The following is a 72089-nucleotide window of genomic DNA, read 5'->3' as shown; positions in this document are numbered from 1 at the left end:
TGGGGTATTCATTGTGTGTGTGTGTGTGTGTGTGTGCTTTGCTGTGTATGGTGTGTGTATTGGTTCTGTGTTTGTGCATGTATGTACTTGCACGTGTATGTGGTTCAGTGTGCACATATGTGTTTGTGTGTGTGTGTGTGTGTGTGTGTGTCAGTGTGTGTGTGTCTGTGCGCACACATGCATTTGTGTGTTTGTGCGTGTGTGTTTTTATCACTTGTGATTCATTTTGCAGTTTTCCTGCTTTGTGAGAAATGGAGGCGTCTTCTTGGTTTCCAGTCGGGGCGACCCATGTTGCCACAACATATCCTAACCACTTCCCACTGCCAATCGTTACTAACTCACCACCAGGAAACACACGGCTCTTTGTCTTCCATGGGAGGCTGAGTGGTGCTTGTGAGGCGGTCGGTCGTCCACTGGGGAGGACACGATACACTGAAGACTCTCTTAAAATTCCACTGGAGACTTCTATGGCACATTTTTAGCGTCTGTTTGTGCGTGTGTATTTGTGTTGGGGTGCATACGTGCGTGTGTTTGTATGTGTGTGTTTTTGTGTGTGTGTTTGTGTCGGGGTGCGTGTGTGGGTTTTGTGTGTGTGTGTGTGTGTGTGTGTGTGTGTGTGTGTGTTTCCTGCGGTGTGTGTATATGAACAGGTGTGTGTGTGCCAATAGTAATGTGGCAGAGATGGCCCCTCTACCACAGAAATGATGGTATTGTTAAAATGGTTCTGGCTGTACTGGAGAAATGACACACACAGTCCCCACGTACAGACCAAACGGGTTGACAGTGTGGAAGTTTGACTTGAAGCCTACGATGACACTCTTAGTTTAATGACAGTAAATTACTCAATTGTTTAACAAACTGTTCCATTAATTTTGTGCCAGTGTCTTGGCAAAGCCCACGACAGACTGTGTGTGTGTGTGTGTGTGTGTGTGTGTGTGTGTGTGTGTGTGTGTGTGTGTGTGTGTGTGTGTGTGTGTGTGTGTGTGTGTGTGTGTGTGTGTGTGTGTGTGTGTGCGCGCCTTTGCTGTTAATTTATACAGGGTGCTACAACATTCCTTCTGTTAAGCTTCTTCACTCCATAATAACTCTCCCCCTCTCTCTGTCCCTCTCTCTCTCTCTCTGTCCCCCTCTCTCTCTCTCTCTCTCTCTCTCCCCCTCTCCGTCTTCTCTCTCTCTGTCTCACCCTCCCTCTGTCCCTCTCTTCCTCTATGTCCCCCTCTCTAACTTCTCTCTCTCTCTGTCTCCGCCTCTTCCTCTTTCACACTCCCCCTCTCCCTCTTTCATTGTCTCTCTTTCTTTCCACCCTCTTTCTCTTTCTTTTTCTATTGCTCCCTCTCTGTCTCCCTCTCCCCCTCCCTCCCTCTCTCACTCTCTAACTCGTTTCTCTGTCTCTCGCCCTAACAACTGTGACTGTTTTAATTCTGAATGCTGATTAGCTTGATTCAGCCCAGGACTCCTCGCTGGGCTCCCCAGCAGAGCAGCATGGGGCCCTTAGTCCCTCATTCATCACATCCAGTCTTTTAATCACCCTGTAATTACACACCCCGACTATGGGCGCCCGCTCTGGACATTAGGCATGGTCCCCTTCTCTGGAATACAGCAGGGAGGGGAGAGTGGAGTGTTGTGGACCACGGGAAATAATCAATAGATTAGGTTTGGAGTGTGTTCTAATGTCGTCGAGTGCGCCGGCCCTAATGACCTCCCGGTGGTGGCTAGGAAAAATGGAAATGGAAATAGCGGGGTTATGTTAATGCGTCCTTATTGTTATTCCCGTGCCGGTTTGTAATCAGAATGAGGCAGCGCTGATATTGCCAAAACACATGATATCAGAATATTCGACCAAAACTTTGCCAGAATCCGTTTAAAACGTTTGAGACTTCAACAGAATGTTGGGGGATCAAACGGATCACACACAAATAAAGGGAAAACCCCTCACTTGTGAAGGCAAAGCTTAACTCTTATCTTTCTGTCGTACTATCGGCATCTAATCCCGCCTCCCCCCCCCCCCCCCCCCCCACCTCCCCAAACCACTCCATCTCTTGCTATGACGTTCAAAGCGGCGTGGCGGGGATAACATCATCTTGGGACCACAATCGCTCTCGAGTCCTGGTTTGTCAATTAGAGCGGCTAGTCGACTAATCTCCCTCGGATTCGGAGGGGTTCTGAGGGGCCACAATGGAGGAACAAGTGAAACGCTTTAATGCCGTCTAATGACGTTACGGTGGGTGCAGCCCCATGCGGCTGGGAACCTGGTAATCCTCCTCGGGGTCCTTTTTGGAGTTGGCCACGTTTAAACCCGGTGCCTCCCCTCCCGCTTGGAGAGCCGCCGGTAAGGCCCCCCCCCCCCAACAATAGGGCCCCTGCTGCCGCGGCCCGTCCACCCCTCGCTGCGTAAACACCTCTGAGTCGCGGCCGGGGGGGGCCAGCACCGTGTCATTATTATTTTAAGAGGAATTCAATTAGCGGCCGGCGGCCCGGGTGTTGGTCACTTCCTCTGGGCATTGTTTGGCTGCGGAGCCCCACTGCAGGAAAACCTGGAAAACTGGACTTTACAAGAGGGGGTTGACGGCCATCCTTCGGTTGGGGACTGACGCCAGGCATTCCAACGCGATGGCAATAATGCCCTCCACTCTTACCAACAGGATCATGGTTAAAGAGTGGGCTCTTCACGGGAGCTCCACAAACTGCTATTCCCTTTTCTGCTTGTTCCTTTTTTGCTCTGAATGAGGCAGAACTGTGCCAGTAAACCCAGATGAGGGGTTCATGTCACGTGCGGGGATTTGTCCCGGATTCCAGGCGGAACAGTTTGAGTCCCGCGCCCAACCGGTTCTCGAGAACACCTCCCCGCTCATTCAGATCAGAGCAGGACTCTGCTCCTTCAGCTCATTACGGCCTCCTCCATTCAGCTCCTGGAAGAGGAGGAGGTGCCAGCGAGCTTTGATGAACCTGTCCTCCCATTTCCGGGGACTAAACTCCTGCCAAATCCCGACGAATGCCTCCAGAAGTTCCTTTGTGGGATTAGAGGAGGGAGGACAATGCTGGGAGGGACTCTGAGTAAGGTAGGGGGGGGGGGGGGGGGGGGCTGCATTACTACAGATGTCAAACTCTTAATTTGGTGACAAATCCTCATAATGCGGACGTCTCTCGCTGAGCCTGCAGAAGAGAGAAGAGGGAATAATATGTGGAGGGATCGAACGGTTACTCCAACCAATCTGCTGCTGAATGAGGAATGAACAGTCGATAAGCCCCCATCTGACTTCCTATCCGAAAAGATTTAGAAACAATTTTGGGGTAATTATATTAATTTCTTGACGTCAAACCTCGAAGCAGGAGAGGACTTATCTTTTGAGCTTTTTTTTTTTTTTTCAAGTGGATTATTGACCTTTGTGATTTTCAAACATCAAGTGATTAAGTTGTCTCAAGCAATTTATTTAAATCAATTAATTGGAATAATTACTGTGCACAATCAACGGCTGTTGATTGATTTCATTGGGTTCACACTGGAGGAGATTTAGAAGTGGACTGTTCCTGTTAGCTTAAAATACTGTTTTCATCAACCAAACCTATTGATGTAATGTACAGAGCCACTGCAGCTTGTGTTTCTAGATCCAATTAACTAATTAGAATATATTGCATAACTAGATTGTACGAATATGATGAAATTAAAAGATAATTGTAGGGTACTTCACGATAAAATCAAGGAGAATTCAATTATACCACTTTGATCAACAGGTAATAGACCAGCTTTAGGTTTCTCAAATCATCTATAATTTCACATTTAACACCCAAAACAATCGTAAAAAATGCAAACATGTGTTGATGAAATCGACAACCATGCCTCAGAAAACACAGAGGCTTAAATAAACGATGTATACAGAAAATGAAATCATCTGGTTTAATGGTCATAAACTCGTTAATATGTAAAAAAAGAAATATCATATACACTTGATATTGGCTGCTATATCATTCTCTCTGCTGGAGGCTCCAAGCTTAAGCTTTTCAGTCCACTTCAGTCCACTTTCTAGTTGCTTTGGTGTTCAGTGTGTCCTCCCCCCTTCCTCCTCCCCTCCCCCCAACACCAACACTCCGCAGCATCCACTCTACTCACATCCAAAACATCACATCCACCCTGACCCCACGGACCCACATCCACCTCCCAACACAACCGCTTCCTTCACCACTGAGGACCCCATAGCCCCCACATCCACTCCCGTCACCTCCCACATCCACTCCCCTCACCTCCCACATCCACTCCCCTCACCACCCACATCCACTCCCCTCACCGCCCACACCCACTCCCCTCACCTCCCACATCCACTCCCCTCACCTCCCACATCCACTCCCCTCACCTCCCACATCCACTCCCCTCACCGCCCACACCCACTCCCCTCACCGCCCACACCCACTCCCCTCACCGCCCACATCCACTCCCCTCACCGCCCACACCCACTCCCCTCACCTCCCACATCCACTCCCCTCACCTCCCACATCCACTCCCCTCACCTCCCACATCCACTCCCCTCACCAACCACACCCACATCCACTCCCCTCACCACCCACACCCACATCCACTCCCCTCCCACACCCACATTCACTCCCCTCACCACCCACATCCACTCCCCTCACCACCAACATCCACTCCCCTCACCACCCACACCCACATCCACTCCCCTCACCACCCACACCCACATCCACTCCCCTCACCACACACATCCACTCCCCTCACCACCCACACCCACATCCACTCCCCTCACCACCCACACCCACATCCACTCCCCTCACCACCCACATCCACTCCCCTCACCACCCACATCCACTCCCCTCACCACCCACATCCACTCCCCTCACCACCCACATCCACTCCCCTCACCACCCACATCCACCCACATACCCAACCCCCCACCACTAGTGATGGCTCGTTCGTGACCTAATCAGTTCGAATGAACAAATCTTTAAAAAAAAAAAACAGAACTGATTCTTCTCTCTCGTTCATTCTCAGACTTGACTCCTCCCAGACCCACTAGTCGCTGACTCGCTGTTTGTTCACTTACTGTGAGTGGTGAAGAGGGAATAGGCTTAGTGAGCGAGCGTATGATAATGCGATTCAATATAAGTGAAATGGTTAATGCACGCCGTCTTTGCACTTTCTGTGTCATGCCAGATTTATCAAATATTTGAATGTCTCGTCAAGCTGTCTCGTCAATCTGTCTCGTTCTTTCGTGGTTCGTTGTCGACCTCTCCTACTACACCCCCATCCCGCTGCTTTTTATTGAAGTTGTGAGGTTGTGTTTCGTTTGAGAGTGAGAACGAGGGAGGGGAGCTGAGAACCGTGCATTCCATGATTCGATTCACCGCTACCGGAAACTCGACTCAACGAACGAACAAACGATTCTGAACGACACTTCTTGGCGAACTGACCGACGCGAACCGAATCAAGGAAAAGAATCATTGAATCCATCACTACCCACCACCCACACCTCCACCCCCCCTCACCACCCACACCCAACACATCCACTCCCCTCACCACCCACACACCCACTCTCCTCGCCACCACCCGGTCCCTTCCCCACGCCGTCCACCAAGCGCCAAGCAGTAGTGTGAGCGATGGGGACAGATGTTGGCAGAGTTTAAGAGCAAGGGGGGCTTCACCGTGGATGGGGTCGGCAGGTGGAGGCCGTAGGTCCACCCAGACACGGCTCTAGCAGATGCCCCTGCGTATGGTTCTCCGTCACCCCCTACCCTACCACCACCCGTTGATGTGAGGACGGCGGCTCAAGACCGAGGACTGGAACCTAATAGGATGTAGCTGCGCGTCTAACCTCCCCCATCTTCCTCCCCCTCGCCCTCGTGATGGCGTGTCATTGCTGGACATCCTGAGCATGTTTATGGTGTGTGTAGGTGGGTGTTTATGTATGTGATTGTGTGTGTGTGTTTGTGCGGTGGTCTGAAATTATCTAAAAATGGTAATCTGACTGATGCCGGGCAGACCTCAGAAAACCTGTTGTTTACTCTGTTGGCCTATCAGAGATGGGGTGAATCATAATATATTCTCTGTTAGCCTATTAGAGAGAGAATGAGTGTAATCACCAGCCTATATTACCTGACTTTCTTGCGAATTCCACAAATTTGATGTTAATTAAATCGATCACGACTGATATTAACATATTTTTCATTTGAACAATTTCGAAAGGGTTGTTCCAAAGGGTTGGAGTGGCCAATCATATATATCATGGGGCTATGAAGTAAATTGGATCTTTAGCCAATCAACCAATTAAGACATTAGCTGAGTGCCATGATTATCACAAGCAACAGAGGGTAGGTGTTATGCAGTGTGTGGGGAATGGTAGGCATAAAAACCTGCCTGCTCCCTCCCACGTCTCCCCATTGCATGTGATCGACCACCTCTGCCATGCAAGACTGTGATTTGTGTGAGGAGGACTGTTCTTATGAATAGAAATGAGCTGATGGTCTGTTATTTGTTAAGCTGTACATCAATCAAAGTTACAGGGCAAGTAGATCTGCTCAAACAAGGCATGGATACGCAAGAAGCTAGTTTGAAAACATCTTGGATGGGCAGGTACATCAAAGTGTTACGATATAAAATGTTCATTTCTGTAATGCAGCAAGTTCCATGTTAATGACATCACACTTCGTAAACAAACTGCCATCGTTCATAATCTAATGGAGGTTCATGATATGAAAACATTTGTAACGGGAGTGTATTTTTAACATACCGTCACAAGACTTCTGTTGTACATAATCAGTTGCTGTTATTATGCAGTTATATGCAGAGTACATCTATCCATTATCATTGTATTAAGCATCACTATTAGTCGTGCTAAATGACAAATACAACCTATTTTATGTCATTGGGAAATTCGAGTGGGGGGAGTGTGGACAACAAACTTGCCTAGCTAAGACGAGGGGAGGGGGAAGGGAAGGGGGACACGGAGGGGGGAGAATAGGAGAAGGGTAGAGAGGAGAAAGTGGGAAGTTGGGTGGAGTTCACACATACATTTACACACATGATCACACAAGCTCTTGCACTCATATACACTGGCACACAAACACATCCGCACACATGCATACACCCAAACAAACACACACATACACACACACACACACACGCATACAATTAATAGCCGCATAGACAGTTACACACACGCAAACATGCACGGCCACACGCAGAGATATTAACACACACACACACACACACACACACACCAGCAGCATGGCAGCACGGAAGGCCCTGAGCAACAATCTGTGGTGACAAAGCCATGTTACCTTCATTATCAACTCTCTCTCTCTCTCTCTCTCTCTCCTTCTCGCCCCTCCCCCCTAGCCAGCCTGGTGAACAGCTGAGGTGCCAAAGCTAAACAAGGCGAGGAAGAGGATGGTGTGGCATGCGTGTATGTTTGTTTGTGCATGTACTTGTGCGTGTGTGTGTGTGCTTCCATTTGCATGTGCTTGTGCGCATGAGTGTGTGTGCGACTGTGCGACTGTGCGTACTGCGATGGTTTGAACTGGACACTGACAAAATTGACTTACTAAGTTGGAACAACCAGAATGCACATAAATGATGCTCCTTATTTGACTAGAAACCGTTGTTTTGTTTTAAATTGTGAACCACACAGCTACTCTGTAGTATTTACAACGGAATAAACCTTATACTGTGTATATGTTGTATATGTTGTGTTCCATTTTATACTTTAGGTACTTCAGATGTGGAAACCGTCACTTCCTTCGTTCAAGAGTCGTGTGTGTGTGTGTGTGTGGGAGGGTGTGTGTGTGTGTGTGTGTGTGCGTGTGTGTGTGTGCGTGTGTGTGTGTGTGTGGGGGGGGGGGGGTGCGTGTGTGTGTGTGTGCGTGTGGGGGGGGGGGTGTGTGTGTGTGTGTGCGCGCGTGCGTGCGTGTGTTTTCAGTCAATGGCCGGCAACAGATAGGCCCCGAGGCTCTTCAGGTGCTGCAGGTAAGACACGGTGAGACAGACCTGCGGACAGATGCTGAGAGAGACCTACAGACAGGCAGAGGAACGCACAGATAGGCAGTGAGACAGATAAACAGATGGTTAGAGAGACAGATAGTGAGAGAAGTCTGCCTTGTAGAAATTCTCTAGTTTTTCCATAATATTGTGATGCACACAAAACAAACTATGCATGCTTGTGTGTGTGTGTGTTTGTATGTGTGACTTTGTGTGCATGTGTGTGCCTGTGTGTATATATGTGTGTGAATGTGTGTTTGTTTCCCTGTGGAGAGTTAACACTACTGGAGTCAGCACCTGAGGTATTAGCTCTACCCCAGATGAGCGAGAGAGAGGAAGTACTAACACTATCACTAGCCTGCTAAAAATACTGCAAATAGCCATCTAATACTAACTTCACCACTAACTAAAACTAGCGTGCTAAACATATAACTAACAACATACCACCGTAACGATTAACTTTTACTATACCAATCGCTGAAAATATGAGTAACTCCTAGCTACAACCTTCATAACAACCCAGCTGAAAATACTTTGTGTGTTTGTGTTTGTGTGTGTGACTGTGTGTGTTCCTCATGTGTGTATATGTTTCCCATTGCGTGCATCCATTCGTATGTGTGTAAGAAAATAATAGTCAAGCAATGCTTTTTGCTGTTTGTTTAAAACCCTTGAGTTTTTAATTCCGATGTATGCCTTCTCCTCCTTCTTCTCCTCCTCTTCCTCTTCACCAAACTGACGGTAGATTGGGCCTCGCTTGGCCTGACTTTATCCTCTGTTAGCCCATCCATTTTTTCAGCAGAGTATTTTGCCCCACATTCTCCCCAAACGTGAGAAGTTGATTGGCTGTCAACAACTTTCAGCACAGATCTCGTACAGTGTAATTAACGCTAAACGAGCGGCCCGGCGAACAAGACAGCAATCTATTTGATTGCATGAACAATAAATGACCATCAACAACAACGTATTTATGAAAAAAAAAATGAAAAAATTATGAAATCCCGCAGTGGAGGGAGAGTGGGACAGCTAATTATGTAGAGTCAAACTGGGGTTTTCACTGGCTTAGCCGCGGGCGTTGCTTTGTGCTCAGTAGAAGCTAAAAGACTCCTTGGCCGCCATCAGCATAATCAGCATAAACAGATGGGTAAACCCTCAGCTCTCTACCAATCACGCCGCACCATACACACCTGCGGAAGCCCCTGCACACCCATGATTCATGAAAGGTGATGATTGGCTTTGTCACTTTAACGTACCTGCTTTTCTCACTCCCAAATCGGTCAAGGATGTAGAAATCTCCTCGTCGATTTTAATTAGGATTCAAGGCCCTTTTGATGGTTTGCAGTGTTTGGTCCAAACCTTTTCTGGGCTCATGTATCCTCACAGCCCACCCAGTACAACTGCAGTAGCACTTCGCCCGCATCAAACCAACCAAGACTAATGTTTGAACTAAATCACATTATCATTTAGTGTCAATATTGATATGGTAGTTGCCTAGGTGTTTCAATTGCTCATTGATCAGCGACAATACATTTTTTATGAATTAATGACAAAATGTCTGTTTTATTTTTATGTTTTGTAGGAATAACGAAGAAAAATCTAATATTTTACAAGTACCCCTTGGAACCTGCTCAACTATCCCCGAGGTTCAATGATGATGGTTTTGGAGAAACTAATGAATATTTGTATATACCACTTATTTATCTATGCTTGTTTATGTCTTATCGATTTCAATCACCAAGTGGCAATATCGGTTTGTTTGGTAGGGTAGCCTTCCGCAATCTTAGGAAAACCCTCACAACTTCATGCATTTGTTTCATTCTTCATTCCATGCCGATGCCCAGGTAGCATTCAGAATGATGTTGACCCCAGTCTACCGAGGGAGTCCAGAAGGTGTGCCCACCCAGCTAACCAATATGGGCGCTGGTTGATGCGGATCGTTGGTCGAGCCCTAATCCACAGTCATAGTTTGAGTCATCTCAGAAGGATCTCTCCTCCCTGAAAACAAAGTTAGCCCAAAGTGGACTTTGTAGGCGACTCAAACAAAAATGTTCCAACCAGCCACAAATATTCATTTTGCCTGGAATGGGCGGGGCTGCGGGGCTGGGGGGTTGGGGGGCTGCGGGAGGGAGAGGATAGGTTCCGGTGTCGGTGTTCTGACTTGCTGTGGATGTCTGGCTTTGGGATGTGTTATAATTACAGAAGACTGACGGGACATCTTGAGGGCATCCTGATGAAAGGCAGCCTGCAACATGACACCCCTATATTAATCCACCGAGCCTTCTGTTATTTATTTATGGAATACTCCTTGTCAGATCTTAGTGCTGTAAGATTATTGGTCGGTCTTTTCCTTTCATCAGAAATGTCTGAATGGAGCGCAACATCATTATTAATGGACCTGAAGAGAAGCCAAGAGAAAGGACGGGAAGGAGAGGAGAAAAAAGAAGTGGAATATATTATTATTATTATATATTATTATATATTACACAGTATACGTAGCAATGTACAGAGGGAAAGAATGTGTGTGTGTGTGTGTGTGTGTGTGTGTGTGTGTGTGTGTGTGTGTGTGTGTGTGTGTGTGTGTGTGTGTGTGTGTGTGTGTGTGTGTGTGTGTGTGTGTGTGTGTGTGCACACGTATATGTGTGTCTGTGTGTATGTGGGGTGTGTGTGTGCATGTATATCAAGTACTGTATGTGGATATATCTCCGTCTCATTATGAAAGTAGTGCAGGCTGACTAACTGCTAACAAGAAATAAATCATCCTTAAAACTCCCTCATTTCCAGCATCCCTATCAAAAGATTATGACATATTGGAGACAATAGAAATGATGGTTGATATTCTGACAACCTAACTCTTGTTTCCCTCCCTCTCTCTCTCTTTTTTTTTTTTTTTTACCAACAATCTGTTTCTATTTTTTATCCCCCCTGCCTCGATTCGCCTTTTTTTCTCCACATCACACTTTCACTAACTCATCCTTCTCTCTCTCTCTCCCTCTCTCACATCCTACCATCTCTCCTTCAACACTCCTTCTCGCTCATCCCTCTCTCTCTTGCAGCCGCTCCTCCCTCTCTTTCCCCTCTCCCCCCTCTCTCCCCCATCTAGTCTTACCCTCCCTCCTTCTCTCCTTCCTCTCCTCCACATCTCTCGCACCCCTCTCTCCCCGGGTGTCCCTCCCTCAACCTCATCCCTCTCTCTTTCGCTCCCTCTCTCTTTCTCTCCCTCTCTCTTTCTCTCGCCTTCTTTCACTACTTCCCACCACTCTCCCTCTCTCTCCTCCACCCCCATTTGTCCCCCATCGCCCCCGACCCCCTCTCACCCACCTCCCTCCCCCGTCTCTCTCCCTCCCCCCAGCCCTCACTCTGAGTGTGTGTGTGTGTGTGTGTGTGTGAGGAGAATGATGAGCGCGGGACACAATCAAGTGGAAGGCGTGTGAGGGGAGCGGAGGCTTGTCTTAGCGTGCCATCTGTCCTCGGAGCTGACGTTGGCTCTAATTACCGCGGCTCCCCTGGCTAATGCTCCCTCATTAGGCCACGAGAGCATGTGCAACCGACACAAGCACCGGAGAGAATTTGCGCTAAGAATGCTAGCTAGAGCCATTATGGGATCAGGAAATCTGTCTGGTGCGAAAGGCAATTCACACTAGCGGCTAAACGCTCATTTTGCTTTCTCTCTCTCTCTCTCTCTCTCTCTCTCTCTCTCTCTCTCTCTCTCTCTCTCTCTCTCTCTCTCTCTCTCTCTCTCTCTTGCTCTCTCTCTCTCCCCCCCTCTTGCTCTCTCCCTCTCCCTCACTCACTCTCTCTCTCACTATCTCTTTAGCTTTCTCTCTCCTCTCTCTGTCTCTCACACTCTATCCCTCTCTGGCTCCTCACTCTATCTTTCTGGCTCTCTCCCTCCCTCTCTCCTTTTCACTCTTGGGTGTTCATCTGTGGCGGAGATGTTTTTAGTTAATCTGGTCCAACCGTCACCTCCACCCCAAACAAAACAGTTCTTGAGTCAGGAGCCCCGATCCAAGCCTGACACAGAGACACACACGCACGCACACACACACACACACACACACACACACACACACATGCAAACGCACACATGCACACACACGCAAACACACACATGCACGCAAATACACATGCACGCACACACAATCTCAAACACAAACCCAGACCCTCACACACATGCACACAAACACACTGGCACATACATACAGCCACTGCACAAATTTGCACACAACTACGAGTGCAACAGCTATTCGAATGCACAGATATATGGGCACACAACCAGATCCATACACCAATGCAAGCACACACACACACACACACACACGTCTACTACCCATGTTAACCAGATCAGTATTATATAGTCTCCTGTTGTACCTTAGTACGCACACAGACAAATACCAACACACACACACACACACACACACACACACACACACACACACACACACACACACACACACACACACACACACACACACACACACACACACACACACACACACATTCCAGCAGTATTAAGTTAATTGCTGCAGGAATCAGCAATAGTTAACCAGCATGTGGTTAGGTTTCCCATAATCTGTCTGAAGTCATTGTTTCCCCAGCATGTTCCCAACAAGTGCTGAGGCAAGTGGTTAACCGAGACACGGAGAGAGATCCTTATCTTTGCCCTTTGGTACGACATGTCAAGGGCTTGTGATTTAAAGCAGATATCATAAAAAACAAGATTTATCGTAATGGGATAGAGTAGTAGAACTGAAATCCAAACTACCTGAGGTTTAGTTACTACAAGGGTAATTGGATTGTGGTTAAATTGTGAACGATTTGATTTATAGATGCATAAAACACATTTATTAAAAACTCCACATGATAAGCTCTGATTCCACACTGAGTCAAAGTTATCTATTTGTTACAACAAGCAAATGTTGTCATTCTGAAAGCTTTGTGCGCTATGTGGGTGGGGGGGGGGGTGGGGGAAGGATAGTGCGATAGTGTAGTGATTAGCGTGTTCGACTTCAACCCGGAAAAAGGTTAGTGTAGAAACTAAAACTCAATAATAAAATGGGAAATGATGTCGAGGAACTCCTGTTGTTGGCGTCCTCTTCCCTGTCGATCCTTACCATGGACCCGACAGGATGTCAGACCCAGACTGTCACGACTTGACTCAGGGGCAGGGACTCAAAATGGTCTGAGAACAAAAACTCAAAAGACGGCAGTATGATGAAACCAAAAACACTTTACGAGAAAATGGTAACAAAAAACGCTCTCATGGAGGATACAAAACTATAACAAAAGATGTTCGCTTAGGAGGATACAAAACACAATTAAATGCAGTAGTATCTGCAAGTGTCTGGGCACAAAGAACTGACAAATACTGAGGCTTGACTGGGGACGCAAGACAAACTGACATTAGACAAAGGAAAACAAGGGCTATTTATACATGAGGGAGGGGAACACAGGTGAGACGAATCAGGGACCGGGGAGGCAATCGCAGTTGAGGAAGTCAAGGGCCTGAAACGAGAGGGAAAAGGGAACTACAAAGTAAAACAGGAAGTGGACGACAAGACATGAGTGATTTGAACTTGGCTCAACAGAATTAACAAACTTTGCGTGACATGACACAGACCCTACTTGGGCACCAAGTAGAGTGGTGCCCAAGGGGGGCATGATTCCCCCCCACAGGACCCTGGGAGTCTCTGTACTCGGGGGGCCCACACTGGCACCCAGGTCTATGCAGTAGTAGTCCAGCTGGGAGGGGCTGGCCTGACCACAGCTGTTCCGCCTGACACCTCAAGGGGCCCCGCTTGAAGACTACTGCCAACTAGAGCACAGTAGCTTGTACTTTCTAGGCTTGCTCGAGATGCAGTATGTCTCCTTACCATCGGGTGGCACTAGTCTGCCCCTCCCACGCAACGCGCTGATTCGCTGGTTGTGTACGGGCGGTACTACACATCCAGCGAATCTGCGTAATCTGCGTCAGCGTCAGTGTGCTAGCGAATCCGCGTCAGTGGGCTAGCAGCACACATCCAATCAAGGGTATCCGATGGCTCGAATCCGCACCCGCCAACGCTCTCAGACTTTACATGTTGAATCGGACCCGACACCGTCCGCGCGGTTACAAAAGCTTCCAACACAGCTAAACACACCGTACAGATTTCTTTCCCGAACTCGTCCGAGTCTCCCCAAACGTTTCAGATGGCCCCAGGGTTGGTCAGGTGTGTTCCACGCCTTAGCCTCCCCCGGTGGAACACTGTCCTTGAGCTGGCCTTGCCATCCCAGCCCCAGCCGGGCCTAACTGCTGGTTGAATCCAGCTAGATGGGCTAACAGGGAGGCTAGCACGAGGGGCTATCAGGGGAGCTAGAAGAGAGGTCGGCATGAACTCTACCTGGGGATGGAATTGGAGACGTTGACAGGAGAGCAAAGCATGGATGCTGGTTGGAATGGTTGTAGTGATGCTAGGTCGGATGCAAGAGGAACTAACTGGAACCCTTGTAACGAAGCAAAGTGTGGTATTAGCATAGAGGTTAGCAGAGGACTAGAGCTTTGTGTCACGGTGGCGCCCGGCAACGACAACTTTACCGGGTGTGGTCCGCCTCCTGCTCGATGACATCACCAGGAACTACTTGTGGAAGGAAACGTGGGCGGCTGAAGGCACGACAACAACCCACCTACACGTAACAAACCTCACGTCCCTGTTACTAACACTTTACACTGTTATTCTGCTCAAGGTGTTTCAAACACCGATCTAAACAGGAAGTCAACCGACCGACCAATCTCTACCGCTCCCTACGGACCCCCGGGCAGAAGCGTGGTTCGGAGCTGAGGAACCGGCCTGCCACAACACTCCCACGTCAGTCCCCTTCACATCGCCACCCTCTCCCGGTTGTCCCGGTAACCAGGCCCGGTCCCAGGCCCAGCACCAGCCAACCGCATCATCTGGGAGGGCTCGGGGCCCCGCCCACCCGCGTCTGCTCAGGTCAGTCATTGGCCGCCCAGGACGCCAGCCAGAGAGGATACGGCCCCCCTTGCTTCCCTGTCTGTCACATGTATCTAACAGCATGCGTTACATAACAGCACCTATCTGTTCCGTAGGTTCTCAGGAAGTAAAACAACTAATAAACGATTTTGAGGAGATTTTGAGAGATAATCTACGGGAGCTGTGTGTGTGTGTGTGTGTGTGTGTGTGTGTGTGTGTGTGTGTGTGTGTGTGTGTGTGTGTGTGTGTGTGTGTGTGTGTGTGTGTGTGTGTGTGTGTGTGTGTGTGTGTGTGTGTGTGTGTGTGTTTTTGTGCATGTGTGTGTGTTAATGAGGGTGTTTTATTGCATTGTATTTATTTTTCTACGTTGATTTCCAAATGATTTTGGATCGATACGGATTGAAAGTAATAATAACAATCCATTTTTTGGGTCCACATTCTGTGTATGCTATGAGCAGCAAGACCACCGATCAACAAGATGTGAAGCTGAAACCCAAATGCCACTTCTGGGACTAGTGACGGGTCAGAGTGTGTTCTGTGTTGGACTTTGAGGCTTCGCTCAGAGAGAGAGTGCCACGTTCTCCATAGAGATCCTTCCTCCTATGTGTGTTTGTGTGTGTGTGTGTGTGTGTGTGTTTGCTTGTGTGTGTGTGAGTGTATTGCTGTCTGCTTGTGTGTGGGTGTGTGTGTTCGTGTGCGTGTGTGTGTGTGTGTGTGTGTGTGTGTGTGCGTGTGCGGACGAGTGTGGGGGAACTTCAGCCAACCCAGACATCTTGTGTGGTAGATTGTGAAGCAGGCACCCGGGAGCCATCTGCAGCTCGGAGACACCAGCCCCCAGCCGCCAGGCTGGACCACGCGTGCCCCGCTTCTGGTGTCTTTTTCGTTGTTGTTCATCTTCACAAAAGACAAACGAAAAAAAAAAAAAAAAGAGATGAAGAAAATCAATTCTTTTTTTTCTCTCCAAGAATAAGGTTTGGCAGTTGATCGGTGAATTGTATTTTGGGTTAGTCTTTCCAATATGCAATTTTTTTTTTTTTTATCAACTCATTTTTGAATGCTCTTTTTGCCATTTTTTTTTTATTCCTAAATTCTCCTCCAGGCTCTTTCTCTTCCTCTTTTTCCTCTTCTCTCTTCCTCCCCAACGTCTCCTTCCACTCCAACCAGCCGTGTGAAGACCACCGCTCACCTCACTTCTCCGCCGCCCATCTTGGCTGAGGAGGGCCGTAGGGGCCCCGCTAGTATGGACGCGGCTTCAGGAGCAACCACGTCTCAGACCTCGTCCCCTTTGAAGCCCCTTCGGAATCCAGAGCTCGCTGTCGTTTCCAGCGTTCCATATCTGGTGTTTCCGGTTCCGTTGGATCCGTGCCGACGATGTTCCGGTACGCTTTAAACGTCATACTGGAGTGGAGGAGGTAAATCAGATGTGCGTTCAGAATCGGCGAACATAGGCAAACGTTCGCAGCGAGCGCGTTGACTTTAACCAATACAATTTGAAAGATTTTTAGAGAACGTTCTAAACGTTTGTTTTAAACTGTAAACAAACAAATGGCGACAAGAAAGGCCATTGTATTGGCTGCAGCCTCCATGACAATTGACAAGTTTACAGAAGAAGGTTTAGAAGTTGTCGATCTCGTATAAAGTATACTGCGGACAAGGAATTCGGACGATTCAAGAATAGAGGGCTACGTCAACGAAGTTGTGCCCACTTACTGCGATGTCACGTTCAGATCGCATTTTAGGATGCACAACATCAGTTGAAGTAAGGGTGTAGATAGGCTATATGATATGATTAATCTATTGCTTTATGTGTAGGAAAGGAATTAATATTAATCTCCATCTGGGAGCACATCTCTTGCAGTCTGTGATCCAGGTCTGCTTGCAGAGAACTACCTCTTCAGACAGTTTGCCTATGTTCGCGAACGTTTGAAGACATCGGCACGCTTAACAGAACATGTTTCAAATCGTTGGCGAGCGTTCGAGGTGCAAGTCTTCTGGTCCAATGATGATCTGTCTGGTCTGAATCTCTCCTCCTGTTACCAATGCTTATGCAAGAACTCTGACAGTCGAGGGTAAGAGGGGACTCTCGCAGTCTTGATGGGAATTGAGTAGCTCTCAGGGGCTGCTGGCGACAGGAACTACGGTTCAGATAAACGCCCTGAATCGTCTTAGCACGTCTCTTTCCCCTGCACTAGCCTAGTGAAGGGGAAAAAGACGAGCTAAGACTATTCTTGTGCAGTGGAAACCTAGGACGTTGCATGACCTAGTGCCACTAGGTCATGCACTGATGTTACAACATCACAGTAGCAGAATGCATGCATATGTTTTTACTCCCTAGTTTATCGAGAGGTGTTCCCAGACCATTTCGTGAGACTGCACTTTAAATAATAAATTAATTGATTGATTGACAGTTAACTGTGTTTTTGTATAGGTATGTTATGTTACAGCTTGTTTGTGGGTGTGTTTATGTGGGCGAGGTTGTGGTATACATGTGAGTGTGTGTGTGTTGCAGCGTATGCACATGTTTCTCAGTTTTAAAGCCTCTATGTGTGTGTGTGTGTGTGTTTTTCTCAGCATGCCTGTGTGTGTGTGTGTGCGCATGCTTGGTGTGTGCTTGCGTGTGTGTGGATGCGGCGCTGCCTGCTTCCTGGTGTTGTTTAGGAAGCGTCTGGCCAGGTGATGGTGACGCCTCACTTGCGGTGGCGGAGCTAACAGTCACACCTCCAGGAGGCAGGTGGGAAGCCACTAACAACAACCTGCACACAACCTCCTACTGAAACACACCTGCGCAACATTGTGCTCCTGTTTGGGAGTAAGACATCACTACCTGTCTGAAACTCTGTGTGTGTGTATGTGATTGTTTGTTTGTGTGTATAAACGCGAGTCTATATGTGTGTGTGTGTGTGTGTGTGTGTGTTTGTTTGTATATGTGTATATGTGTGTGTGTGAGTTTGTGTGTGTTTGTGCAAATGTGTGTGTGTGTGTGTGTGTGATTGTTTCTGTGTGTATGTGTAAATGTGTGTGTGTGTGATTGTGTGTGTGTGTGTGGGGGGGGGGGGGGGGCGGGGAACGGGATCGAAGGTGGCAAACGGATGTGTGTCATCTCACATTTACTGTATATCACCTCTCATACCATCATCACGTGTGTTTGTGTGTGATTGTATGTGTTTTCTTGTTTTTTTGTGTGTTTGTGTGTGTGTGTTTTGATTATGCTCGAGCCTCACAAATGCATTTTTGTGTGCGTGTGTTTTATTTTATGTCTGTGTGTGTGTGAGACCCACCAGGAACTCCATATTATTACTGCAGCATTATGAGGCAGTACAACGACTGGTTCCTTTAATTAAATATGAGAGGCGATATGCTGTGCACCTCTTAGTCCTGATACCCATAATCCTTTACTGCTGTTGATTGATATTCTACAAGACAGGTCTTTTGGGGGTGGAGAGATGGGGGAATGAAGAGAGAGAGAGAGAGAGGGGTGCGATGGAGAGAAGGTGTGACATGCTTACCTTGTTGACACCTCTGATAAGATAGCTGAGGTGTGTGTGTGTGTGTGTGTGTGTGTGTGTGTGTGTGTGTGTGTGTGTGTGTGTGTGTGTGTGTGTGTGTGTGTGTGTGTGTGTGTGTGTGTGTGTGTGTGTGTGTGCGTGTATGTGTATGTACCACACTGCCTTTGTATGTGTGTGTGTGTGTGTGTATGTGTGCATGTGCCGAAAGTATGTGTGTTTGAGTGTGTGTGTGTGTGTGTGTGTGTGCATGTATGTGTGTGTGTGTGTGTGTGGGGGTATGAGTGTGTGCTGATGAATAATTGATTGGACCATCGCCAGGAGATATGAATGTCTGTTGGTCTGACTGAACGCATAGCCTTTTGATGACATCACAAAATAATATGGGCGAATAATATGTGTACAAACCTGAAATCAAAAAATAATATCTGTTTATAGATGCAAGCTGCAGATCGACTGAGGAGCAAAACAATCCTTTATTAAAACAAGCCATAAACTATTAAATCAGAGTACATGGGTATTGGCTTAATGAGGCTAGTGCTTATTATATCGCCGGTCAAAAGTTCCATAACTACAGCATGATTCTGATTTTCAATTGTTACAAAAGTTCACAATAGCCTAGATTAAAAGGTCTATGCCAAATGTTATTCAAGAACTACCTTAAACGCTGTCAGACTACTCCTTCAATGAGGATAGTTGGCACCGAATCGCCATTGGCATGTTTTAAGGTTGAAAATGCGTAAGTGTTTACTAAGAAGTTAAGTATGTGCAGACATAAGACATAAATGTGTGCAGTCTCAAAAGGTCATGTATATTGTGATGTCAAATCACAAATTCTTCCATTTTGGAAGCAGAGGGTTGGTAATAAGGTTGTCTCTGTTTTTTTGTAATTAAAAATATTTCTCATTATTGGAAGGTATTGTTGTGCTTGGATCTATCATCACGTTCCTCAAGTGAGACACAGGTGTCATTCTCTAGGTTAAGGTATGTTTACACTTATTGAGGAACTCCCCCCAAATGGCGGAATATCTGCAACAAAGAATCCCATGGTGCAATCTGAGGTACAAGCCCTATAATTGCCAGACCTAAGAAAAGAGATTCACAAACCACCTAAAGGTTGGGAGAAAAACGGTCTTAAGTAAGCTAACAATTGTCATAATATTACCGCCTGCTAACAACATGTTCTACCCTCCCACCCTTTGCTCTATCCGAGGTTTCAGCTGTGATGGGGCCCAACCTGTGAACGTTGTCTGGGGTCTGGTGGTTCTAAACACTGCTGTGAACACATTATGATGGCAGCCATTAAATATATATTTCTTAGGAGCTGAGCGGCAGCAGCAGAGCCGTGCGTGTGCGCCGCCCACCCTCTCTTCTATCTGGGCTTCTTCAGAATCTGTTTTCCTTCGCTAAATTGGCTCGTCAGACACCCTTCCTCCTCGCTTCTCGTCTCTCATTTAAAAAGTGAGAAATTATAATTATCTGAATTATGCCTTTAATGATGCGTTAATTAGAGTCATGGAGTGAGATTATCCTATGAATTTTTACTTGTGAAATCCTTTCAGAGTCACGAGAGAGAGAGAGAGAGAGAGAGAGAGAGAGAGAGAGAGAGAGAGAGAGAGGGAGAGAGAGAGAGAGAGAGAGAGAGAGAGAGAGAGAGAGAGAGAGAGAGAGAGAGATAAAAGGAGGGATTTGGTAGAGAGAGATGGAGAGACCAAGAAAGAGGGGGCAGAGAGAGGAGAAAAAAAGAGTGGGAGAAACAGTGTGAGAGGAAGAGAACAGAAAGAGAGGCAGAGAGAGAGGGAGAGAGGAGAGATGGAGAGAATGTTGCTGTGCGCGCTGATTAGCACACCAGTAAATAACAGAACAGATTGTGGTGCATATGCTTACGATTACAACTTTTTGATGCAGCACTTTAAACTCACACCCACCGTCTTGTATTGGCACTTCCCAACGTGGGTTTTTTATAGCAGTCCAGTCATTTAGTTACATATTTCCCTTCTCAACTCCCATTTGTCACATGTAAGCAATTATATGCTCTCTTCTTGTTTGTTGACTGGCGTTGGTTAAGCTGCTAAGTAATGTAAAGACACTTGAGGGAAGGGCCTTGACAGCCCAGGGAACATACACTTTGTCTCCTAGATTGGTTGATGCTTCGTGATTTATGACAGGATACAAGAACATCACACCTACAACTGGTACATGACGGACATGGCTTTCTCCACGGCCGTTCATTGGGTCATGTAACACCATCCGAAGCATGTTAGTGTAGAGACAGTTTTTAATTCAAGTACTTCCACTGGGTGTTTTGGATCGTGTACAAGAGTGTTCGACATCCAAGCGGAAAGGTACCGGGGTTCCAACTGTAACGTCTGCAAACAACCAAGACATCCTGGAGCAAAAGGCCCTCTCATCCACCTATTCCTTAATGTCATTTATCTGAATTCACTGTAAGTCACTTTTTGATGAAAGGCAAATATGGGTTCTGGCGGTTGTTTTGACAGAGTTGGTCAACGGACCTTGAGAGGAAATTGTTGAAACATTCAGATGACAACATAAAATAGTTGATCTAAGGCACAAAGCTTATTCTACATCTGCTAGTTTGCTGTCATAGCACATCATGTTATATTATATATTATTATACTTTCCATACCCAACAACATCGAAGAGCATCGTCCATTTTCTGCCCAACTTATTCTGTCTCTCCAGACTAATGAGAAACCCAGAAGGGACGTACAATAATTACCTGAAACCACATCAAAAGCAAACACTGTTTAATTTGCCTAAAGTTTGCCTGTGGAATTTTACTATGGCGTGAACTGTTTGGAAGCTTCAACCAAAAGTTTATGAGAACCACAACATTTCCTCGCTTCGATCGACAATATTACTTTCTGTGCAAGTGCACAGTAAATTCTTTATCCTTTAACAAAGGAATGTTTAATGGAGGTACTATAAAGTAGTATTAGTAATCATATAATTGTGCCACTGTGAAACATTTACATTTCTTTTTCACTAATAGCATTGACATGGTCAAGATACTGATACTGATGATGATGATGATGGTAGCGATAATGATGATGATGATGGTGATGATGCCAACACAGTGGTGTTCTATTAAGTATCCTACATTGCAGTTGACCAAACCCATTCTAAAATATCGGATTCTATTCCGCTATCTTTATTTACCAAGTTGAATGGTTTCAGATTCACTTACAAAGCATTTGAAAGTAAATCATACTTTTCCTCCGTAAAAATCCCTGAACAGGGTGGTTGATTATGATTGGTCAGAACATCACGATGTTTGATATTGAATGACACACATCAGGTAATAGCACCCTACCCTGTGTCGTTCAAGGACAATCTGTCCCTGTGGGATATAAACCCTTATCTAGTTTTAACATGTGATCCTGCTCAATATTAAAGAGATGCCTTGTTGCTAGACCTTCGTTTATTTTCTCACCTCAACTGTTGAAGTCTGGCGAGGAAACAGCACAACTCCATAATTAGTTTGAGCATATCTGCTGAAGTATAATTCCCTGTATAGGGTCCCAGGGGTGCCAGCTGAAAGCAGAGACAGACGAACATTGAAGCAGGCAGAAGGGCATCCAAAGTAGTGTGCTGGCTCATTGCTTTTATGTAAAACACAATATTAGCCTTCTTGGTATAGGGCTGGTTGTTGAGATTTACATGGAAGAGCAGGACGAGAGACACTGCTCTCCTCCTTGACCCCAGGAGACAAGTTCAGGTATCGTTTACAGGCAGAGTCCCATTAAAATACAAGTTTTGCATTATCTTGAGTAACAAGGATTTTGTTTTGGCAGATCCATGGACGTTGGAGGAATTGGGTAAAAGGCCTATTGTTCAGTAGTGTGGTAGACTAATGGCGTAAGCAGTATAACATAGTAGTGTGGGGTGTGCAGGCTCCTAATAACGTACTCCGTGTTGTATTCTGCATAACCATAGGGGAGCTGGAACATTAACCGATTACCATAGGCTGAGGGTTTTGTATATTAGCTGAAGACAGATTTGACTAGCCCCTTCCTTTGCATTGTCGTGAACAAACTTCATTTGTGTTTTCAATTCTATCATTACCTGTAATGTAATCTATTAGAATAAAAAATATGTTCGATAATAATAGTCCCAAAATACCTTATTATATTTCCTATCACAATATATGCCATTGCTCTACGAATCATATCGTACTATCATATATCACATATTCTAACATAAACACATCATCCATCATTCGCACAGCTTGTGTTACCTCGTATCCTATTTTAAGCCGCTCTAGGCTTTAGTGAACTCTTCCTCAAGCTTCTGTAGTGAAGAGTTCTTATTTTGTAGTGACGGGAGCTAAGAGCTCTTATTTTGCATTAATTTCCCCATAAACACCGTCAGGGATTCAAACCGACCAGTTGTTTGCACAGCCTCTCCACCTCTAGGCAAAATGCTAACCCACAATTAGTAACCCCACACTCTCACACACACTGTTTTGACAATGTGTGCGGTGCTCAAGTTATCTGTGCGACCTGTTCTAAATGGTGACTGGGAGGTGGGGGCTATATATTGTGATGTGTTGTTTTGTAAGCGAGCAGCAAGAGACTTGGATGTTTCAAATGAAAAACACCACACAGATCAGTTAAGTTCCTGGACTGAGGTATGACGCTTCCAAGGCAGGAAATAAACACTCGCTTTCTTAGAAGATGGTACCACAGACGGGGAAATATAATTAGCAGTACTGTGTCAGCAGCAAGGTGCTCGTGCAGGGAGGTGATTAAGGATTACTTTATTCGCTCTGGGACTCTCATGTTGATGTGTGTGTTGCTGACACCGTCGAGGCAAATGCCGCTGAGTCTGCTTGTATGACGACACTCCAGTAAAAAACGTACTTCACAAGTGTATTGTATGCTACACGTATACTCCAACGTATTTCATGAGTGTACTGTAAACCACACAACATGGATGACTCAACTCGACTACAAACTTTAGGAGTATACTGCATACTACACAACATATGACGACAACATTACAACATTACAGCATACAACATTCAACTACTGTTATGACTAACCAACTACTACTATTATAATAATACTACACAATATACATTGCCTATGCCTATTCTAAGAAATATATGAAGCCTACTCCTGTTCAAAAAACACAACCAATGCATAAGAAAACAAATGGGAGAGACAATACTAGACAACATGTGGTATAGTCGTGTTTGTGTGTTGGTTTTCACTCTGCTTTGACAATCTTCACAAAAATGCACGCACACCCACAAGCAAGTGTGTGTGTGTGTGTGTGTGTGTGTGATGATGGGCACGGCGCCACTGAAAGACCAACAGTGATGCGGGGATGCGGACAAAGAGAGCACTAGCCACGTAGCGGTGGCGAACGCGCCGCGACAAGAGTTCCACTGTTGCCGAGGCTCCGGGTTGCCGTGGCTGCAGGTTGGCAGAACTAAACGGACCGTGCAGGGAGCATTTGGGTAATCCCTGCTTTTAATAACCCCGGCTGGAGCGCTTTGAATCGGGGGCGGCCATCTTTGGCCAACCACTGTGACCATGGCCCCTTGTATCTGGGCCGGGCCCTCTGCCCCTAAGATCCACTGTTCAAACTCTGCGAGGGAAATGAACCTGCTAATTTGCAGGATGTGGGATACTCCTCCCTTTCTCCCCCCCCCCCCCCCCCCCCCGCATTTTAAACATGCATGGCTGCAGCCAAACAAGCCCAGATGGGGAGGTGGAGGGCAGGACAAAGGGTTCAGTTTCACTGTTTGAAAGGACAGAGCCGGGGGATGAGGCCTTCTCCTAACCTGCTTGTACCTTTTAAACAAATTAGCTCTGCTGGCGTCCTAATTATGGCTGTGGGTTTGCGTCTTCATCCCGGGGTCTGAGGGAGACGCTCTGGCTTGGCGTTGGCCCCACCTTATTAAATACTATCTCTGAAGATAACGAGTGTTGCGTCGATGTTAAGTCACTTTTAATCTATCAATAGAGAATATTTATGTTGCTAATTGTGATTTTGGTGAAGGTAAAACTACATCAAAAAATATATTGGAAAAAAATAAAGTCCGATTTTATCTCTTAGGTTAAAAATCTTACTTTAGATTGGTTAAGTTACATTCAAATGTAAAACATTTGGATATCTTTCATTTCATTAGCTTGTAAAAGGATTTCCCATTGTCCCACCTGGTCAGAGCTACTTTGCATATGGGTGGTGAAGTCGCTGTAGACTTCTGTTACATCACTGGCAGTTCTAACCTCAAATCCTAGACCTCAAATCCTTTATCAGTTAGTCTAGTCTGATTTAGGTTTCTCTATACTATGGTGTTCTCTTTTCTATTTTCCCTAGAGTTTACATCTTGAGGCTTAAAGTGTGATAGTAAGTTATGAAGTGTTTGTGAATATAAAACAGCTCATTCTTGTTGCAGTAGCGGCAACACTTTTATTAATTTTGGATTGTGGCAAACGATTGCCTTTCCTCTGAGTCCCATTGGTTAGCTAATTGCAATTCCTTAGATACCATTTTAGTAATTGGTTACAGGTTGTTATAGGCCTATTATATAAGCACTACAGATAGATTGTGTGACTGCGTTCATCTCAACTTGTTAATTGTTGCAATATTCATTCTCTTTGTATTGAATGTGATTAGCACAAAGCTAGAATTAAAGGAATAAAACAGTATTTACACGTTCATTCCCGGTGTAAAGAAAAAAAGAAGTGCATATCTTTCCATGAAATCTGCAGGTTTTCATTTTTTTTCTAATGTAACACTTTCCTTCCGCGGCGGACTCAGAATAGAAACATACTTATGAAATATAACGAGTTGCACTTTCGCCTCGATTCCCCTCCTGTGGTAGCCTGCTCCCCGCCACGCTGCAGAGACGAGCGCCACAATGTTACATGGCTCCAGGCCACGAGAAACCACGGCAACGCTCGACGACGCTATACGGCAGGAAACGCCCGCCACCGCCCGCCACGTGAGGTCAGACCGTCCCGGTTACAGGTGCGTTTATTGTGCATTCGTTGCCTGCCTTCTACGCCTCCTACTCTGTGTGTTGTTTTCTCCCCCAGACACACGTCGGTTCATGCAAATTAACCTCCATGAGATGTTCCCTCTGCCCCATCCCCCCCCCGCCCTCTCTTCTTTCTAACATTAATTAGCACAGTGCTAGCTTGCTCAATATTTGGTAACAGAAATTTTAGTCTACGGATGTAGAAATTTCGCAGGATGTATCCTTAATTAGGCGCAGGTACATGCTAACGAGGAAGAAGCCGCTTGTTTGAATATAGAAATCTTCCTGTTCAGAGAGATTTAATTAGCGGTGACGAGACGTGGGATCGAAGCCAACGACTTCGGGCCAAGTGTTCATCTGTCTTAAAGTGTCGTGATCAATCCTTGTGTTTTATCGTACTTTTCCCCCTCGACACAAAAGTACTATAAATCCAGTTGGCATGGATTCTGTGGTATTTTACAAAGTAGCAGTGAGTGCATGTCCTTCCATAATTCAAACATACAACTCAGATACGAACAAAAGCAAACGTAAAGATTACTTTATTCTCAATGACCCAAGCAAATATTCTTTTTTTAAAAAGCAAATACTTTTTTTTAAATAAAGTTTTAAAAATCGATTAGCACAGTGCTAAATATAATAGTTTGTATAAATATATTTGGAGATATTGAGCTTCTTGACATTTGCGCTTTTACTTTTATTGCTCCAAATGTTACATTTTAACTCATTAGGTATTTAACTCCAATCAAGCGATGTAAGGTAAAGATCAGGATGAGGATGTTTAGGTTCAGCAGCCACCCAGGTCGACTCCTTCTGAGAGAGAATCAAGACCCAAAGTAAAACCCATAATAAGACTTTTGCGTTAGCTGCAATTAGCACTCACTTTGGAATAAATGCTAAGAAGATGAGTTATTACTTCGGAGTCATTCCGTGTTACCAAAAGAGTTCTCAGATTCCTTCTCTTTTTTTATAATCTTTTCAAATGAGAAATTGAAGTTACTACCAAAAAATGTAATTGCATTTAATAAATATAATAACCTTGTGAACTCACGTACGGCATAATTATACCTCTGCCTTGAATAGCAGCCGTAGGTTAAGTGCAACGCTCCAAAAATGTGAGTAGACCAGGGCAATGGACACCCCACTGCAGCTTTCATGCAATGTTTCCCGGTCCGGTTCAGATTTAGTTCATGTGTGTGGTACAGCCTTTTCACATTATAAACATCACCAGATGTCACTCAATCAGTGATTTTTGAACCGATAATACAAAAATAAAAGTTTGCCCTAGGTGTAATAATAACAGTAATTGTCATTTGTTCCTGCCCTCCCCTCATAGGCATACCTGAGCTTTAACCACATTAATTCATATTCATCAGCCAATAAACTTTACCCTTAACCGCTTTTCAGTTCCAACTTCTGGGAAACTAAGCAGCCATCTTACACACACACACACACACACACACACACAGACACACACACGCACGCACACACACACACACACACACACACACACACACACACACCTGACTCACGTTACAGACGAGATAATAAAACCTGCTTTGCACACACACACACACACACACACACACACACACACACACACACACACACACACACACACACACACACACACACACACACACACACACACACACACACACACACCAAATGTGGATTTCCCGACAATTTACTTAAAAAAATCCATTGAGGCCTCTGGTATCTCTTTTAACTGTACCACCTAAAAGACCAAACGATGAACAGAAGAAGCAGACTTTAGTCAGACAGCCGAAATGCTTGCGGGCGTTTCTGTACCGATAATTAGCCCTGGTGGTAAAGGACATCTGTGCTGACTTGCACCCTGACAGGAAATTAATGACTGAGAAACTTCATATTTGCAACTTTACCAGAACCTGCTCACGTCATCCTCGACTGCCACAGGGCAAACAGAAAGCATCAGCTTCCCTGCCTGTCTCAGTGGTTGGGCGATATGCCAGTTAGGAAGTGGTCCTTTCACGTCGTTCAGCTGTCCACCTGGTTTCCGCCCTCTTGTAGCCAGCGTTGCTTCACTCTGTAAAGCAGTCTTTACTGCTGACTATTTGACTGATGACTGAATCATCTGAACGTTGATGGAATTGGATATCGAAAATAAATGTTTTAATTACATAGCTGTCAAATGGCAAGGTTAGAGGTGTGTTTGAGTCAATTTTTAACACAAAATGAAAGTTTTAGTCAAAATAAAGGATGACGGTTTGTGTCTGTGGTGAGGGTTGAAATAAATACAGGATTTGTTTACAGGCTAAAACAGCCGAGTCTTGTGATTGGCTCGCTCGCTCCACTTGAACACGTCTTAGGTAAGTGAGGCGGATGTAACCCCTTATGCGCCTCCCCCTGCATTGTTACTGCTTTAATTTACAACACAGCTGTACCGTTAATGTAAGTGTCACAAGGACTTTAGGTGGGAAACTTGCGGTACTCCGGGATTTTGCTCCCTGTTCCAATTCACACATACATGCAGGAAATGTTCCGGAGTATTTCTAAGATACATTGCAGGAGTGAAAGGGGTTTAGACCATGAGTTGGAAATTGGTGGTTACAACGTTTACCGGGATTTCCCCCCCCCCCCCCCCCCCCCCCCCCTCCCATTCACATACCAATGCAGGACATTTTCAGAAAACTATGGGATAGGCTGCATGTGTGAAAGGGAATTACCATGCATCGGCCACTTGTGCAAACAATACCACACTATTGACGACAAAAGCATGCACAACCTAGGCCTAGCTGTATATATATTATGTTGTATCTATATTATATATTATGTTGTGAGAACATTTGATTGGGTCGTTATCATGTTAATAACCAATAATAATAATAATAAAAATTGATTTTATATACCGCCTTTCAGGATACTCAAGGTCGCTACACAAGAGTGAGAGGGGAGGGTGTGTGTGTAGGCAAGTGAGTGAGAGTTGGGGTCGTGAGTTAGAGGCCATAGGCCTCAGAGAAAAGGTGTGCTTTCGTGTACTTTTTGAAAGTCTCCACAGAAGGGGCACAGCGGATGTGGGGGGGGGGCTGATTCCACAGAGTGGGGGCCGACACGCAAAAGGCCCTGTCCCCAAAGGTCATAAGTTGGTTATGTCATGATAATGACTAAGCGGGCCCAAAGATATTCTAATTTGATTACTTTCAAAGGATTACCAATGTGTTCAGAAAAGTTACCGATACGAAAGGAGATACCTTCTACAAGATGGTAGCCTTTCGCCGCTGTGATTATTAGGGTTCCTGTGATGCACTGCTGACAGATTAGGCTCCATGCAGACTACCCAGCAAGAAGCAGCTCATATTCTGACAGTGGCACGTCACAAGAGGTAGCCACAGCATTATCATAGTGTTGAAAATAGTTCCAAATATATCTTTGTGTTTGTAGCCAGATTATAAATTTGCCACTTAAGAGACTATTTGGAGCATATAAAAAAATCTTTGGTAAATTATTCAAAGTGTTTTTTTTTGTGTTTTGGTAGTTGTTATGTGTGTGTTTCTATCTCTCCAGATACACAACAGTAGGCTGCCAGCTCAGCTGTTTTAAGAGTTCTTCTAGGGGTCCAGAATCTGATAGTTTCCATTGCTCTGGCAACTGAAACCTGACATGCCAACATGTTTGTGATGAGTGTGAATATCTGTTTGTATTCTAAATATGCCTGTAATTGGTGTTTATATATTTTCATTTGGTCTCGTTCACTGGTGCAGCAAGTCTGACCACATTGCTCTGAGTCGCCTGCACGAGCAAGAGATTTTCTCTGTGTGTGTGTGTGTGTGTGTGTGTGTGTGTGTGTGTGTGTGTGTGTGTGTGTGTGTGTGTGTGTGTGTGTGTGTGTGTGTGTGTGTGTGTGTGTGTGTGTGTGTGTGTGTGTGCGTGCAAGTGTGTGTGCCCCCATGTGAGCAGATCATTTTCAGTTCGTGAACTGAATTAAATTCCAGAGACCAACAATGTTACGTAACTTAAATACTTATTGGAAGTTCACATAGAAGTTGGACTAAATCTCTTATTTTATCCAGTGTAGATGTAGTCAACTAAACGGCTCACTGAGTTAGGAAGATGACATGTGATTACACGTAGTGATTACAGAAGAGCACCAGACAAGGTCGAGTGCTGAGCTTGATGTGTTCTTTATTTTTAATGTTGGCCTGTGGATCACCAAGGGGTAAAGCGTCTGCTATTATGTTCAGTAATTCTGTGTAATCATCGCAATCATTCTTGCTCCCAATTAAAGCATCCCACGTTTTTAATTTCTTAACAGTCATTACACTTAATTAGAGCTCTTTCTGTTGCATAAAAAAATCAACAATCAATTTCCCTTCGAGTCCTCCGGCCTGGCAGCACCCTGTTATCGGGCGCCGACCCCCTCCTCTCCCTCCGTTGACTCCCAGCGAATCAGCGGCGTCCGTGCAGGTGGCGGTCCTACCCGAAGCTCGCGGAGGTAGAACCGGCCTGAGACGCTGACCTGGGATCGGTTCCCAACTCAACCCCAGCCACTCCTTCCGCTCCAACCGGGGAACCCGTGAAACTGACCTCGGAGCGGCATCGAGGGGCCTCCTCCGCCAGCCAGAGAAGAACGAGCTCTTCCAGTCTGTAAAACGTCTTGCCAACTGCTCATTAGGCTGTCATGGAGACCTTAAATCAAACCTCTCGCACGGAGTCTGGGCATGGCAGCACCAAGGGCCTCGGCAATTTCGCCATTTCGGCTACAAATCTTGTCGGGTCGTTATTTTCAAGCCGTCACGCATCACTTGTTGGCGGATGGGGGATGCACGGCTGATCATGATGGATGCTTTTGAGGAAATCAAGGGGTCTAATAAGAGGTGTGCACCCCCCCCCCCCACACACACACACACTAACAGATCAAGAGCAAAGCAGGTTTTATTATCTCGTCCGTGACGTGAGTCAGGTCTTTCAGAAAGCTTTGTTTGCTCTGCGTGATGTCTGCAATGTAGGTTGCTATTAAGTAGTCTGTCACATCAATCACCTTTCTTTTCATAATGCCAGTTATATCAGGGCTTAGATTACCATGTGTCAAATAAAATGTAGGCCTAGTGGATAAGAGCATGAATCCCCATCATCTTATGTCTTCAATTCATCGACCGTTTTATCCCCGCATTGCACCGAGCATGTTTCGGAATGTTCGTTTCTTTATATTTGATTTTCAAACGTAAACTAACTTCACTGAAAATTATTCAACTGGTTAAATGGATATGTAGGGACATTCCCACAATAACAGCATACTTTTCCCGGTATCAAGCCACGTATCTAAGGGAACTGTCCACCCGTAAGGCTGTGTTGTAATTAGGCCTCTGTGTTTGTGTTTGAAGGAGAAAGTCGGAGAGGAGCAGGAATACACTGAAGTGGAGGAAACCCCCTCCACGAGGTATGACACTCACACCCCCGAGACACCCTGTTACCGTACACAGGGGCACAAGCACACGGACACACGCACACGCACGAACACTAGCACGCACGCGAGCACTCTCTCGCCGTCTCTGTTTCACATTCACAAACACGTGTGATAAAGTAATTGTGTATCAAATATAGATAGGCCTATTCAGTGTATGGGATCTGTAGGAGTAGCCTACTTTTATTATTTCGGATCAGTAATGCTTATAACTCCAAACCAATTGTACAAACGTTTTGTGTTTGTCGATGATTGGTTTGCTTAAGCAATTCTTCTGAAAATGCCTGAAACTTGGTGTGCAGGACTTATTTCACATGCTGAACATTTTAACTCTTGGCCCCATGAAGTCTGTCTTGATTTATTTATTCTGTACCGTGATATATATTTTTTAATCAACCACTAGTGCAAATAACCCAAATGTTTGTACACATGCTATTTGGACAGGTCTGATGAAATTATATAGGCCTACAAGGAATTTTGATTAAAACACTGCACAATTATACTGATATCAAAATGTTGCAATTCAAGCAATCACAAGTCCAATTGAGAATAAGCCAGGTTATTCAATTAACGTTATCACATAAAAGCTAAGCTAAACAATCTAATAATGTTAAATATGGTTCAAAGTCCAGTTTTTAAACCGAGAATATTCTGAATATCTAATCCGTAGCCTATATTTCAACGAGTTGTAAAGGGACGATAATGTCGTCCCTTTGGAACAACGACCATAAAGTTGTTGAGAACTTTTGCCATATTCTTTGTGCATGGCGATGCGTCCTATGCACAAGAACGCATTTTATAGAATTATATTTAATTGTATTTTCATTGGTCTATATTCCTACAATCTGCGAGACAATTTATCCCGCCGAAAGCAGTAGGGCTGACGTCATGCAGCTACCTCGGATATCGTCGACCTCAGAGGGCGGTCATTGTTGCATGGCGGTGTATGTGGGTTCTGCAAGAGACTGCTTGCGGTTTTAATATAGGCGAGGCGGCAATTATATTCCTCTCTTCGTTCACTCATTCGTCTTTCCTGATCCTAAATATGTGAATCAATATTATTTTATTGGACGATATAATAGCCTAGTATTACTACCATCAATACTAAGAGATCATAAAAAGTAGCTCTGCCAAAATGCCAATGTGCTGCTATGAAGTGGTAAGAACTATTCGGCCTATAGTCGTAGAATTCTACAACATATAGGCTACATAATAAAAGCTTTCCATATTTGTATTTCATTGTTTTAAATTGGCCAAGAGAAAAATCTATCTAGCAATGTTCATTTTGATGTTTTGTTGTAGTCACTGTTTCCCTGTGTTCGTTACGACACGTTGAGTTAAGACCAATTTTGAAGCAAGACATGATGAGCACCCAAGTGAACACTGAGCAAATATGACTCAATGTAAATCCTTCAGTCTGGTGACATGGGTCGTCAGACCAACAACCCCGCCAGCTACACACATGATTAGCTATGTTCTTGTTCTAATGTGCTACAATGTGTATCTTCTCACTTTAATCAACAAATTAAATCAAATGAGCTCTCGGCTCGCTCACACGAGTCCTTATTCGGCAGAAAACAATATTATTTTTGAACTGTGTGCTTTTAAAACTGCGGCGTTGATGAGTGTGATTGTTTAACGACAGGGTTTGATGTTAATTGCTTTTATTTTCAGCAATTAACTGGATTCGGATGATTAGGGTTGATGGCGAGAGGTCGACGCGGGAAAGGCTGCCTAATTCGCTCCGTTGAATTAACACGACGTTTTATAGCCTGCGACCCGTTTTCCACACAATAATAATATTCGCGTCATTCCACTCGCGCTCGCACCAACACACACACACACACACACACACACACACACACACACACACACACACACACACACACACACACACACACACACACACACACACACACACACACACACACACACACACACACACACATAGATACCCCCCCCCCCCACCCCAGTGATTATCGCCAAGAGGTAGGCTATAATGGAAGATCTAATTGAAGCGCAATTTGGACGAACAGGCCTATTCAATAATTGTAGGTTATGTTTGATTGGATGATTAAAACAATTGGCACCAGGTTTGAGCGTCCTTGTAAGCCATGAAATACAAAAGACGCGAGGGTCTTTGCTTGAGAAACCAACAGAGACAGAAACCACTAAACAGGTCCGAGTGGGACACGAGTCCGATTTGCAATGGGAATTTTTTTCACCTGGCGGCCATCCGGCTCCACCCTGGTCTTAAACGCTGGATCGGGGAACACGCGTTTAGAGCCAAGATGGCCGTTATGTGACTATACGGCCCACACAAAATCCACATCAGTGCATCAAGCCGTCAGTGAAATAAAGTTAATGTCGAGTTAATGAAACACGGACTTGCGTTGATCTGATAAGTGAAATGATCGGTCTTGTCTTGTTTTTAGTGCGTGCATGTTATTCTTTGTGTAGGCCTAGAAGATACGTGCGACCACAGCCTCATCCTTCTCTATCGGTGCGTTATCGTTGCTCGAGTCTCAAACCATGCGCTCGTTTGGAGAGTAACGACTCGAGTAAACGGGTTATTATTCTCTATAATAAACCAAAACACAGACAGCGGCGGCACCTGCGAATCAACAGCTCCCAGGAACCCCGAGAACCCTGAGAACCCAGACTCCGTGCGCCCAATTAGGACGCACCAACACGACTTTGCTCATACATTATTCTTCACAGTTTACGTGCATATCTGCGTATAATGAGACCGTCTATTGTAGAAAGGTGATGGGTTTATTTGGTTTCTCACACCTCTCAATAGCTCGGGGCCCGATGCATCAGCAGGTGTAAATCACGAGCCAGGAAGGTGACTAGAATTCATTTTCCGAGCGAGTGAGGAGCCCGCTGTGTTAAAGTCCCTGCAGACGAACATAGGCTACATCTTATACAGCATCACGATGACGGGAAACTTGTTTGAGAGATTCAAACCGAACCTGTAGTTTGGTGGTCGGTTCTGGAGTGGAACAGTCAGGCCTGTTAAGCCTCATGGATTTGGATCTGCTTCGTGTTGTCCTCATTTATAATTGCGCTGATTAGACTCGAACAAAGATATAGAAAAAGTGTCGATACATTTGGCCCGTAGCCTACTCTTGGCAAGAGCATTGATGTTTGTTTTAAGTGTTAATCGGGATGATCAGGATTGCACGAAACGAGAAGAGGGATGAGACAGACGGACGCTGAGAGCAGTAGTAAACAATAGACTAAACGTATGCTGCATTAAAAAACTATAGCACATTGTGATATTGATATTTGGGGATATTACTAATCCACTAATGTGCGGTTTAAGGGGATGGTTATGACAGGTGCTTTAGGAATAGCAGGTGTTTCGCCTGATGCAGGCCTCTGAGTTAGTGCCCTTCCAGAGCATACTGGCTCCCCGTCGGGTGCTAGAGACAGCTCCCTGAGCACGATGTTCTCTTTGTCTGCTCGAGCGTTGAACGCATCGCTCATCATGCCTCTCCACGTTAAGGGCCCTTTTATGGTCCCACGTTCCCGCAACGCAATGACCACGCAGACGCCTCGAAGCAGTCATGAATGGTTCTGCGTCGGGTTTTAGTAAGCTGTCCAATCACAGCCCTTGCTGCTGCGTCGCCTCGACGGAAGGTTACGATTTTTGGGCATTGCTTAGTAAAAAAAAAGGAAAACTGAATACAGAATATAATACAAACTGATTAACTGTTTGATATAGTCATATTATAAGCTGCAGAAGTATTTTATATGTTTGCCCTTATTAATTAAATATTTGATAAAGAAAAATGCCTGCACATAAGCCGTCTTTGCAAATACCGGCCTACTGGTAGTATAAAGAGATTTCAGTTTAATATTTTTTTCAATAAGTAACACGTGCAATTGTAAGAAAAACTTTCTGAGGAAAACATTTTTTTTATTTTACAAATAAAAACAAAATAATTTGCAAATATGTATCTGCCTTTGAGTTGGACGAGGGGCAATGAATGTAGTGCGTTCCTATTTTTTGCGACCAATGAAAAAATAGATTTGACTAAGAAGTGCTACATAAGGAGATTTATTTTCCAGCTGAAAATTTAAGCTGAAAATAATTTGAATTGAGGTATTTTTTTCTGATTTCATTTCGGACTTAATAGTTAGACAGAGGCACAGGTGTCTCAAATAGTCAGACACAAATATGCTGATTTGAACGAATAAATTGTACAGACAGGGGAGATAACAACACATTATGAATTATGTGATGCATAGAATACTTTTCAATTTAATCAATTTACATAAATACCAACACATGGTAAAGCCACGCCTGGGAGTTCAACACAAACGTCTAAATGAAATAGTGGTCCAAACATACATTTATAAGACGAAAAACAATGCTCAACTATATGCAGGCCTATCAAAACAACACAATAAACAGAGGAGCTGCGTGTGCTCCCAACGTGGCCGCGCATCGTGCACATTTATCCGTGATTCATCACACAACCAATGGAATGCGTTCAAGTCCGAAGTGTTTTCAACACAAGAGTTGCAATGTCTGAAAAGTAGTCTATTACTTCATCAATGTTCCAGTGACATATTTCCTCATATCCAGTGTTTCTTGGAGGGTCCTCGTTGACATATAATCCGAATTCAGCAAAAGTAGAATTGTTCATACGTTAACTGCGAGTGTCTGAGCGAAGCGATTGGAAGTCCCAGAAACTCCATTGAACTCGAATTTGAAAAAGGAATCAAACAATCTCTGTGTTTTTCGACACGATCAAAACAATATTAAAAGTGCGACAGGAGTGGGATGGCGGTGGGGGGGGCGGTATATTTTTTGCCAAACATGTAACCAAATTCTGTCATGTCGTCCTGGTCCTCGCCCGATTCATCGCGAGAGTTTCTTCATTAAGGTGAGGCTGAACATGTTGCACACGTGTGTAGCAACGTCGTTCATTAGACAGGAACTGTCGGTGAGTTATTGATGACGTGTCTTCTTGAATAACTTTGTGTGTGTGCGTGTGCGTGTGTGTATGTATGCGTGTCTTCGTGCTCTCTGATTGACAGCTTCTGTTCTTCCCCCTCTGGAAGGGTCGTTAATGTGTATTTATAATAATCTGTTTCTGTTTCTCTCTCTCTCTGTCTCCTTCTCTTGTTGCGTGCCAGTCTCTCTCTCGCTCTCCCTCTCTTTCCCCTCCCCCACTCTCGTGCCGTGTGCGGGTGTAGTCCTCGGCCCTAGTCGTCGGAGATGACGTCGATGTGGTCCGGGCTGCCCCCCTGCTGGGTGGCCACCCTCCAGCGGCTGACGTGCTGGCTGCCCTTCCTCTTCTGCTGGGCCTCGGGGGTCTCCTCCTCCAGCTTCTGCCGCTTGTGCTTCGTCCGGCGGTTCTGGAACCACACCTTCACCTGCGCACAAAGAGGGCGAGAGAGGGGGTTAACACCTGGTGCTCTCCCCACTTTATTCCATATGCATCATGGAGGGAGGGAGGGAGGGAGGGAGGGAGGGGGAGAGAGAGAGAGAGAGAGAGAGAGAGAGAGAGAGAGAGAGAGAGAGAGAGAGAGAGAGAGAGAGAGAGAGAGAGAGAGAGAGAGAGAGAGAGAGAGAGAGAGAGAGAGAGAGAGAGAGAGAGAGACAGTGTGGGAGAGAGAGAGAGAGAGAGAGAGAGAGAGACATTGTGGGGGAGAGAGAGAGAGAGAGAGAGAGAGAGAGAGAGAGAGAGAGAGAAAGAGAGAGAGAGAGAGAGAGAGAGAGAGGAAGGGGATTGATGGGGTGATAGTGGATCGATGTGATCAAAATCATGGGAAGAAGAGAAAAAACACAAGTGTGTGTGTGTTTTTGTGCTCACGCCTGTGCGTGTGTGTGTGCATGCATTTGTGTGTGTATGTGTGCGTGTTTGTGAGTGTGTGTGCGTGTGTGTGCATATGTGCGCGCATGCTTATGCGTGTGTGTGCGACTGCATGCTTGTTGTTAATATCATCATCATCCTCGTCATCATCAACATGACTACTGTACTGATGCCGCCTACAGCTGTTGTGCTGAAGCTCTCATTACATCAACAGGTCCTGCCACCGCGACAACATTAGAGCAAGGAGAACTCATCATCATGTCAGACATCCCTATCCCCGTCATCTCGCTCCATCTCTACTGGCATGGACACAAGCAAACGTTTACAACCATACACGCCTCCACATCAGGGAAACGGTCTGTATGGGACACGTTTACTGTCAAGGAAATATAGTTATTATATACTATACATATAAAGGAAGTATAATCATCATTACCTTGCCTATATGCTATATGAATGAAAGAGTCATCAAAGGGGGATTCCCAGGGACCATTCAGAGAAAAGCAGGTTCCAGACTTTTGTCTGGAACCTAGAAGTCAACTTTGTTGACTTCTATACTTCTCTTTAATTTACTTTATCCCACAGTTGCTTCCTGAACAAACTCCAGAGTGCATGATTCAATGGCCTTCTGTAACAAATAGTTCTACCCTTATTCTTCATTCCTCCTCGGAGTCATACCTTCATCAGTGTAGAACACCTCTACTAAACGACAAGACGAAACATACATCTTTTCCACTGCACCTGTTCGTATGGAAATCAGCCCCTTCAGACATCTTCTTTGCTTGCTTGTACAATCTGTGTGTTGTGATGTCAGAGCGTTAAAGTATGTCCTGTCTCTATGCAGATCTAGACTATACCAGGTAGGGATGCGTACGTTGTGGGTTTAAATCGTTGCCAGAAGCCCTGAGAGAGCGAGACGTGTAGCTCCTGGTTAAAGGCTACTGCAGTAAGGCTTCTTGTCATCAATAGTGTAGTTGAAGGACCGATGGTGCTAGCTGTGTTGCTAGAATCACTTTTGATTGGTTGGCGGTTTACTGCTACATCGACCGAGGCGCTGTAGTGGTGTCACGCAACAATGTTGTTGCTTATTCGCATTCAAATCATGTGGTTCTCCACTCAAAGATGAAAGATGCTGGGTTTCGATCCCCGGTTTTGAAAGCCTCACCTCTAGTCAGAGTTGACGTAAAGATCCCCTATACCCTATATTACCTAATGGAATGAATCTTAAGTCATTGTAAGACACAATGATAAAAGCTTTAAGTCTGCTGAACGACTAATTAGTAAAAAGTGAGCATCTGGAACTGGAACAATCTTTAACTTCCTGAGAGTGATGGGGCAGGTGTAATATTAGTGAACGCTCTGTCTCCCTATGACTGTGATATTTACTATGAGGACTTGAGAAATGTTTGTGCGTGTGTGTGTGCGTTTGTGTGTGTGTGTGTGTGTGTGTGCGTGTTTGCTTCTCATTCCAGTGCAACCCGCCATTCAGTATATCTCGTTGCACATTAAAATCAGGCCTTGGGCAAGATAAACAAATTGACAGATTATCAGGCGACCGCTCCCGTCTAACTTCAGTGAACGTGATCAGGACAATATGGCAGGGTCTGTTTCTCCGAACCACTTGATAATACTTAGACATGACACATTAATAAACACACACGCACACACACACACAAACCCATGCATGCGTGCACAAAGCCACGGGCTAGGGGAGGGTCCATTTACAGAAAACGCTGAAATCCCAAGGCGGTCCATGATTACTATTAAAACCTTTTAATTTGCAACAATTATTAACCCTTGATCGTTCTGTGCATGTCTGTGTGTGCGTGTGTGAACTGACAGATTGACTGATGACTGTCTCTGCCTTTCACTGTGGAATGAGCTCATAAATAAAAATTGGCGGGCCAATTACATCACTCGCCTGGTTGTGTGTTCTCACATCGCCGTGGCGACTGCATGACAAACACCGTCAATCACGGCTGGCGTCGTTGACTCTGACTAACTGCCGACTCACTCTGTCTCTCTCTTTCTCTCTCCCCTTCACCCGCTCTCTCCTGTCTCTCTCACCTCTTTCTTTTTATCTCTCTCTCCGTCTCCTCTCTCTCTCCCTCTCTCTCTCTCTCTCTCCCCGTATCCCCCTGTCCTCCTCGTACCTCCCCCTCTCTCTATATCTGTCTCTCCCTCTCTCTCTCCCCGTATCTCTCTCTCTCTGTCGCTCCCCCTCTCCCCCTCTCTCTTTCTCTCTCTGGAATGCAGCCATACCTTGACTTCAGCGTGGGGTTGGCCTATTAAACGCTGCCGTCGACTCTTAATATAAACTGTTAGGAGGGAACAAAAAGAAACCAGTGCCCAGAGGCGGGATCTGTCCTGTCAGTTGCACACATGCTGTTGCTCACAGGGCTGTCAATCACAGAGAATGATAAGATCTGTTGGTTGATTTATATGTCGTTTTGAAATGTCATCTTTGTTTAAATACTGTATGAATGTTGTACAGGATAGTCTAGAGCAGTGCGGGCTACCGAGCCCCACAGTAATTGGTTCAAACCCAACACAGTAGGCATCCTGGAGCAAGAATGCCAATACCTGCTCCTCAATGACCAAATTAAAACCATACTGAAGAGTAGAGAGGGTTATAGCTAACAGCTTTGGATTTTATTTGCCTGTGTGTGTGTGTGTGTGTGTGTGTGTGTGTGTGTGTGTGTGTGTGTGTGTGTGTGTGTGTGTGTGTGTGTGTGTGTGTGTGTGTGTGTGTGTGTGTGTGTGTGTGTGTGTGTGTGTTTTAGAGTACGGGTGTATTTATTCCTCTGTTTGAACGTGTCTGTATGTGTGTGTGTGTGTGTGTGTTTCTGACCAAGTGTGTGTGTGTGTGTGTATTTGGAGGGGTATATGTGACTGTGTCTGTTGGAGTGTGTGGTTACAAGAGTACGGGTGTGTTTATTCTTCTGTGTGGGTGTGTTTGTATGTGTGTGTATCTGTATGAGTATGCGTGTGTGTGTACGTGTGACTATGTCTGTTTGAGTGTGTGTGTGTGTGTGTGTGTGTGTGTGTGTGTGTGTGTGTGTGTGTGTGTGTGTGTGTGTGTGTGTGTGTGTGTGTGTGTGTGTGTGTGTGTGTGTGTGTGTGTGTGTGCGCGCGCGCGTATTACTGTGTGTGTGTGTGTGTGTGTGTGTGTGTGTGTGTGTGTGTGTGTGTGTGTGTGTGTGTGCGTGCTTGTGTATGTGAGTGATTATGTGTGTGTGTCTGTATGAGTATGTGTGTGTGTATTACTGTGTGTGTGTGTGTGTGTGTGTGTGTGTGTGTGTGTGTGTGTGTGTGTGTGCTTGTGTATGTGAGTGATTATTTGTGTGTGTCTGTATGAGTATGTTTGTGTGTGTGTACGTGTGACCATGTCTGTTTGAGTGAGTGTGTGTGTGTGTGTGTGTTTGTGTGTGTGTATTACTGTGTGTGTGTGTGTGTGTGTGTGTGTGTGTGCGTGCTTGTGTATGTGAGTGATTATGTGTGTGTGTCTGTATGAGTATGTGTGTGTGCGTGTGTGTGTGTGTGTGTATTACTGTGTGTGTGTGTGTGTGTGTGTGTGTGCTTGTGTATGTGAGTGATTATTTGTGTGTGTCTGTATGAGTATGTTTGTGTGTGTACGTGTGACCATGTCTGTTTGAGTGAGTGTGTGTGTGTGTGTGTGTGTGTGTGTGTGTGTGTGTGTGTGTGTGTGTGTGTGTGTGTGTGTGTGTGTGTGTGTGTGTGTGTGTGTGTGTGTGTGCGCTTGTGTTTGTGAGTGATTATGTGCGTGTGTCTGTGCGGGTCCACCGTGCGGTGGTCATTCCCCTCACCTGGGTCTCGGTGAGACAGAGGCCGCTGGCCAGCTGCTTGCGCTCGGCGCCCACCACGTAGTGGTTCTTCTCGAAGGCTCGCTCCAGACGCAGCAGCTGGGAGGGCGAGAAGGCCGTCCGGATCCGCTTGGGCTTCCGGGAGAACGGACCGTGGAGCAACATGTTCTCAGGGCTGTCCTCACCTAGAGACACAGAGAGAAAAGGGAAACTGCTGAGTTTGAATGAGAGAGAGAGAGAGAGAGAGAGAGAGAGAGAGAGAGAGAGAGAGAGAGAGAGAGAGAGAGAGAGAGAGAGAGAGAGAGAGAGAGAGAGAGAGAGAGAGAGAGAGAGAGAGAGAGAGAGGATGAAATAATAGTCGTAGCCATGGGTTCTAATTAATCCACACACACACACACACACACAGTGTCACACGCAAGCACACAGACAGACAGCCACAAACAGAGACACACAAAGGCTCTGGAAAGCAATACAAACAATGGCTTATTATGCCGTATTTATACTATACACTGCAAAAACATGATTCCCAGAATGGAGAACTGTTTGAAATGCTAATAAAGAGTAAAATAAGGGTGCTTCATGTGAGTCACTGATACACATTGTAAAATTGTACATTAATTATGTTTTCAGCAGGGACACACCTATCCCAGCCGGATGTTGCTTAGTGTGGACCGAGGAATGTCTCATGAGCTTTAAGGGTTGGGAAAACCTGCGTCATTGCATGTGTGCATGTCGACTATTGCACCATCGGTAGCCCTAGAGCTTGGCGTTTTGACTGACGGGCCGGAAGGAAATGTTTAATCATTTCTATGTCGAATCGGACAATGATGAATGCATTGTGAAAGGAATGCACGTTAACATTATAACTGAATGTTTCTTGGACCACTATCTTTATCATTTGCCACTGTACTAATCTGTTATTTGATTGGTCTAGTCTTCCTCTGTGGGAGAGTTATTTGTTTTAATTTTAACGCGCGCACACACACACACACACACACACACACACACACACACACACACACACACACACACACACACACACACACACACACACACACACACATACCAAACACACACACACACACACACATACCACACACACACACACACCAAACACACACACACATACCAAACACACACACACATACCAAACACACACACACACACAAAAACACACACGTACAATCACACAAAACTCCACTCTAGACATGCTGTTGCTTCTGTGGTTCTCTGGCCATTGGCCAAGAAAGAAAGCAAACCGCTTGTTGTTCCATTGGATTATGGGGTCATTATTATGACGTGTGTCAACATATGTCCATTGTGTGCTCAAGGATCTAAAGCTGATCCACTCATGCAATAGTTGATTCTCGAAGAAGATGTTTGCCATGCAAACTAACAGCCCCCCGTAACAATAGACAGAAGATAAGCCCGGCTTTTAGGTTGATTTCAATGGTCGCATTCGCTATTGACTGAATAGCAACCACAACACACCCTTTAAAACGGAATGATATTATTTTTTGTTAATGCGATTTAACAGTCTGAGGCAATGGAAAATATTATTAATTATATCAATTAAAGTTTATTTTAAAAATTTGATATCCTAAGAGTAATTATAACAAAATGAATAATATCAATAAAATAACATCCTCATTATCATTATTATTGTAGTATTTTTAATGGATGCCATATGCATAACAATGAATACAGAGGGTTAGATAAATATAGAATAATAAATAATTGATATACATTCAAATAAATATATTTATTTAATGTTCAAAATATAAGGAAATAAATCTAATGATAGAATTAAAAAAATTGTACAAGGGTTCTCTCCACCACAGTTGATAAAACATGATGTTGAGCAGTTAAGACCTTAACTTAACCGGTTTACCTGTATTCTAGGTGGCATTTCCCATCTACATTTCAACGCTGGATTTAAATGGTATTTTTCTATGTCACTATTCCAGCCAATGCTGTCGCTCAAAAGCTCCAAGGGAGAAACCTCACAGCTCTTCCAGTGAACGTCTCGCTCCACCACCAACGGCGACGCCAACGGCCGGACCAATCCCAGCTCGGGTGCCTTGCTCATGGATGGAGGTATCAACCTTACCATCGTGCGTCATGGTTTCTACCACGTGTTGACCAGTGACCACAGAGAGTCACGGTTGAGGATGAGAGACACCTCAACCCGTCAGTACCATAGGTCACAAACATGCAAAATCCTAAACATAATTTTTTCCAAACTTTTTAGAAAGTACTATTAGGCAAATATGATCGCATGTACCCATCTTTGATTTCATTCAAAACAAGCGGCAGGACCAGTGTCTTCCTCGCCATCTGCATTGTGTTCGGGACACGCGACAGCCCTACTCATCACTTTTTTTCTGACCGTTTATTGAAATCTCACCCAGAAAAAAACATATTTTACATAAGCAAATACAAGCGCCATCAATACATCCCGACCACTGTATGAAAGGTTGCACATGGGCTGAAAGGATGGGACTTAAACAGAGCTCTCTCCAGACAACCGCACACACGTCTACGCAAATTGGGTCCATGCCGGCCTGCTGGCCAGCGGCTAAACACCCCGGCCTTACATCTAACCAATCTCCATCGATATTCATATGCAAACTAAACGGTGGATTACACTGCATGGGTGACTGATGGAGCGTATGAAAGGTGGATTAAGAGAGAGCTGGGGGGAGGTGGGGGGGGGGGGGGGGGTGGAGGGTCAGATGGGGCTCCCAGGTGGTGTTCGGCATGGGCTGATTGTCATATCAACTGATGCTCAGGTCCAACTGTGTGTGTGTGTGTGTGTGTGTGTGTGTGTGTGTGTGTGTGTGTGTGTGTGCATGTGCGAGTTTGTGTGCACGTGTGTGTTTGATTGTGAGTGAGAAAGAGTGTGCACAAAAGATTGTGTTGGTGTGTGAGTATCGGTGTTTGCTTCTGTGTGAGTGTACGTGTGTGTGTGTGTGTGTGTTTCCGTGTGTGAGAGTGTCCCAGTGTGGGTTTGTCCGTGTGTGGGTCCGTGTGTGTGTTGGTCCGCGTGTGACTGTCCCTGTGTGTGTGTGTGTGTGTGTGTGTGTGTGTGTGTGTGTGTGTGTGTGTGTGTGTGTGTGTGTGTGTGTGTGTGTGTGTGTGTGTGTGTGTGTGTGTGTGTGTGTGTGTGTGTGTGTATGTCCATGTCCCTGTGTGAGTGTGTGTGTTTGCAATTTGAAAAGTGTGAGCAATTCAGATTCAGGTTGCAACATATATTTATGTAACAAATGGGGGATATAAACTAATTGACCAACACACATTTATAAATCCATAAGCAGTGTGATATAAAATATGCTACATCCATAATCCAACTACCAGAATCTCAACACACAACCCATGTGCTAATCAACTTTTCCTTGAAGTCCCCACAGCCCAGAAATGCACAATAAGCATCCAAATAAAGTGCTTTAAAAATGTATTCATTCAATTAAAAACCAAATTGGTCCTGGAGAGTCAAGCATAAATCTGTCAATCCCCCCTCGCGCTCCCCCAGGGGGAGACCAAACGTTCCCCTCCAGACCCCGTAACCCTTCGCTGCCAGAGAGCAGGTCACAGCAGAGCGTCTGTGTTTATTTACAAGGCTAACATAAGGAAGGTGCACACAGCAAAATGTATCTCGCTCAAAAACTACCCTCGCAATATCAACTGCCCTCTTGCCTTGTGTGTGGGTGTTTGTGTGTGTCCTTTATGTTTGGGCGGGGGGTTTAGACAGTAAAGGGTGAGTTGTTGTGCGTTCAGTTTGGGCCGTAAATGAATCCTCACTATTGCTAAAGAAGAGGAGCCACACGCAGAAGCAATTTTCACATTTTTTGCATGTCTGCAAATCAGCTTGTGAGTGGCAAACCATAACACAATGAAAGAGTGTGTCAAGCTGCAGGGAAACCAACAAAGAGAGACAGATAGAGAGAGAGAGAGAGAGAGAGAGAGAGAGAGAGAGAGAGAGAGAGAGAGAGAGAGAGAGAGAGAGAGAGAGAGAGAGAGAGAGAGAGAGAGAGAGAGAGAGAGAGAGAGAGAGAGAGAGGGAGAGAGAGAGAGACAGAGAGGGAGAGAGAGAGAGAGAGAGAGAGAGAGAGAGAGAGAGAGAGAGAGAGAGAGAGAGAGAGAGAGAGAGAGAGAGAGAGAGAGAGAGAGAGACAGAGAGAGACAGTGGAGAGGCGAGATGGAGAAAGAGTGGTGGTTTTTCATTGCTTTGTATTTCTCTTTTTGACTTATGCCTCTGATCTAATATCTTGTCAGCATCATTCATTAGTAAGCAACAGAAAAAGCTATCACAAACAAACATATCACGGGTACGCAAACTGTCCCACTGAGCAATGCTTAGGCAACCAAACACATACTCTAGAGTCTAGAGTATGTGTCTCGTGTCTTGAGTCTAGACAAACGTGCCCAACTCTGTTGTACAACTCTTATTAATGCCGGCCGGCCGGCCGGACACACACACACACACACACACACACACACACACACACACACACACACACACACACACACACACACACACACACACACACACACACACACACACACACACACACACAGATAAATACACACACAAGCACATTCAGAAACAATAAAAATTATCTTTCATGCCAATACAGGATTTATTTTGAAGAGGGGGAGAAGGACAGCGACGGAAAAAGAGAGCGAAAGCGAGCAAAGAGAGAGAGAGAGAGATAAAGCAAGAGAGAGAGAGAGAGAGAGAGAGAGAGAGAGAGAGAGAGAGAGAGAGAGAGAGAGACTGAGAGAGAGAGAGAGAGAGAGAGAGAGAGCGAGGAAGCACAAATCTCCTGTCAAGGAGCTTGTCAGTGTCAAGCTCCCTCAGCTGCTCTGCTGAGGAGCCTTTGAGCTTCACAGAGTGCAGACGACGGAGAGCCCACCGTCACATGGGAGGAATGTCAACAAGACCGGCCGCCAGCGCTGGGGCCCGCGAGTGATGAAAACCAACACAGTGCTAATGTCTCTCGCCCGCCGGGGGTGAGCCTGACCATTAGGAGGAGGAGGGGGGGGGGGGTGAGGGGGGCGTGGCCCAGCACTGTCCCGTAGGACCGGTAAGACGCCCTGCCTGGGTCGGGGGGGGGGGGGGGGGGGACAGAGGAAGGGAGAGGAGATATGGGAGCTCTCATTAATGGGTGTTTATGGGGGTGTTGTGTTGATGGATGTTTGGGTGGAGTCATGGGCTGTAGTGGAGGTTTAGCGGGGGTGGTGCATTGGGGTGTGAGGGTGGTGCATTGGGGTGTGAGGGTGGTGCAGCGGGGCTATGAGGGGGATGTAGGGTGGTGATGGGGTGGTGTGACGAGGCTGGTGTAGCGGGGTATGAGGGTGGTGCAGCGGGGCTATGAGGGTGGTGTAGGGTGGTGATGGGGTGGTGTGACGAGGCTGGTGTAGTGGGGTGTGAGGGTGGTGTAGCGGGGTATGAGGCTGGTGTAGCGGGGTATGAGGGTGGTGTAGGGTGGTGATGGGGTGGTGTGACGAGGCTGGTGTAGCGGGGTGTCATGGCGGAGTCGTTGGGTGCTGGAGGGAGTAGCGTTGTTATGAGGGTGGTGTGCAGGGCTGTTAGGGTGGTGTAGTGGGGTTAGGCTGGTTATGAGGGAGGGGTGTCAGCAGGGGCCGGTGGTGTTGAGGGGTGGGTGGAGGAGTTGGGGGGGCAGATGGCTCGGCTGCGTCTCTCCACCGCTCCCCAGAAACAGTTAAACAAGCCCGGTCCTGCTGCTTCAAAGGGAATAGGTGTGTGTGTGTGTGTGTGTGTGTGTGTGTGTGTGTGTGTGTGTGTGTGTGTGTGTGTGTGTGTGTGTGTGTGTGTGTGTGTGTGTGTGTGTGTGTGTGTGTGTGTGTGTGTGTGTGTGTGTGTGTGTGTGTGTGTGTGTGTGTGATTTATTTGTATGTTTGCATGTCTACGATGCAGGAGAAAGTCTGAAATGTTCCACACGCCTCACAACAGATGCCAGTTATAAACATGGCAGCAATTTGCACTCCCAAATTCAAAGGAAAGTAAAGGAAAAATAAAGTAGAATAATAAGGCTGGGTTGCTTGATGCAGCAGTGTTTACCATCGGTTCATCGCCACCTGTTAAAAAAGTACTGTAATTCTCTAGAGGATATATTTTATATATACAGGCCCAGATATATGTGTTGAAAGCTGTTATTATTATTAGACCTAGCGTTCTAAAAAAAATTATCGGTTCGAAACAGAAACGGTCCATTAAACACGCTGACGCGACGGGTCCCGGATACTATTATATACTTAACCCTCCCAGGTCAGCAAAGCAGAGGTGAGGTAATGACTCCGTGGGACGCCCACCGCTCCGTGACTGCTGTCACCCACTACCACGTAATGAATAAAAATGTGTCTGTTCTAAAGACGACGCGTGGGAACACACGGGAAGTGGAAATGAACAGAGTGTTTGCGTGTGTGTGTGTGTGTGTGTGTGTGTGTGTGTGTGTGTGTGTGTGTGTGTGTGTGTGTGTGTGTGTGTGTGTGTGTGTGTGTGTGTGTGTGTGTGTGTGTGTGTGTGTGTGTGTGTGTGTTTGCGTCATAGCCTATGTGTTCTTATTTGAACGGTGTGTGGCACTTTTGTGCTCGTTTAGGCTACTTTAGTGTTGGTCTTTGTGTGTTGGGTAGCGTAGCATATATTGCATTTTGGTTAGCGTCGCAATTTTGAGTTGCATTGTCGCTGTCTCTCTCTCTGTCTCTTTCTCTCTCTCCTCAACCCTTATATTTTGTTTTTCTTAATTTCTCTCCATTTAATCTCTATATCGTCTTATTTGTGAAAAGGAGTAAAAAGATCTGACCAATCAAACCAAAGTGCTGTAAAACCTTAGCAGCGTAAAGGCTTCCTGTGCTTCAGACTGCTGGCTGCACGTGAGTTTACTAAGTTTTACTAGAGAGACACATTACGCAATTGACCTGTAAGCACTGACGTAAAAATCAACCAAAAGTACCCCCCGCCCCCCATTATGTATGTTCGCTTGTTTGATGGTTTTGGCCGCAAGTTTTTGGATGTTCTGGATAAACACTTGTGAGCGAGGCAGGTCATGGTATTTGATGTGGAAACATAGGTCTGATCGTTGTTTTTATCTTATTTTATTTTTGCAAGAGACAAACACAAAATATAGTTTTATTCATAAAGTCAATGGTATAATGTTACCAATTATTTATTTCTAAAGTCTTGTTTGTCCTTTTGACTGACTAAATTACAGTACAAATCAACGAGATCCACATGTGCTTACAATTCAAAACGAATTAAATATTTCATGCAATTTAAAGTAATGAAATAATAATTGTTTACCAAACCAATACTCGTAATAAATTCTAACTTAAAGCCAGAGGCTATAATAATAGTAGGCTAATATGCTATGGCATTACGCAGATTACAATGATGATCTTTACACAGACGCATAATAACATACGAGCCTCTATACGAGCGGGAATTTTGTTAAATGTCAATAAACATATATCATTTTTATTTATATGCCTAAATAATAAAATGGCTGTTTCATGGTTACACATTAACATTTTTTATTGTTTCGTTTTGTACCATGGCTGTTTTCGTTTGTTTTCGAAATAGATCAAATTTTCCTGCAACTTATAGCCTATTATGTATTTCATATTAACGTTCATTAACATAATGGTAATTCCTTAAAAACAAACAAATTTAAAGTTATTTTTGATTAGGTATATATTTTTAATACATTGATTAACAAAAATCTTAAAAAAAATTACAATTCTTTTATTTATATTTTCAAAATAATTTCAACGCATTGATTCATTTATTTGTGTTCATTATTATTGATTATCATGAACGTAAATTGATCACACATATTCAGTCAAAGGAACTTTGATACGTCGTCTCAAAGTGGAAATATCTGACTCTATAAGATCAATTTCACTCCTGCTATAAAACACGAGCATACAGTTATCCACCTTGTCTGCTGGAGGTCCCACGAGGATAAGAGATCCCCTTGTGCCAATATATATTAACAGACATGTATTCGCCTGTCCGCATGTTTCTCGACCCCATGGGTTCGGATCCCCCGGTGTTGAGGTTAGATCCAAGGGGAAACGGCCCTTTTGCAAAGATCAACCAGAATCAAGTGTCAGTCAGTCGGTTGCTCGGGTTCCCTTCGCATAAACCTCTAACATATGACCCTGTTTAGTTCCAGTACTGCTTGTTAATTGGGCATGTGATATAGGCTAAATCCTGCGTATTATTGAGATTGTCCCACTGTCTAACGAATTGCTTCGCTCAGGTTTCATTCAAATTATTGAAATATCTCCATTTTCATTATTCGGACCACGATTTACGAGGTATAGTTTGGTCTCTGCAAAAAATAACAAAGCGATGCCTTGTTTATTATTAATGTCCGATAGCCTTTCATTTCCGACTTATTAATCTCCGAGGTTCGCGACTCAATCCCCGGGTCAGCGTTGAGACATCAACAGATGAATCCGTTTAACCAGCACACAAATAAACCTTCAATATAAAAAAAGAGAACTGGATAAATAAATGGTAGGCTAGTTGTTGTAATTTAACTTGAGGGACCCATGTCTGGATTTTATTTGTATGGGAAATGTGCTTTTCTTGTCATTGAAGGGGCACATTTGCAATTGTCCACCTATGCTAATAAACTAAGCCGCAATCAAATGGACGCTACTGTTTTTGTAACTAGTTAGGCAATATTCCTTTTCCCTCAAACCCTGCATCTTAATACTATTTTAAAATAACCTCGTTTCGACAATAGCAATCTTTCTCTATGCGACTAGAAAGCCCTGCAAAATGCCAAGCATGTAAACCGTGACCCAGACCCGCTGTCGGAGGCATAATAACATTCAATAACTCTAAAATGTCCAAATACGCATGCATCATATAGCCTATGCCTTTCAAATTATTATTTAATCAAAACGCCTCATCCACGGGGCAGACTCTTGTAGGCTTCTCACAAACTAGAGCCAAAAACTGCTTATTTTTTAAAATAGAAAATGGCATTTTTTTATTGTCACCAAATGAGCTACGGCAAACCACACAATTCCCACCCATAAAACGTCTAATCTATAGTGTTTACTACGACACTGGAGTGGTCCGGTCGGGTTACCTGGGAATCTGTGGCCCAGGAACTTGTTCCTCAGGACCCAAGGGTAGAAGTTCAGCGCGTCTCTCTGATGCGGACTGAAGAAGGTCTGTGAGGGCATCTGCAGCGGGTGCAGCGGCAGGCCTGAGTTCTGCGTGTGCGTCCCCGGATCCTGGAACATCATGTCGGGACTGGGGTAGATGCTCCTCCCGGAGTTCTGGAAGCAGGTCCCGAAGGGAGCGGAGTGGATGGACTCTGTGAAGCGTAGCGCCGTCGGCCGGATGGGTTCATGTTCCCCGGCCGGAGAAGCGTTGTTGTTGCTCGTATCCTTCCCCACCAGAGACTCTATGGTGAAACACTTCTTATTGCTGTGCTGAAACATGGTCATCACTAGAGGTGATGCAGACAGAAGTCCGAAGGGATGGGGTTCTAACAGGTGATTATTCTTAGGAAGGCTCGTGGTCAAATAGATGTCCGATATAGAAGGCTACAACCTTCCCGGGAATTCCATGACGCGGAGTCCTCTCGCGTGCCGAAGTCCGTGCGCCACTGAAACGGACAACTTTCATCCACACCTTCCACGTGTGAGATATGTTGTACTTTTCTCTATGTCCGAGACAACGTAAACAAAATCTGAGACATCAATATCTCACGAGAAGCGTGTGCCACTGGGTTCGCGTAAATCAACCCACTCGCTGAAAGGGGAGACGTGAGGCGGAAATCAGGTTTGGATTGGCGACACACACACACGCACAAACACACGCACACACACAGAAGAACGGATGCTCTCTCTCTCGCCCTTGAGAAGCACGTTAGGAGTCCGCTGCTGCTGTCGGAGAGTCCCTGAGCTCTTTGGGCGAGGGCTTGTCACTCAGCGCACTCAATACCTGCCCTCAACCGCCGGTGACAGAGGTGTGGTGAGCATGCGCAGATGCGCGCCCGTGGGTCCGCTGACAGCCATTTTGTTAAGTAAATGACGGCGGATGTAAATTATGATGATGATGATGATGATGATGATGATGATGATGATGATGATGATGATGATGATGATGATGATGATGATGCTTCAGCTAATAATGAGGTCATTCAGAATAATTAAGCCAATAGGGTTTAATAGAATAATTAGATGTCAAATGGAAAGATAGATGGATGGATGGATGGATGGATGGATGGATGGATGGATGGATGGATGGATGGATGGATGGATGGATGGATGGATGGATGGATGGATGGATGGATGGATAGATAGATAGATAGATAGATAGATAGATAGATAGATAGATAGATAGATAGATAGATAGATAGATAGATAGATAGATAGATAGATAGATAGATAGATAGATAGATAGATAGATAGATAGATAGATAGATAGATAGATAGATAGATAGATAGATAGATAGATAGATAGATAACTTATAGTTCCGATATTAGGCATCTTGAGTTAACGTTTTTTTTTTTTTATGATTTTACTTTGCTGAACTTTTGAGCATTTCTTTCTGATGCATTCATTTTAGACTTCGTATTTAACACTTTTTTATTTATTTTTCTAAATATATATTTTTAAATGTTCTTGTCAAAAGATATATTTTTGCAAAATAACATTGCTACAGGTGGCTGCAAGTGTATGACCTGACGGTCTTCGTAAAAGGTGATAAGTCGAGTTCTCTCAATGTTCTGGTCCTAACCGCCTACGCTGAATGCTACCGCTAACGCACATGCTACGACTAATGCTCTCTCTGTCAGAGTGGTACACTGTGGGTGCTGAACGACGCGTCAATTGACACAGAACAAGACAACTGACCCCCAAGGGTCAAAGGTCAGCCGTTGGAGGAAACCAGGGAGCCTGATGAATAGAGGAGTGCCGCCCCCCTTTCTCACTTGAAGTCCTGGCTCCCGTGTGAAAAAGAAGGGGGAGGAGAGGTGAGAGCGAGGGAGACGGAGGGAGGGAGAGAGAGAGAGAGAGAGAGAGAGAGAGAGAGAGAGAGAGAGAGAGAGAGAGAGAGAGAGAGAGAGAGAGAGAGAGAGAGAGAGAGAGAGAGAGAGAGAGAGAGAGAGAGAGAGAGAGAGAGAGAGAGAGAGAGATACAGAGAAGGCTTGCCTAACTGTCCCGTCTGGGATCAAGAAAAATATATTTATATTCTATCTATTAGACACAGCAGGATCCATGCAGTCCCCCCTCCCAAACCAACCATCCCTATCATTCTTTCACTCCCATGTCATTTAGCAGAAGCTTACATCCCAAACAGACATGCATGGACTTCAGATATGGCCTCAAGGACCAGCTATAGGGGTTTGGGGGCCTCGTCCTCCAGGATGCCTACAGGCCAGGTGGCGGGTCACGGGGGATCCAACCCGCGACCGTTGGGCTGGGAGTCAAACACCCTCCCCCGCTGGAGGCTTCCCTCCACAATCTGAGCTCCTGGTGATTTCTGGGACCCTGAATGCCTGACAATCGACCTGCGCCTTCCCCTCCCGCCTCCTCAGCCCTCCCCCTCCCACCCCACAGTGGACAAACGCCTGCCCATGGGGGGGGGGGGGGGGGGCCCGGGTTGGTGCTACCGAAAGCAACCAAGCCGCTGGCCTTTCAGGCGGCGCTCTGACCATGAGAACCAGGCACCCCTCTCATCCTTACATCCTCCCGTCATCCCTCTGCCCCCCCCCCCCCCACTGAAGGACTCCTGTGTCCCCCTCGGACCGCATGGCCGGTGTGACGAGGCCCGTCCCTACCATGTTAATTAATAGGCCCCCCTCGGTGAAGCGGGCCCGGCTTGGCTTTGATCGGACATGGCTATCAGCCCTAGCTCATTCTGCCGTGGCCGTTTTAAAGCCAGCTCTGAAAGGGAGGGGTGTTGAGGGGTTGGCGTCATTCTGGAGGATGGAGGTGTGAAGGAAAGAGGGGGTACCCCAGCCTGAAGCCAACTAACTGCTGTTAAAGCCTCTTTAAACAGTCATGGGACAGCTTTCACCTCAACTGGTCTTAAAGAATATGATATACCCCACCCCCCACTTCTAATTATCTTTGGTTATTAAAAGAAAGGATCTTTAAAAATTATAACAACTTTTTAGAGCGAGTGACACAATGAGTTCTAGAAAGAGTACTGCCTCAGCGATTTTTTAATAAATCCAATTAGGAATTTAACCCTAAACATATAGGGATGAAATGTGTTTCTAGCAATAAAAATCAATTCTGGGCCGTGATTGGTTTAGCTTTCATGCAAAGCAATTATTGAAACGATAGGCTTTTAGTGGTGCTTGGTGTGTTTAACGCCGTCTAGTGGTATGTTTAGGTATGAGAGCAAACTCGAAAAAAACAATTGGGGTTGATGATGAAATTAAGTGATTTCTACCCCATGAAAGCAACTTCAATGAAGTTAACCTTCCTTGCTATATTCCTGCTGGACAGGGGGGCACACCCACACCCCCCCACACAAACCCACACCACACACACACACGCACACGCACGCACACACAAACACACACACACACACACACACACAAAGTTCACCTCAGTGAACCTTCACTGTCCTGAATCCTCTGTGCTTCCTTCTGATTTTGACTAAATGCAGACAATGCAAAACAGGGAATTAGAATTAAGAAAAAAGGCACACAGAAATCCAGCTTAAACTGATAATGTGCATCATCACAAGATTTATATAGAGAACAGTATTAAATGATACTATTTAGGATTTAAAAACAATGATATTAGATTTCAGAAGAACCTGAGGCAAGTGTATACAGACCTTTTCATGATGAGCAATACCAGCTGTATTTCTAAAGTGTTACACTGATATCATTCTACCCTTGATCATCCTCACTTCCTCTCAAGGTGTACCGCAGGTGGCAGTGAGGTGTCATGGGAACTCTGTGACACAATAACAAGGGACATGACTTTTAACCCAAGCCACGCAGTAAAGCGGACCACACACACACACACACACACACACACACACACACACGCACACACGCACACACACACACACACACACACACACACACACACACACACACACACACACACACACACACAGGCAAATAGATATACACGCACACACACACACGCACAAACATACACACACACAGACCCACGCACATTGGTGAGAATGGGATAACAGCAGGAGCTTGACCTGCATTGAGCCCAGTATTGTTCCTGCTTGTCAAACAACTACAGACTGACCCCTCTGATGTGTTCCTCTCTTTTTCGGCCTGTATGGGTCTCTGTCAATCACTACGGCGCTCACACACTTAAGGTGTTTACATGACAAATCAAATAGGAGCTAGGCGAGTGTGTCTTTAGTACATGGCTGCTTAAAATCCAGGCATCCATGCATATGAAGAGCCTCTCCCTTGTTACATTACACACTGTCTGTCACACGGCAGTCTTCTGCACTGCACATGTAGGTACTGTATATTGCTGTAGCAGCACACTGTACTGGAAACACACACAGTCGAGTGGGCCGAGGCCTTTAAGATTGATTGTTGAACACGTTACTCAGTTCTTTGCTAAAATCGTTATTACTTCTTTCACCTTCATTGGGTTACATGCCGTAATTATTTCTTATTTGGCAGATTGGTTTCTTCTTTTCTTCTTTTACCTAAACTTACTCCAGATCCCGTGTCCCGTGGATGAGGCCCATGTAGATGGGGACTATAGAGTAAACACGGTTTTGTTTTAATTTTTGGGTACGTTGAGGTTCACGATCAAAAGGAAGTAAATTGAGAGTCGTGGAGACTGGCTGTGAAAGTAGGCCTACAGCATCGATCTATCCGCCCAGCGACTCCGCGAATTTGACATTCCCAGTGTTACCTTGCTGCCCTCTGGTGGGCGTTTAGGTGTATTGGATAATTAAACCGCAACGACGGCAGGTAAGAGGGGTTATTGAGAGGGATAAAGTGATCTGTTCTGGAATGAGTTAACACACGATCCCATTTGTGAGTTTACGGTTATCTAAAAAGTTGTGTATCTTTGTAGGCCATGATCACAAAAACCTCACATTATATCTGCCTGTTTTACAAAACCTAAAGGGCCGATTGCTCTGTCAGTTAGCATTGCGCTAGCTGTGCTGCGCTTTAAAACCGTACTCCTTAAAACGGAGGTTTTGGATTTTAACACGCAGCTGGGCACGAGGTTGAACGTCATTGTCGTCACTGGGTAACATTGTCGTCAAAAAACGACAGTGTCACCCCTTATGTTTTAATTGATAAAAACGACAGTGTTACCCCTTATGTTTTCTTTCATGACGACCAATTAAAAAACAACAGTGTTACCCCTTTTTTTTTTTTCATGACGACCAAAGAAAAACAACAGTGTATCTTCTGTCAGATGTCTTCTGAGAGAAAACATCAACCGGACTTGAACCCCGGTCTCCCGGGGGTTAGGCAGAGTGCACTCCACTGCACCACTGAGGAAATGACAATACACAATAATCAATCATCAATAAAGATGATATACATGACATTAAAATGTATGCGTGCATTTCTATTATTTCCCTTATGTTTTTTTCATGATGACCAATAAAAAACGACAGTGTTACCCCTTATGGTTTTCTCATGACGACTGATAAAAAACGACAGTGTTACCCCTTATATTTTATTTGACAAAGACAACAGTGTTACCCCTTAAGTTTTTTTTCATGACGACCAATAAAAAACAACAGTGTTACCCCTTATGTTTTTTTTCATGACGACCAATAAAAAACAACAGTGTTACCCCTTATGTTTTTTTTCATGACGACCAAAGAAAACGACAGTGTTACCCCTTATGTTTTTTTTCATGACGACCAAAAAAAAACAACAGTGTTACCCCTTATGTTTTTTTTCATGACGACCAATAAAAAACAACAGTGTTACCCCTTATGTTTTTTTTCATGACGACCAAAGAAAACGACAGTGTTACCCCTTATGTTTTTTTTCATGACGACAAAAAAAAACAACAGTGTTAGCCCTTATGTTTTTTTTCATGACGACCAATAAAAAACAACAGTGTTACCCCTTATGTTTTTTTTCATGACGACCAAAGAAAACGACAGTGTTACCCCTTATGTTTTTTTTCATGACGACCAAAAAAAAACAACAGTGTTACCCCTTATGTTTTTTTTCATGACGACCAATAAAAAACAACAGTGTTACCCCTTATGTTTTTTTTCATGACGACCAAAGAAAACGACAGTGTTACCCCTTATGTTTTTTTTCATGACGACAAAAAAAACCAACAGTGTTACCCCTTATGTTTTTTTTCATGACGACCAATAAAAAACAACAGTGTTACCCCTTATGTTTTTTTTCATGACGACCTTATGTTTTTTTTCATGACGACCAATAAAAAACAACAGTGTTACCCCTTATGTTTTTTTTCATGACGACCAAAGAAAACGACAGTGTTACCCCTTATGTTTTTTTTCATGACGACCAAAAAAAAACAACAGTGTTACCCCTTATGTTTTTTTTCATGACGACCAATAAAAAACAACAGTGTTACCCCTTATGTTTTTTTTCATGACGACCAAAGAAAACGACAGTGTTACCCCTTATGTTTTTTTTCATGACGACAAAAAAAACCAACAGTGTTACCCCTTATGTTTTTTTTCATGACGACCAATAAAAAACAACAGTGTTACCCCTTATGTTTTTTTTCATGACGACCAAAGAAAACGACAGTGTTACCCCTTATGTTTTTTTTCATGACGACAAAAAAAACCAACAGTGTTACCCCTTATGTTTTTTTTCATGACGACCAATAAAAAACAACAGTGTTACCCCTTAGGTTTTTTTTCATGACGACCTTATGTTTTTTTTCATGACGACCAAAGAAATACAACAGTGTTACCCCTTATGTTTTTTTTCATGACAACCAAAAAAAAACAACAGTGTTACCCCTTATGTTTTTTTTCATGACGACCAATAAAAAACAACAGTGTTACCCCTTATGTTTTTTTTCATGACGACCAAAGAAAACGACAGTGTTACCCCTTGTGTTTTTTTTCATGACGACAAAAAAAAACAACAGTGTTACCCCTTATGTTTTTTTTCATGACGACCAATAAAAAACAACAGTGTTACCCCTTATGTTTTTTTTCATGACGACAAAAAAAAACAACAGTGTTACCCCTTATGTTTTTTTTCATGACGACCAATAAAAAACAACATTGTTACCCCTTAGGTTTTATTTCATGACGACCTTATGGTTTTTTTCATGACGACCAAGGAATACAACAGTGTTACCCCCTATGTTTTATTTGATAAATATCGACATTCCAACAGAAGACATCAACCGGACTTGAACCCCGGTCACCAGGGGTTTAGTCAGAGTACACTCCACTGCACCACGGAGGCGATGACAATACACAATAATCAATCACTAATAAAGACGATATACATGACATTAAAATGTATGTGTGCATTTCAATTATTTCCCTTATGTTTATTTTCATGACAACCAATAAAAAACGACAGTGTTACCCCTTATGTTTTTTTTTCATGACGACCTTATGTTTTTTTTCATGACGACCAAAGAAATACAACAGTGTTACCCCCTATGTTTTATTTGATATATATCGACATTCCAACAGAAGATATCAACCGGTCTTGAACCCCGGTCTCCAGGGGTTTAGGCAGAGTGCACTCCACTGCACCACTGAGGCGATGACAACATACAATAATCAATCATTAATATAGACGATATACATGACATTAAAATGTATGTGTGCATTTCTATTATTTCCCTTATGTTTATTTTCATGACAACCAATAAAAAACGACAGTGTTACCCCTTATGTTTTTTTTATGATGGCCGATAAAAAATGACAGAGTTACCCCTTATGTTTTTTTTCATGACAACCAATAAAAAACGACAGTGTTACCCCTTATGTTTTTTTTATGACGACCAATAAAAAACAACAGTGTTACCCCTTATGTTTTTTTTCATGACGACCAAAGAAAACGACAGTGTTACCCCTTATGTTTTTTTTCATGACGACCAAAAAAAAACAACAGTGTTACCCCTTATGTTTTTTTTCATGACGACCAATAAAAAACAACAGTGTTACCCCTTATGTTTTTTTTCATGACGACCAAAGAAAACGACAGTGTTACCCCTTATGTTTTTTTTCATGACGACAAAAAAAAACAACAGTGTTAGCCCTTATGTTTTTTTTCATGACGACCAATAAAAAACAACAGTGTTACCCCTTATGTTTTTTTTCATGACGACCAAAGAAAACGACAGTGTTACCCCTTATGTTTTTTTTCATGACGACCAAAAAAAAACAACAGTGTTACCCCTTATGTTTTTTTTCATGACGACCAATAAAAAACAACAGTGTTACCCCTTATGTTTTTTTTCATGACGACCAAAGAAAACAACAGTGTTACCCCTTATGTTTTTTTTCATGACGACAAAAAACAACAACAGTGTTACCCCTTATGTTTTTTTTCATGACGACCAATAAAAAACAACAGTGTTACCCCTTAGGTTTTTTTTCATGACGACCTTATGTTTTTTTTCATGACGACCAAAGAAATACAACAGTGTTACCCCTTATGTTTTTTTTCATGACAACCAAAAAAAAACAACAGTGTTACCCCTTATGTTTTTTTTCATGACGACCAATAAAAAACAACAGTGTTACCCCTTATGTTTTTTTTCATGACGACCAAAGAAAACGACAGTGTTACCCCTTGTGTTTTTTTTCATGACGACAAAAAAAAACAACAGTGTTACCCCTTATGTTTTTTTTCATGACGACCAATAAAAAACAACAGTGTTACCCCTTATGTTTTTTTTCATGACGACAAAAAAAAACAACAGTGTTACCCCTTATGTTTTTTTTCATGACGACCAATAAAAAACAACATTGTTACCCCTTAGGTTTTATTTCATGACGACCTTATGGTTTTTTTCATGACGACCAAGGAATACAACAGTGTTACCCCCTATGTTTTATTTGATAAATATCGACATTCCAACAGAAGACATCAACCGGACTTGAACCCCGGTCACCAGGGGTTTAGTCAGAGTACACTCCACTGCACCACGGAGGCGATGACAATACACAATAATCAATCACTAATAAAGACGATATACATGACATTAAAATGTATGTGTGCATTTCAATTATTTCCCTTATGTTTATTTTCATGACAACCAATAAAAAACGACAGTGTTACCCCTTATGTTTTTTTTTCATGACGACCTTATGTTTTTTTTCATGACGACCAAAGAAATACAACAGTGTTACCCCCTATGTTTTATTTGATATATATCGACATTCCAACAGAAGATATCAACCGGTCTTGAACCCCGGTCTCCAGGGGTTTAGGCAGAGTGCACTCCACTGCACCACTGAGGCGATGACAACATACAATAATCAATCATTAATATAGACGATATACATGACATTAAAATGTATGTGTGCATTTCTATTATTTCCCTTATGTTTATTTTCATGACAACCAATAAAAAACGACAGTGTTACCCCTTATGTTTTTTTTATGATGGCCGATAAAAAATGACAGAGTTACCCCTTATGTTTTTTTTCATGACAACCAATAAAAAACGACAGTGTTACCCCTTATGTTTTTTTTATGACGACCAATAAAAAACAACAGTGTTACCCCTTATGTTTTTTTTCATGACGACCAAAGAAAACGACAGTGTTACCCCTTATGTTTTTTTTCATGACGACCAAAAAAAAACAACAGTGTTACCCCTTATGTTTTTTTTCATGACGACCAATAAAAAACAACAGTGTTACCCCTTATGTTTTTTTTCATGACGACCAAAGAAAACGACAGTGTTACCCCTTATGTTTTTTTTCATGACGACAAAAAAAAACAACAGTGTTAGCCCTTATGTTTTTTTTCATGACGACCAATAAAAAACAACAGTGTTACCCCTTATGTTTTTTTTCATGACGACCAAAGAAAACGACAGTGTTACCCCTTATGTTTTTTTTCATGACGACCAAAAAAAAACAACAGTGTTACCCCTTATGTTTTTTTTCATGACGACCAATAAAAAACAACAGTGTTACCCCTTATGTTTTTTTTCATGACGACCAAAGAAAACAACAGTGTTACCCCTTATGTTTTTTTTCATGACGACAAAAAACAACAACAGTGTTACCCCTTATGTTTTTTTTCATGACGATCAATAAAAAACAACAGTGTTACCCCTTAGGTTTTTTTTCATGACGACCTTATGTTTTTTTTCATGACGACCAAAGAAATACAACAGTGTTACCCCTTATGTTTTTTTTCATGACAACCAAAAAAAAACAACAGTGTTACCCCTTATGTTTTTTTTCATGACGACCAATAAAAAACAACAGTGTTACCCCTTATGTTTTTTTTCATGACGACCAAAGAAAACGACAGTGTTACCCCTTGTGTTTTTTTTCATGACGACAAAAAAAAACAACAGTGTTACCCCTTATGTTTTTTTTCATGACGACCAATAAAAAACAACAGTGTTACCCCTTATGTTTTTTTTCATGACGACAAAAAACAACAACATTGTTACCCCTTAGGTTTTATTTCATGACGACCTTATGGTTTTTTTCATGACGACCAAGGAATACAACAGTGTTACCCCCTATGTTTTATTTGATAAATATCGACATTCCAACAGAAGACATCAACCGGACTTGAACCCCGGTCACCAGGGGTTTAGTCAGAGTACACTCCACTGCACCACGGAGGCGATGACAATACACAATAATCAATCACTAATAAAGACGATATACATGACATTAAAATGTATGTGTGCATTTCAATTATTTCCCTTATGTTTATTTTCATGACAACCAATAAAAAACGACAGTGTTACCCCTTATGTTTTTTTTTCATGACGACCTTATGTTTTTTTTCATGACGACCAAAGAAATACAACAGTGTTACCCCCTATGTTTTATTTGATATATATCGACATTCCAACAGATGATATCAACCGGTCTTGAACCCCGGTCTCCAGGGGTTTAGGCAGAGTGCACTCCACTGCACCACTGAGGCGATGACAACATACAATAATCAATCATTAATATAGACGATATACATGACATTAAAATGTATGTGTGCATTTCTATTATTTCCCTTATGTTTATTTTCATGACAACCAATAAAAAACGACAGTGTTACCCCTTATGTTTTTTTTATGATGGCCGATAAAAAATGACAGAGTTACCCCTTATGTTTTTTTTCATGACAACCAATAAAAAACGACAGTGTTACCCCTTATGTTTTTTTTATGACGACCAATAAAAAACAACAGTGTTACCCCTTATGTTTTTTTTCATGACGACCAAAGAAAACGACAGTGTTACCCCTTATGTTTTTTTTCATGACGACCAAAAAAAAACAACAGTGTTACCCCTTATGTTTTTTTTCATGACGACCAATAAAAAACAACAGTGTTACCCCTTATGTTTTTTTTCATGACGACCAAAGAAAACGACAGTGTTACCCCTTATGTTTTTTTTCATGACGACAAAAAAAAACAACAGTGTTAGCCCTTATGTTTTTTTTCATGACGACCAATAAAAAACAACAGTGTTACCCCTTATGTTTTTTTTCATGACGACCAAAGAAAACGACAGTGTTACCCCTTATGTTTTTTTTCATGACGACCAAAAAAAAACAACAGTGTTACCCCTTATGTTTTTTTTCATGACGACCAATAAAAAACAACAGTGTTACCCCTTATGTTTTTTTTCATGACGACCAAAGAAAACAACAGTGTTACCCCTTATGTTTTTTTTCATGACGACAAAAAACAACAACAGTGTTACCCCTTATGTTTTTTTTCATGACGACCAATAAAAAACAACAGTGTTACCCCTTAGGTTTTTTTTCATGACGACCTTATGTTTTTTTTCATGACGACCAAAGAAATACAACAGTGTTACCCCTTATGTTTTTTTTCATGACAACCAAAAAAAAACAACAGTGTTACCCCTTATGTTTTTTTTCATGACGACCAATAAAAAACAACAGTGTTACCCCTTATGTTTTTTTTCATGACGACCAAAGAAAACGACAGTGTTACCCCTTGTGTTTTTTTTCATGACGACAAAAAAAAACAACAGTGTTACCCCTTATGTTTTTTTTCATGACGACCAATAAAAAACAACAGTGTTACCCCTTATGTTTTTTTTCATGACGACAAAAAAAAACAACAGTGTTACCCCTTATGTTTTTTTTCATGACGACCAATAAAAAACAACATTGTTACCCCTTAGGTTTTATTTCATGACGACCTTATGGTTTTTTTCATGACGACCAAGGAATACAACAGTGTTACCCCCTATGTTTTATTTGATAAATATCGACATTCCAACAGAAGACATCAACCGGACTTGAACCCCGGTCACCAGGGGTTTAGTCAGAGTACACTCCACTGCACCACGGAGGCGATGACAATACACAATAATCAATCACTAATAAAGACGATATACATGACATTAAAATGTATGTGTGCATTTCAATTATTTCCCTTATGTTTATTTTCATGACAACCAATAAAAAACGACAGTGTTACCCCTTATGTTTTTTTTTCATGACGACCTTATGTTTTTTTTCATGACGACCAAAGAAATACAACAGTGTTACCCCCTATGTTTTATTTGATAAATATCGACATTCCAACAGAAGATATCAACCGGTCTTGAACCCCGGTCTCCAGGGGTTTAGGCAGAGTGCACTCCACTGCACCACTGAGGCGATGACAACATACAATAATCAATCATTAATATAGACGATATACATGACATTAAAATGTATGTGTGCATTTCTATTATTTCCCTTATGTTTATTTTCATGACAACCAATAAAAAACGACAGTGTTACCCCTTATGTTTTTTTTATGATGGCCGATAAAAAATGACAGAGTTACCCCTTATGTTTTTTTTCATGACAACCAATAAAAAACGACAGTGTTACCCCTTATGTTTTTTTTATGACGACCAATAAAAAACAACAGTGTTACCCCTTATGTTTTTTTTCATGACGACCAAAGAAAAACAACGGTGTTACCCCCTATGTTTTATTTGATAAATATCGACAGTGTTACCCCTTATGTTTATTTCATGACGGCCGATAAAAAACGACAGTTACCCCTTATGTTTTTTTTCATGACGACCAATGAAAAAAGACAGTGTTACCCCTTATGTATTTTTTCACGACGACCAAAGAAAAACAACAGTGTTACCCCTTATGTTTTTTTTCATGACGACCAATAAAAAACAACAGTGTTACCCCTTATGGTTTTTTTCATGACGACCAAGGAAAAACGACAGTGTCACCCCTTATGTTTTAATTGATAAAAACGACATTGTTACCCCCTATGTTTTAATTGATAAATATCAACAGTGTTACCCCTTATGTTTTTTTCATGACGACCGATAAAAAACGACAATGTTACCCCTTATGTTTCATTTGATAAAAACGACAGTGTTACCCCTTATGTTTATTTCATGACGGCCGATAAAAAACGACAGAGTTACCCCTTATGTTTTTTTTCATGACGAGTCGACCAATGAAAAAAGACAGTGTTACCCCTTATGTTTTTTTTCATGACGACCAATAAAAAACCACAGTGTTACCCCTTGGGCCGATTGCTCTGTCAGTTAGCATTGCGCTAGTTGTGCTGCGCTTTAAAACCGTATTCCTTAAAACTGAGGTTTCGGAGTTTAACACGCAGCTGCGCACGAGGTTGAACGTCATTGCTGTGTAACGACTCGTACAGGATCAGTTGATTCCTAGCTGACTCGGTTTAAACTGCTTGGAAACCGGAAGTACTCTGATTTCTGGTATACCCCAGAGCAGATGCAGTCTTAACTTCATGGTGGATGCATTTTGTGCTATAATTACCAACAAAAACTTAATGGGAATGTAAAATGCACTTTAATATAATAAAAACGCTAATAATGTTGACATTTATTATGAAATAGTCTAGGCTACTTTTTTTGGAAATCTGAGTCTGGAATCTGCCCTCACCTACGTCAATCAATTACTTGTCATTGTTTTCTCTTGGTGTGTGTATGCAAACGTGATTACTTAATTAGTTACCTAATATGCCTATGTGAGTAATTAGGATAATGTCACGCCTTTCAATTCTCGGAGAAGGAGAGTTAGGACCATTTTAGTTAAGCATTGACCTTTTTATGCTTCGTTGAATGGTACGATCCTCTGTGCGTTCATTTTTTTTTTTTACATACAAATAATCTGTTCTTTGTAGAGTTTTAGTTGGGCACTTTAAGCAACTCCTATATTGTAGCCTGTATTGGACTGAAGGCCTACCTGGTGTAATAAGTGTAAATGTATCATACCTATTATTCATAAAACTAATTATGTGTGTGTGTTGGTTATGATGGAGCCTTGTTTCATCCTGCAAACTGGTTTAGTCTCCTCTAAAACCACGTCAGTAACTTGCGAGATTAGACTAACACGCACAAAATACGCCCTCTAGTGTCTGATGTGAATTTCTCTGAAGACACAGCAATTGAGATCAAGGTAAAACGCAGCTGCAGGTTAAACCACAAGTACATATGACACAGCAATGGAGTTTAAGACGTCACGTGACTTCTTGCGTCACCGACGAGTTTAAACCCGTGTTCAACTCTAAAAAGAGGCTAAACTAGCGACGCTTTCTCCCCAGATACTTACCCTGACTACATATCAAATATACTTACAATCTCAAACATTGCACTCAAACATTATATGTAAATGTGAGCCTTTCTGTCCATTCACCTATCAATGATTTGCTTTAACCATAGATGGAGAAAATGTAGCAAATTTCAACCTAACTTTTAAAATGATCAGAAGAAAAAAAAATACTGCAAAACTAATTTGTTACAACTGAAGCAGTGGTGGGTTCCTGTCCGTTTCTGTTGGATGTATTTACACTGTCTTCAACAATGGTCGTTCATTCCTAAAAATAGGCATCTTCTTGCTGAACCTGTTCTATATGGCAGTTGAAAACACACACATGCAACTGTGGCAAATGCGATGTCAAAATCAAATTAAAAGTTTTATTTTGTTTTGTATTTTCAGAGACAAGGACATTTCAAAATGTTACAACAAGTAGAAATCTCTTTTGCACATGACGTGACTGAAATACTGGTAAAAGTGCTAGTGCATGAGGAGAGTAAATGCTAAAACACAGGCAGACGTGGGCTTGTTTGCAACCACAATTTCCTTCTGGATTAATAAAGTATTTATGTCACAAAAAGAAAAAAATAACTGTCCTGATCTGAAATGGTACAATAGGAAACGGTTTACATTCACAGCTTCTCTCTTTTGTAAAACATTTTCACTTGACACAAAGTAATGCAGTTGCAAAACACCTGACTATGCGACTGAGTATGCAGAACATGGGCACACGCAGGTCAATTGTTATGTCCTTCTTAACAGACACAATAACGGACAAAATAAAACACCATAGGATTAAACCTTACAAAAATAGGCTCAACAAAACACATTTGGCATCATCCTGTTGCTCAACGACTTGGAACTCCCGGTGGTCTCTGGTTTGAATCGGTCGGGCCACATCTGTCCCTGTTAGGTTGTCCCGTGTTCACAGATCGCGCGCGCTGAACCACAACAGGCCTGTAATCCCCCCCAACAACGGCGTACCCCCTCATGTATCAAGGCACCGTTTACCAGGCCAAGTTTGGAATACTTAAAAGGCTGAAAATTTGACCTAGTAACCCTAGAAAGACCACCGTTGAACTCTCCATCTGTCAAGACAGCGTTGCATTGAGTACTTCTCCATGAGAGCGTGGATTGGAAGAGCACGGACTGCAGCAGTATAAACAAAGGCCTTGTGTGGCGTAACGTAGAAGGACTGCCGGGAAACAGAAGGCCGCTCGAACCGGTCCTTCAACGACGTCTGTGACAGCATAACACTGCCAAAGAACGGAAGACTCAAAGTCATTTTTGCGATTTTTGACAGTGATATGAGGCCATAAACATCGGACATTAAAATAACCGTCCACTGTGTTTTCAATCCACTGAGAAATTCCAGAGAGTTAAAAGGCCTCAGTAGACCCCCAGCGTACTCCTAGTGGACTGTGGCTCAACCACGGTTGTGAAACGGTTCGCCGATCGCTCCCCGGAAGTCCTCCAAACACTATCTGTGTCGACTCAGGGAGTGTCTAAGGAAGAAGGGACTGTAGCAGTAAAGGTTTCCGTACACCGGCGCCCCTGGAGACATGGTACCCAGGGGGGTTGTGGGTGGGGGGGGGGAAGAAGGGAGCGGCACCATGGCTGGAGACGGTCGGTAGGTTCCAGAAGGTTCTGCAGAAGTTTTGTCTCCGGAGTATGGCTGGGACTCCAGGGGGCGGTGTTTCCCCGGCCTCATTTCCAGGAGGGGCTTCCCGTTCACGTTCAGGGCGCCACCTCGGCCAGCATGACGGGCAGGTGCATGCTGGGACAGGTGTCTCGGTGGCGCAGCCGGAACACCAGCTGTTCCTTCTCCTGAGACAGCTTTTGGTTGACCCCCGTCTGCCTCTCCAGCGCCCCCTTCAGCTCATTCTGCTCCTTCGACAGTTGCCTGGGCGAGGCAGGAGAAGAACGACACACATTGGTCAGGTTTGAAGCATCGCAGTCAGATAAACCCTAACCCAAACTGAGGAAACTGAGACTCTAGGACGTAAAATCAGCCCACGCTTACGTTCAAGGTCCCATGGCATGAAAATGTCACTTCATGAGGTTTTAACATTAATATGAGTTCCCCTAGCCTGCCTTTGGCCCCCAGGTAGCTAGAAATAGCAGTGGTGCTTTGGCAGCGGGGCTGCGGCGGTAGACAATCGCGGTCAACAATCCCTTTCTCCTCCATGTCGCGGTTCAGTCTACTTCAGATTGATGTGGAAGTGGAAGAACCAGAGACGTTGGAGAACAGACGCAGTGGTTTGAGATTCTTCATATTTCGTCTGGAGGCGCACACAGCTTTTGGCCGTGATAGTATATATTATAATGATATAGATATCTTTGTATAATATGATATTATTTAGATATAGAGCTCCAGGACTCCCGCCGGAGCATCCAGAATGTTCTAGAATATTGACAGAACACGGCCAAAGGCTGTGTGTGCCTCGTCATTGGGATACATCCACTGTAAACAGAGCGCATGGTACCGTGGCCGCGAGCTGCTCAGGGCCACATCCCCAGCCTCCTCCTTGACCCTCCACTAAAAAACGGCACATTTGTGGAAAGCTCATTGTGGGACTGGCTCGTAGCGGCTGTAATTCTGCACCAAGGCTGAATTTGTCTTCAAGTACTGTATTAGGGGCCCACTAACAGCTATTTAAAAGCATTCATAAAGTAGCATGCCATGGGATCTTTAACATTCTGCCAGTTATTTGTACTTCTCATTGTGTATTTTGTCTATAGGTGTATTTAAATGTTACACTTTTGCACTGTTTACATTGTTTTTAATCATAACTACCCTCCTGTAGTTCTGCTTTGACAACCACATTTCTCATCTGGGGATAATAAAAGATAATTATAATAGTAAACACTGCCGCCTAGTGGCCTTTATGAAACCATGCAGTATCTGAAGTCCCACTCTGGATTTCAATCCTTTTAAATCTGAAGAACTCACACACATCTGTTGCTTATAACATAATTCATATTCTTGATGTTTTATGAAAGTATTCAACTTTCAGAAAAAATAAAATGTAACACTCCAGTAGGGGGCAGCAGTGAGCTATGTAAGGATGTCAGATTAATGCTTTCAGGCCTGGGAGAGATGGCAGTATCTAAAGCTTACTCAGTTAGCTAGTAATTGGAGTGGACAATTAAGGAAATAACAAAGCTATGAGATAACGTCAACTTGGAGGGATTGCGACCCAAATAATTGGCACGGCAAGATAAACTTTAAGTGGGCATCAGAATTTTTCCCCAAATTCAAATTGAAGTCTAAGAAAATGCCAAAAGAATATCAGAAATATATAACACTACTTGCTGGTTCTTTCACATTTACCATCGTAATATGAATCACTGTTTTGAAGCAACAGGCCTGCTGAGCTGAAAATGTGATTAGTCAGGTTGGCCTTAAACTGGAACAACACACTGTCGTAAGCACCATCATGCAGCATGCACTTATGAATACAAATCAGTCCTCATATTCATTAAACATGCCTTTAGGTTAGCATGAAAAGAAAAGCTAGCGATAATTAGCTTTCATCAATTGGATTATAATAATAAAATTAAACCGGTTAGGTTATTTATGAAACTACTTTGGTTTGCTGTTCAAAACATGACCCGAGGTCATGTAATGACCGGTGGGTTTCTACGCCCTAAACCCCACAACCATCAGAGCCATCATAATATTTATATTCCGCACGGCACCCATAATCCCAGAGACATCTCGTTAGCATACAGAATGATGTTCTCTAATGTAGTTTCCAGTTGCAGTTCTCCAAGCTACATAGCAAGACTATGCCATAAGACTATGCCATTATCTTTGATAATGTTTTGTCTTTGGTAGCCATGAACCCTGTTATATTGTAACCTGGTAACCAACATTTCTGCCGGTACGAGGTACAGCGACCAATCACAACCCGTTATCTAATATGAGCTGAGGTAAGTACGATGACGTGCAGAGGAGCACAGTAGTGCCATTTCCTAACAGCAACAATCAAGGCTGCCGCTGTTGATTTTGCTATCAAGACGCTATTTAACAATCTGGACAGTATATTTCCATTAAAAGAATGACCAACGACTGAACTTAAAGCTTTTGTTGAGAAGAAAGATGTATTTTTTTTGTTGCTTAGTGCTACGTCGCCCGATTCATTGTTATGATTGGTAACCATATCCAATTGCGTCCTGAGGCATTTTGGTCTGAGCGCGTTGGTGACGTCCCTTTGAAGTACCACGTTCCAGACCAATTGCAGTTTACAATCCATATTTCAATTAAATTTGCATGGTCTCAGCTTATCGCTCTTCTGTACTATGGTGTGGTCCCCAGTGTGGCCGGGCCGGTACATACTGGATGAGGCTCTGGTAGTTGTCCATTCGGACGCGCAGATCCTCGTTCTGCTGCAGGGCGTGGATGATCTGCTCCTCCAGCGACAGGTTCTTCTCTGCCTGTAGGAACACATGTACACACCCCCAGTTACACCAGGTTGGTACGGTCCACCTAGGGGAGGTGACCGTGGAGTTGGATCTATCCAGCATACATCTGGGCAGACACTCCCACGGTTATAGTTATTCTAGGGTCAGTTTTCTTTTGGTGACTTTTCAACATCAAACCTGTTGGTAAAATAGGGTTCCTTTGACAAAATAACTCATATTATGGAAGATTGAACATCTGATAGACAAATAAGTTGTAAATAACCCATATCCATGGGTGAATCCATGTAAGTAATTCCTGAAGTGAACACACACACACACACACACACACACACACACACACACACACACACACACACACACACACACACACACACACACACACACACACACACACACACACACACACACACACACACACACACACACACACACACACACACACACACACACACATTCCAGTGATCCTACCAAAGTCTGCAGCTGGTAAAGCTTCTTGCACTGCTCCTCTACACGCTCACTCTTCATCTCGATGACAAAGAGGAGGGACTCCTGCTCCGACTCCCAGAATGCCCCTGGGCTGCCATGGGCCTAATGGGGAGAGAAAGAAGAAACTACTGAGTTTATAGGAGGTAGAAAGAGATAGAGAGACATATAGATAGATAGTGGTAGAAAGTCATAAATAGAGGGTGAATAATGATGGTTACTTAAAAAAAACCATAACAGATTTATCAGTGGGTACCACATATTATATACATTTTGAAAGATTTAACAGGATGTCTATATCAGAAGCCTAACGTGATAATACCCTTACACATAAGGTGTGGGGAGGGGTGAACAGACAGGGAGGGTTACCTGTATATTGCGCAGTAGGTCCTTCTTAAAGGTGGACGCCTGGACCCTCTTCTTCAGCTGGTTGTACACCTGGAGGTCTGCCGTCAGCGTCTCCACCTGGCCCTGCAGTCAGCACCACGCACACATGGAACCAGAGATACTCCCGGGGAACAGCATTGACTCTAGCCAGGGGCTTTCCAGAGACAACCCCAGCATTGCTTAAACTGACAATGTGTAAGAATGCCTGATAAATGTATATTATATACATATACTCTTTAAAGTAATAATCTCTTAGTGAATATTTTTCTGAATGTTGGGTCCGAATGGTTTGACGAATCGGCCCAACAATTTTGGTATTTTTTCCCAGCTTGAGCTGCTTAAATAACAAATAAAAACAGACCTGATCAAACGAAAGATAAGGAAAAAAGTTGTATTGATCTTTACAGATCAAATTCCTTTCCACAATATTGTCAGAGGCTTCAATGACCGTCCGAGTGAGCTGTCCCAATGGCTCAAGCGCCCTCGCTCAATACTGGACCATTTACAACATTTATTGTATACATATTTTCAAAACTGGTTGTCAGTGGTATCATTCACTGGAAAGATCGTAAGAGGCTACCAGTCAGTCAGTCCCAGTCACCAAGCAGCGGTTGTTTGGCCAGAGGGTGGAGAACACCAGCCTTCAAGATTGCAGATTTAAATTTTTCAGAAAAGTAAATGCAAGCAAGCGACGGAGGCGCGACTCGTACACAGCGCCACTTTAATACGCGGTGCAGGAGCCGCCAGGGAGGATCAACCGACTTACCTTCAGGAGGGTCTCTGCTGCCTGGAAGCTCTCTGTGAGGTCGTTCTGCTCCTGCTGCTGCTGCCTCTGCAGCTCTGCAGGAACAACACACAGTGAGCATGTGCACACACACACACACACACACACACACACACACACACACACACACACACACACACACACACACACACACACACACACACACACACACACACACACACACACACACACACACACACACATGCTACTTCATCTATAGCAGGGTATTTAGAGAAACAAATGTTTTCTGGCGCATAATGTGACGCTTGAAAACCTAAAACCCAGTTGACACGACAACACATAACCGGTGTTATCCGAAATCTCCACTTTGGCCAGAGTTTTTTTAGAATTAATCCTTTTCTGTGATAAAAACTGTGTTTTCATGTAAATGAGATGCCAGACCGTGTCGAAATATCTGCGTTTTCCCTTTGTGTAAACGGGGCCTAATTCTTTTCCCACAAAAACACATCCAGCCTTTAAAGGGTAAAGGAGGAGTTGCCGCCTGGAAGCAGATTCTCTTCGGAGACCAGAGTTCATCTTCAAGGTCCTTCACCGCGGGGAGCTCCAGGGAACGTTCTTTACCTTCCACCGCCCTCTCGTGCTCCTCCGTCCGCCGCTTGCTCCTCTGATCGTGGACAGCGCTCAGGTCGGCGGTGGTTTCTGTGCAGACCTGACGGGGAGAGAAAGGGTTCGTGGGTCAGCTTTACAGTACAATCAACCCCCCCCCCTCAGCCACCCTCCTCAAATCAAGCCATCTGTCCCTGACCTCGATTGGGGTTCAACCCGTCGATGTTCCCCCAGTGTTTCACAACTTTCATAAAAAAGAGCAATGTTGTGGCTCGTCACCCCGAGAGCGGTTGCAAACAAACAGGTTCCACGCCCGGATGAGATCTCCCCACAAGACGGGTTGCCATGACGCAGAAGAACCGCAAACAAACATTGATCTCAGATTCCCCCCGAAGGACGGAGTCTTATGTACTCTGGTGAAGACTAGCCTGATTGCATAAATCCCGTTTGCCCGCGGTCTGCCCTCGTATGGTCTCGACAAACACAAGCCCTGTCCTCTCCCCTCAACTGAGCTGCTATTCAGGGAGCAGCTCCTAGATCCACGCGATGGATTAAAAACACAACAAAACAGGGTCTCATCTGACGGTCATGGCCATAAACAGCACAACAGGCTGGGTTTACCAGAACACTTCACCAAGCATTAGAAGCAACCGGACCAGTCAGGCCTCAGAACCAAATAAGAGACTTCAGATGGGAGGATGTCATTTGTTGTTGTAGGACATCTCAACCTAGAATTGCATCTTTATAGATGAGCTAGCTAGTGGAAGTATAGAGCATGCACATTTTTAAACCAGGAGGACGGGCAATGTTTCACCCAATTTCTAGCCCCCCCATCAGGTCACTTTGGGGCTATGAGGCTACTGCTGCACAGCATCATCGATGTATTCTACACAAGGTTTAGGGGCCGCGCGCGCACACGCACACACACACACACACACACACACACACACACACACACACACACACACACGTAATGGAAAAGCGTGAGTCGTTTATTACTTTTAACAGCTGCAGAAGGCCTGACGTCATGCCCAGCAGAGACGTACTCTCTGGTCAGCCTGTTGAACCGCAAAGGACACGAAGAGGCACGTCCGGGGACTCGAAGCAAACCCCTTCGTCTCCCATGAGCGGCT

General features: G+C 44.0%; 2 protein-coding genes across 2 annotated transcripts in view; both read right to left on the bottom strand.

The window, feature by feature from the left end:
- Nucleotides 1–36127: 36127 nt before the first annotated feature.
- emx3 (empty spiracles homeobox 3) lies at nucleotides 36128–50360 on the bottom strand. The gene is made up of 3 exons (XM_056601029.1): nucleotides 49691–50360; nucleotides 40566–40747; nucleotides 36128–36298 (listed from the first exon to the last, which is right to left on the bottom strand). Exons 1-3 carry the CDS (start codon nucleotides 50052–50054, stop codon nucleotides 36128–36130), a joined length of 717 nt encoding a protein of 238 aa, XP_056457004.1. The 5' UTR covers nucleotides 50055–50360.
- A 12900-nt stretch (nucleotides 50361–63260) lies between these two features.
- Nucleotides 63261–72089, bottom strand: part of ccdc69 (coiled-coil domain containing 69) — a 17824-nt gene continuing 8995 nt past the window's right edge. Inside the window, exons 4-9 of the mRNA XM_056600464.1 lie at nucleotides 70972–71059; nucleotides 70372–70445; nucleotides 69588–69689; nucleotides 69204–69323; nucleotides 68650–68747; nucleotides 63261–66210 (exon numbers count right to left, since the gene is read on the bottom strand). Coding sequence (XP_056456439.1) covers nucleotides 66045–66210; nucleotides 68650–68747; nucleotides 69204–69323; nucleotides 69588–69689; nucleotides 70372–70445; nucleotides 70972–71059 — 648 coding nt within the window. The 3' untranslated portion in view covers nucleotides 63261–66044. The remainder of the gene's footprint in view (nucleotides 66211–68649; nucleotides 68748–69203; nucleotides 69324–69587; nucleotides 69690–70371; nucleotides 70446–70971; nucleotides 71060–72089) is intronic.

Source organism: Gadus chalcogrammus, chromosome 10 (assembly GCF_026213295.1).
Source record: "Gadus chalcogrammus isolate NIFS_2021 chromosome 10, NIFS_Gcha_1.0, whole genome shotgun sequence".
Lineage (NCBI taxonomy): Eukaryota > Metazoa > Chordata > Actinopteri > Gadiformes > Gadidae > Gadus > Gadus chalcogrammus.
This window is presented reverse-complemented; position numbering and strand designations above follow the sequence as displayed.

Excerpts from the sequence above, each read along its gene's own strand:
- emx3 (XM_056601029.1), bottom strand. The coding sequence starts at position 50,054 with ATGACCATGTTTCAGCACAGCAATAAGAAGTGTTTCACCATAGAGTCT. Across the intron at positions 40,748-49,690 it reads CCTGGGCCACAGATTCCCAG|GTGAGGACAGCCCTGAGAAC; the intron begins GTAACCCGACCG and ends CTGTGTCTCTAG. Across the intron at positions 36,299-40,565 it reads TCTGTCTCACCGAGACCCAG|GTGAAGGTGTGGTTCCAGAA; the intron begins GTGAGGGGAATG and ends CTTTGTGCGCAG.